At 45.3% G+C, this 68849-nt stretch overlaps 6 protein-coding genes and 1 pseudogene across 6 annotated transcripts; 5 read left to right on the top strand and 2 right to left on the bottom strand.

Annotated features, from left to right (window-relative positions):
* Nucleotides 1-8832: 8832 nt before the first annotated feature.
* On the top strand, nt 8833-9777 carry LOC132677194 (olfactory receptor 10H3-like). The gene has a single exon (XM_060629082.3). It carries the CDS (start codon nt 8848-8850, stop codon nt 9775-9777), a length of 930 nt encoding a protein of 309 aa, XP_060485065.3. The 5' UTR covers nt 8833-8847.
* Nucleotides 9778-13998: 4221 nt separating this feature from the next.
* On the top strand, nt 13999-14598 carry LOC132677791 (olfactory receptor 10H3-like). The gene has a single exon (XM_081790844.1). It carries the CDS (start codon nt 13999-14001, stop codon nt 14596-14598), a length of 600 nt encoding a protein of 199 aa, XP_081646970.1.
* A 12543-nt stretch (nt 14599-27141) lies between these two features.
* On the top strand, nt 27142-28092 carry LOC132674578 (olfactory receptor 10H3-like). Its single transcript, XM_060627175.3, has one exon. The coding sequence runs from the start codon at nt 27142-27144 to the stop codon at nt 28090-28092; it is 951 nt and encodes a 316-aa protein (XP_060483158.3).
* An 8878-nt stretch (nt 28093-36970) lies between these two features.
* LOC132676699 (olfactory receptor 10H3-like) lies at nt 36971-37921 on the bottom strand. Its single transcript, XM_060628730.3, has one exon. It carries the CDS (start codon nt 37919-37921, stop codon nt 36971-36973), a length of 951 nt encoding a protein of 316 aa, XP_060484713.3.
* An 8316-nt stretch (nt 37922-46237) lies between these two features.
* Nucleotides 46238-48661, bottom strand: LOC132677319 (olfactory receptor 10H3-like; annotated as a pseudogene).
* Nucleotides 48662-55394: 6733 nt separating this feature from the next.
* LOC132676037 (olfactory receptor 10H3-like) lies at nt 55395-56345 on the top strand. Its single transcript, XM_060628212.1, has one exon. It carries the CDS (start codon nt 55395-55397, stop codon nt 56343-56345), a length of 951 nt encoding a protein of 316 aa, XP_060484195.1.
* A 9218-nt stretch (nt 56346-65563) lies between these two features.
* On the top strand, nt 65564-66508 carry LOC132677276 (olfactory receptor 10H3-like). Its single transcript, XM_060629148.3, has one exon. The coding sequence runs from the start codon at nt 65579-65581 to the stop codon at nt 66506-66508; it is 930 nt and encodes a 309-aa protein (XP_060485131.3). The 5' UTR covers nt 65564-65578.
* The last annotated feature ends 2341 nt before the right edge of the window (nt 66509-68849 follow it).

Genomic DNA, 68849 nt, shown 5'->3' with positions numbered 1-68849 from the left:
ATAGAAGTTTTCAGGGTCTCCTGGTCACACTGGATAGCCCCACCTCCCCCCACTGGTCAAGTTCTACCCTATCCCTGTTGTCCTGGTGATCCGAGCCAGAATATCTCCATTAGTACGTGCATCCTTGGGCTATAATAACACATTTGGTCTTTGTCCACTTCATGACACAGCTCCTAAAGCCCTTGTCTCAGGAGTGATGATACTGGATTTTGCATGCTAAGGAGATGCGTGGTGGTTGGGGGCCCCTGGGTAGTCTAGGAAGGAGGCTGCTCCCCTGAACGGCCAAGGTGAGATCAGAGAGCTGGGACTTCCAGGTGGGGAGAGGGGCTATGGATTGATATTCAATCTCCAAGGACCAATGATTTAATCAATCATGTCTGTGTAACAAAACCTCCACAAAAACTCCCTAAGCAATGGGAATCAGAGACCTTCCCATTTGTGAACACGTGGAGGTGCTAGGAGGGTGGCGTGTCCAGAGAGGGCATGGAAGGTCCTCGGTCCTTCCTCCACACCTTGCCTGATGCACCTGTTTCACCTGGCTGTTCCTGACTTGTGTCTTTTATAGTAAACTGGGAAGAGTAAGTGTTGCATTTTCCTGATTTCTGTGAGTCATTCCAGCAAAGTATCCAAAATGAAAGGGGGGAATTTAGAAACCCCAACTGTGAAGTCCCATCAGACAAAAGTGCAGGTGCCCTGAACACTGAAAACTTGTCACTGGCATCTCCAGGTAGTTCGTGTCAGAAGTGAACTGAATTATGGGACTGCAAGTTGGTGTCTGGGAAGCTGAAGAATTGTTCATTGTTGTGGGAAGAACTCACCCATTCGGTCTTAAGTGTTAGGTGTAGAAACAGTTCACTTCCTGTGTCCCTCTGTCCAATCAGCAACACTGTCCATTCTGCCTCTGAAATCAACCTCCAGTCTGCCACTCGACCCAGTGCAGGATGCCCACGCACACCTCTGCCCATCTCTTCCTGCATCTGCCCACCCCACCAGCCCTCAACAGCCTGCTTCCCTCACAGCAGCCAGAGGGGCTCCCTACAAATGGGAATCTGACCATGGTGTATGGGCTTAAAATGTACCTCTTGGTATAATTACTTTGGAAAGCCATTTGGCAGAATCTATTCAAGCTGAACATAGGTATCCCCTATGACTCGGCATTTACACTGCTAGCTTCAGACCCAACACAACATGTAAGTATTAATCCACGAAGGAACATGTAGTAGACGTCATAGGACCCCCAAGTGGAAACATCTGTGAATATATATTTATAATAGAATACCATACAGGTCTTTTATGTAATGTATTTTAAAAGTATTTAGAGTACCCCCATTGTCCTTGGAACAAACTCCTTAAGTGGATGCCATGGTCTTGCATGATCTTGCCCTACCCACCTGTCTGCCTTCATAATCCAGAATCCCCAGAGCCACCTGCAACTCTCCAGGGTGCACTGGACAGCCATCGTCCCCAAATGCACCATGCCTCTGTCACCCTGAGCCTTTGCTCTTGCTGGAAGCCCATTTTCCACCTGCTGTGTCATCTGAATCATACCTACTCTCCCTTCAGGTCTCAGTGTAGCCACCACGTATCGCCCAAGTCTCTAAATTGCAGGCTGGGCTTCTGACCCACACTTGACTTCTGCAGATCCCTAGAGTGCCCTCATTACACCTCTGATCACTCTGTGCAGTCATCTTTCATTATATGACAGCTTCCTTCAGTAGACCATGAATAGGAGAGAGCAGAGACCTAGTCCTGGGTCAATGCTGGATCCTAGCACCTATAAGATTTCCATGTAAAATAAGCCTTGAATGACATTTTTTAAATTTTTATTTATTTATTTATTTTGATAAGGAGAGTGTGTGAGCAGGGGAGGGGCAGAAAGACAGGCAGAGAGAGAATCTCAAGCAGGCTCTGAGCTGTCAGCCACGGTGCCTGATGTGGGACTCCATCTCATGAACCATGAGATCATGACCTGAACCTAAACCAAGTCAGATGCTTAACTGACTGAGCGACCTTGAGTAGCATTTCTTGATTTTATATATATATATATATATATATATATATATATATATATATATATATATACACACACACACACACGTATATATATATGTCTTTATATATATATGTCTTTATATATATAAATAAATATATACGTGTGTGTGTGTGTGTGTGTGTGTATATATATATATATATGTATAAATGACGGCCTAGTGCCATGAACACATAGGGCACTCTTTTCTGCCCATCACCATGGGCTATGATCACCACCTGGCCACCCGCCATCCCATGTACTACAATGTGCACATGAGTCCCTGTGGCTGTGCCCATCTTGTGTCTTGTTTCTGGACTGGTGGCCTCTGGAATAAGGAACTCAAGAACACCATAAGGAGGAACTTCCAAAGAAAATTCATTCCCCTAACCTCCTGACAACCAGTTTGGTGGTGAAGAAATATGACAGAAGGGCTGGGGATAATAACATCTGTCTCTATTGGACTGTTGTAAGGATTCAGTATATGAAAATACACACATCCATAGCTGTTGGACGCATGCTGGGTATTTGTTTTTCCCCAATTTGTTTGCCTCCCTCTTGCATAGATTCTAGTGGTCATGATCTTTTGTTCTTGACCCTGTCTGATGAACTCCATCCCATCAGTTCTATCTAAGAGTGTCTTATCTTCATATGGGCAGGTGGGGGGCATCACATGGACGTGACTGGGCACTGATGCACATGGTTCTTCTTGACTGGACGACTTTCCCCTCATCCATCAGGTGGTTAAACAAAAATAGGAACAATAATAAGTGCCAGCAACATTGGGCCTTGTCTTATCAAGCACTGTATCCAGTGTTTGATAGTATTGTTTTTTTTAATTATAAGAAATGCACAAAAGAAAATAAATCATTTGTTTTCAAGATGATGGTTCCTATTTATTATTCCTCACTGCCTTGAAGGAATAGACCCTAACGGTGATTTTCTATGCTAAGCTGGTTCAGAAGGTGAAGGGGGGAGGGAGAGAGAGAGAGAGAGAGACAGAGAGACAGAGACAGACAGACTAGTGGGATCTGAACAGGAAGTTGGATAAAGTGCATACAGGGCAAAATCTGGGAAAGGCATAAAGAATGAGAAGGAGGTTGGTAACAGGCACTTTTTATAAGAGGAAGGGAAAGGGAAGGGAGAGTGAGAGAGGAAGAGGGGGGAGAGGAATAGGGAGGAAAAGAGAGAGAGAAAGGGGAGGGGGAGCAGTGCTTGGATAAGAATATAAAGCATGTTAAAAGGGTTTTGCTTTCTGACAGCTTATGGAAAGTCTTTTCCCTTTTTCCACACATTACTTTCCATAAACATCAATTTCTCATTCCTGAGTTTGGAAGAATCTATTTGGGGGATTTGTTGTAGGCACAGTGTTATCTCAAGATGCACAAAGAGAGGTCAAGGGTATGGGTACCCCCTTTATGCAGATGAGAACAGTTGGTGGAGGTCACACAGCATGTGAAGGAAAGGGTCACATGGAGATTGAGGTCTGTCTGACTCCCATGCTGGGGATTGGGAAACCATAGGTCTGGGGACCCAGGAAGGGGGCTTTCTGTGGATCTAAACTACTACTCAAAGGTGAGGCCAGATGTTTGAGTTGGAGGCAGAAGATGTGATGTAATGTTAAACCCACAGCTCCCAGTCACCTCGTGAGCATACAAGAGTCTCCTCGGTGGTCAATGAACAAGGACAAGACAGGAGACCAAATATTTGCTTGGTTATATCACAGAGAGGCTTATGTTGACGTGGACCCTCAGGCTCGGATCACCAGGACGACAGGGATAGGGTCGAACTTGACCATGAGGCGAGGTGGGGCAATCCAGTGTGTCCAGGAAACATTGAACACTTCTACTGACAAGGAGAAATCGCTCCCTACGACCCAGCTCTAAATTACCCTTATTGTGGGAAGCCCTCCAGCTGCCTTGACCCCAGGGCAGAGCCCTGGATTCCCATTCTGGGCTGCTGCAGCTCCTTCCTCCCCTCTGACTGTGCCCTGACCCTAAGGGGTTGAAGGCATGTACTCCAGTCCTGTCTCCCCCAAGACTGGGAGCTCCTAGTCCTCAGCAGGGACTGGGACTCTCTGGGCAGACAGAGACAGCAGGGAGTTGTGTTGGAGAGTTGGAGGAAGGAGTAGAGGCTGCAGGTCCCAGAGGCCCTCTGATGATCCTTCTGACCTCTCCAGACCCTGAGGACAGCACTCCAGATTGGTGTTCCAGGGATGCTCTAGGGAGCAGCGTGCTGGGAAGCTGCGGCAGGGATAAAGCACACAGCATCAGTTCCAGGAGCCCAGAGGTCTGGCCCCACACCTGCCCTTGTGTGCTGCTGACAGAATAACCCAAGAGAGCGTCTTCTGTCCTCCCCTGCTGGCTGCTTCCTGGAAGAGGCAGCCCAGCAAGAGGGGGACCAGGAGGGACAGGGTAGGTGGCAATATTAGGCAGTTGTGGGGAGCAAGCCCCGGTTGGGGGTGGGAACAGGACTGGGGAGAAAGGTGGTAAGACAGGCTCTTAGCCTTGGGAGCTGGTGGGACTTTTCTCGGGTTGCCCCTGCTGGGTCCTGGGCTCCTCACTCAGCCTAGTGACCTTGGCAGCTTCTAGGTCACTATTGTTGATTGGGACTGATCCTGTCCCCCTGAAATATTTGCACATGCCCGGAGGCCCTTTTGTTGTCACAGCTCATGGGGAGGGAGGGATGCTACCGGCATCTGGAGGGTTGAGGCCAGGGATGCTGCTAAACATCATACAATCTGGTATTAGTGTGGGGCGTTTGTTCCACTGGTGAACCAATCAGGACACGTTATAGTAACTCCGCCCACATTTACACTAGGGCTCACTGTCTGTGTTGCAGCCTGTGGGTTTGGAGCAGTGGACAGTGGCGTGTATACAGCGTTCCGGCATCCCACAGAATAGTGTCAGGTGCTCTGTTTTTAATGCGCCCAAATGCAATTATGCTGGAGAGTTGAGCTGCCTTTTGCCTCATTCACTCTGTCATTTTACGGCTTCATTTATGCTGCTGTGTGTGCATGGAACTCCTGGCTGGGGCTCCAGGGTTTGCATCCGGCCCGTGGGACCTGCCCCCTTCCCAGTTACGGTTCCCAAGCAGGCTTGTCCATTCCCGCACTACAAGCGGGGCTTCATCCCACATGCTCCGTCCAGGTAGGTGTGCGCCATGGAGACAGAGGTTCAGGTGCAGGTGAAGGTTGCACTTCTCCATCGTCGGTTCTCACCCGCAGGCCGCGGGATGGCTCCCTCCCCGTATAGCTGTGGGCACTGGGCACTTCCTAATCTGGGGAAATGAATAGGTGTACAGGGAAATCTCAGGGTCGTTTTCCCCTTCCCTTTCCTTGTCTTGAAACCATCTGTTCACTTGCCTGTGTAACCCCTTCTGTGGGTTCTCTGCTCATGTCCTGGACTCGTTTCTGTATGGAGTCTGTACTTCTTAATGTGACTCGTTTCTTATTTACTCTAGACAGTATTCCCTGGTCAATTTTAGTCAATGCATCGGCTCCTTTCCCAAATCTCCATCTGCCTGTTCATGTATCCTGGATATCCTTTGTTGAACAAAATCCTTGGGGAAGTTTTTATGTCTATTTTTTCCCAAGGAGTTAACATTTATGTACTAAGAATGGAATTTGGGGTACCTGGGTGCCTCAGTTAGGTCAGTGTCCAACTTCGGCTCAAGTCATGGTCTCACAGTTCATGAGTTTGAGCCCTATATTGGGCTCCTGCTGTCAGCACAGAGCCCGACATGGGGCTCAAACTCACAAACCGCGAGATCATGACCTGAGCCGCAGTCAGAAGCATAACCGACTGAGCCACCCAGGTGCCCCAGTCCATCCGTGTTTTGTAAATGGCAAGATTTCAGTCTTTTTTATGGTTGAGGAATATTCCATTGTACATATGAACCGCATCTTCTTTATCAAGCAATTGGACTGCTTCTATAATTTGGATACTGTAGGTAATGCTGCTATTAACATTGGGGTGCCTATTTCCATTTTAACTGGTATTTTAATGTTCTTTGGGTAAATACCTAGTAGTGAAAATGCTGGATATAGGGTAGACCTATTTTTAACTTTTTGAGGAATGTCCACACTGTTTTCCAGAGAGCTACCCAGTTTGCATTCCCAGCAAAGGGCAAGAGGGTTGCCTTTTCTCCACTTCACCTTAACATTTGTGTTTGAGATTTGGTTGAGAAGTCCTTCTTCACTCTTACATAGCAAAGTTATTCTCCTGAATCCTTCTCCTATTAATGTTATATTTCATTTTATGTGTGAAATCTATCTAGATTGCATGGGGCCTTAGGCAAGAATTCAGATTTACGCCGCGTCCTAAAATGACCAGTTTTCCCACCACAAATCAGTAAACCATCCTTCCTTTTTTTCATTTGGTTTGTGCTCCCAGTTTTGAATCATGCAGGGATATTTTCTTAGGTATCCAATCTGGGCATCACACACATCACCTCTGTCTGCCCCAGGGTCTCACTTTAAAAAATGATGCTGTATCAGTAGAAGAATGGATAGCTGTGGGGCACCTGGGTGGCTCAGTTGGTTAAGCATCTGACTTCGGCTCAGGTCATGATTTCATGGTTTGTGAGTTTGAGCCCTGCCCTGTGTGACTGCTCAGAACCTAGAGCCTGCTACAGACTCTGTGTCTCCCTCTCTCTCTCTCTGCCCCTCCCCTGCTTGCACTCTGTCTCTCAAAAATAAATAAACATAAAAAAAAAAGAGGAAGAATGGCTGGTTGGAAAAAATAAAATAAAAAAACAAATGATTCTGATTTGGTAGTGAGTCTCAACGCCATGAGGGACATCTCTCTGTCTCTCTTGTGTGCTTCGTTTTTAGAAGACCTGTACAGTTTTTCACTGACTTTATTTTTCAGAAGTAGGCTTATGATAGTTCTTAAATTTAACTTCTCTAATTGTAAATGCAGCTGCACTGAGCATAATTTGGGGAGAAACCGACATAACTGCTATAGTAGCTCATCCCATCTAAGAGTACACATGGATTTACAGCTTTCCATGTAGCCAGACCATCTTCTACATATCTATCCATGGTTACAGTTTCTGTCCTTGGAGGTATTGCATGTGTTTGGTTAATTTCTAGATAGTAAAAAAAATTTTTTTTGATGTTTATTTTTGAGAGAGACAGAGTGTGAGTGAGGGAGGGGCAGAGAGAGAGCGAGACACAGAATCTGAAACAGGCTCCAGGCTCTGAGCTGCCAGCACAGAGCCCAACATGGGGCTTGAACTCACGAGCCGTGAGATCATGACCTGAGCTGAAGTCGGACGTTTAACCTACTGAGCCACCCGGGCTCCCCAGGAGAGAGAGTCCTAAGTCGGCTCCACGCTCAGCACAGAGCCTGACGCGGGGCTCGAACCCACGAACCGTGAGATCATAACCTGAGCCAAAGTCCGACGCTCAACCGACTGAGCCACCCAGGTGCCTGGGTTGATTATTGCACTTTTAAATGGGTTAAGAATTCAATATTTTCAAAGAATCTCAGTTTAAATTGCTAATATAGTAAGAATGGAGAGTTCTAACTCACTCAAACAAAAGCTTTCAAGGGGACTCAATAGTTTTTTTTAACATAAAGAAACACTGCAACCAAATGGGGGCACCTGGGTGGCTCAGTTGGCTAAGGGTCTGACTTTGGCTCAGGTCGCGACCTCATGGTTTGGTTCCTGAGTTCAAGCCTCACATCTGGCTCTATGCTGTCAGCACAGAGCCCACTGTGGATCCTCTGTCTCCCTCTCTCTCTCTGCCCCTTCCCCCTGGGCACACTCTCTCTTTCAAAAATAAATGAAACTTAAAAAAAGAAAAGAAATACTGCAACCAACATGTTTGACAACTGTCTCCTTATAGTTTGTGTCACTATTGGGAATTTTACCTTGCTTTTTCCTTGAATTCTGTCTTTCACATGATTACTATGAGTGCAATTCTATGGGAAATGCTATGAGTTTGGGAAGTTGATCTGTCTTCCACAGCATGTGTTCTGTCTTTGCTCAAAGATTTTCTGCCTTCATTCTTGTACCTTTCTAGGTAGATGATCACGTCTCTTTGCTTCCGATCCTGGTATTCCTTTTTTCTTTAACAATCCTCAAGCACCTCTCCTGGCTTTCAGTCCCCTGCTAATGAACAGCCAAGACAGTGAGTAACCTTGGCTTGTTTCTGATTCTAAAATAGTCTATTTAGGGGTGCCTGGGTGGCTCAGTCAGTTAGGCGTCCAACTTCAGCTTAGGTCATGATCTCACAGTTCCGTGAGTTCCAGCCCTGTATCTGGCTCTGTGCTGACAGCTCAGAGCCTGGAGCCTGCTTCAGATTCTGTGTCTCCATTTCTCTCTCTCTCTCTCTCTCTGCCCCTTCCCTGCTCGCACTCTGTCTCTATCTTTCAAAAAATGAATAAACGTTAAAAAAAATTTATAAAATAATGCATCTATTTGTCTCCCACTTCTTGTACTATTTCCTAGTTTGTAGCATGTATTCTTAGTTAACTAAGAAAGTCTCAGTTGATTTGATGTTGACAAAGCTTTAAAAAAATCCTCAAGATATATAAACATATCATCATTATGCTGTGTATTAAAATAATATAATGTATGTCAGTTATAAATCAATTTTAAAAACCATATAGGAATTGAACTTTAGCAATCCAGGATAGCTTTCTAGATTGATATAATTATATGACATTTCCTTTTTAACTTATTCATGTGACTAACTATATGATAGGTTTATTCTGAATCATCCTTGTCATTCATGGGATAAATTACGCACCCTCATTCCCTTTCTGATCTCACCAGATGCAGCACCCGTGCCTGGTCAGAACTATAGCATGGTGACTGAGTTCATCCTCGTGGGATTCTCTAACTTCCCACGGCATCTCCTGCCCGCTTTCTTCCTGCTGTACCTGCTCATGTACCTGTTCACGCTGTTGGGGAACCTGCTCATCATGGCCACAGTCTGGAGCGAGCGCAGCCTGCACACGCCCATGTACCTCTTCCTGTGCGCCCTGTCCACCTCCGAGATTCTGTTCACCGTTGCCATCACCCCTCGCATGCTGGTTGACATGCTCTTCACCCACCGCACCATCACCTGGGCGGCCTGTGCCAGCCAGATGTTTTTCTCCTTCACGTTTGGCTTCACACATTCCTTCCTGCTCATGATCATGGGCTACGACCGCTACGTGGCCATCTGCCACCCCCTGCGCTACAATGTGCTCATGAACCCCCGTGGCTGTGCCCGCCTCGTGTCCTGGTCCTGGGCTGGTGGCTCGATCATGGGGATGATGGTGACCCTGATAGTTTTTCACCTCACCTTCTGTGGGTCTAATGTGATCCACCATTTTGCCTGCCACGTGCTTTCCCTTCTAAAGTTGGCCTGTGGGAAGGAGACATCCTCCGTCACCTTGGGTGTGATCCTGGTGTGTGTCTCAGCTCTGATGGGCTGTTTATTCCTCATCGTCCTCTCCTATGTCTTCATCGTGGCCGCCATATTGCGGATCCCCTCTGCTGAGGGCAGGCACAAGACCTTCTCCACATGTGTGTCCCACCTCACGGTGGTCATTGTGCACTACGGCTTTGCTTCCATTATCTACCTCAAGCCCAAGGGCCCCCATTCTATGGACAGTAACACACTGATGGCCACCACCTATATAGTCTTCACCCCCTTTCTCAGTCCGATCATTTTTAGCCTCAGGAATAAGGAGCTCAAGAATGCCATAAAGAAAAGCTTCCAGAGAAAATTCAGTCCCTTAAGCTCCTAACACTGGAGGAAACATGGTGGTGAGGAAATATGACAGAAGGGCTGAAAATAATAACATTGTCTCCATAGGACTATTGTAGGGGTTCAATATATGTAAATACTGAAAAGATATTATTGGATGCACCCATAGGTGTTGGATACCTGCTAGGTATTTGTTTTTCCCCAATTTGTGTGCCCCCTCTTGCATAGGCTCTAGGGACCATGATCTCTTGTTTAAGACCCCATGTGATCAACTCTATCCCATTACTTCTAAGAATGTGTTATCTACCTATGGGCCAGTGGGGGGCATCACATGGATGTATCTGGGCACCGATGCCAATGGTTCTTGAATGGACAAGCAAAGGAGGATTTTCCCATCTTCCTCTATAAGGATAAACAACAATAAGCATAATAATAAATGCCACCATCATCGGGACTTTTCCTATCAGGCTCTGTGCTCAGTGTTGTATAAGCATATCTTTCAATTACGCCAAGTGCACAAAAGAAAATACATTATTTCTGTCCAAGAAGATGACTGAATGTGTATAGTTCCTTCTGTGTTTTGAGGGGATAGACTTGAAGGAGATTTTCTGTTGAGCTGAGTCGAGTGAAGGATGTCAGAAGGCAAAGTGGAGAAAGAAAGAGACAGAAAAAGGAGAGAGGGTTCAGTGCTTGAGTAATGACATACACAATGCTTAAAGGGTGTGGCTATCTGACATCTTAAGGAGATCCTTTTACCTTTTCCCCCATATGCTTTCAGTAAAACATCAATTTGTCACTACTATGTTTGCTTGCAGCTATCTGGAGGATGTGTTGGACGGCACAGTGCTATCTCAAGATGGCACAGAGAAAGGTCAAGGGTGTAGGTACCTCCTTTACACTGATGAGAAATGTTGGTGGGGGGTCACACAACATGTGAGTGAAGGGGTCACACGCAACTTTAGGTGTGTCTGACTCCCATGCTGGGGTTGGGAAACCATGTCTGAAACTCCAGGAGGGGGCCTTCCATTGGTGTAAATTCTTACTTAAACTGTGGTCAGATATTTGAGCTGCAGTCAGAAGATGTTTTACAATACTAATCTAAGGATGGCTGCCACATATGAGTACCTGCCCCTTGCTAAATGCTGTGGGAAGGGTTTCCTATGCATTCACTCTTCTAAGTCTCAAAATAAATTATCCTTTCTCCACATTTAGATATGACCCACATCTATCACTAATCACATTTTTCAAATGTGAAAAATGCAAATCTGTCCCAGGCCACAGCACCATGGAGGCAGGGAGCAGGAAACAATTACAATGTGCATGTGTGTGCAATTGGTGAACAGGAGCCCCCCTCTCTCAGGTGTCTACAGAGAGAAGTGAGGTCATGACTAGGAGGAGAAGGCTGTCATTAGAAGGGAGAGACCCATTTCAGGGAAGGAGGGCAGGTGCAGCCCTAGGCACACACCCCTTTCACACAGCCAGAGGGAAACACGGACTCCAGAGGAGTTCATGAGACACTTGTCTCATGAACACTGACAACGAGTGCTTGGCAAAACCGGCTATGGCCGTTTTGGGGTTTCATTCATTATTTTGCTCATTATCGGTGTTACTGACGGATGCCCCCACCATTCCTAAGATGTGCTTCTCCAGAGCCTGTGGCTGCGTTCCCTTAACCAGCAAGAGGGAGTGTGCAGATGAGATGCAGTTAAGATCTGAGACAGGGGGATTACCCTCATCACCCAGATGGGCTGCTATAATTGCAAGTGTCCTTAGACAAGGGGGCAGGAGGGGCCAGAGACAGGGAGCAGTAGGGGATGTGACACCGGAAGGAGGAATCGGAGTAGCTGAGGCAGGAACCACGAGCCAGGGGATGCGTGGTGCCCTCGAAGCTGGGAAAGCAGGAGACACATCCCTCCCCGGATCCCCTGAAGGATGCAGCCCTGCTCACATCTGGACTCACACCTGGTGACCCTGATTCGATTCTGGCCTCCAGCATAGAAGAGGATAGATGTGTGTGGTGTCAGGGCACAAGGTTTATATGCTTTGATACAGCAGCCCCAGAAACTGACTCGTGAAATGGCATCTTGACATTAAAAGTTATTGGGTCTCACTTTACAATTAGTTTCAAGCCAGATTCTTAGGCCATTCTTCTTTGTGGAGAAGACCTGGGGCGTTGAGATGGCTCTCGAGAAGTGCTGAGTGTCCTTGGAATTCGGTCAACAAAGGTGAAGGAGTCCCGGGAGCCCAGCTGCAGGGTTTGCTCATTGGGGTGTGTTTTGAGGACTCACCTGACCGTGTAGCTGCAGGGGCCCCAGCACAGGGGCTGGGGTGCCATGTGCCCTCAACCAACACTATCGGAGCAGGAGCTGGAGGACAGCAGGAACGGTCTCCGTGCTCAACGTGGACCGTGTGACTCAGGAGGGATGCTCACCCTCCTGTGTGATGGGGCCCCTGCGTTAGAATAAAGACACAGCATCATACACATCCTCAGAGAGACGCTGAGTTACAGGGGCTGAACTGGGGGAAATGCTTACCCACAGGACAAACCACCAGGGATCCTGAGGTCTGGGTCTCATCTCTTTAGATGGAAAAGGGACATTTTTACAAGGCCTCTTTTTCTTTTAAGGTTTTTGTGTTAGTCAGGGTTCCCCAGAAAAGCAGAACCACTGGAATGAATGTGTATATACGCGTGTGAACATATATACATAAGTGTATATAACATATAACATATGTAATAATGTTACAGTATGTTTAAATTCATCTTTTTACTGCTTGTTGCTATTTTCTTTTCTGTGACCAATCTCAAAGCACAAATAACATTTTTTCCTTGGTACTCTAACAAGTAGTCTTGTGGCTAAAGACTAAGTGGTTCCAACTACTAAGCTCATGTGATACAAGATGTATAATTTAGTTTACAAATTATAATACTGCAAATTTTTATACTAATTTTTAAAGAATACAAACTAAGGTCTTTTTTATTTAAATTTTTAAAAATATTTTTATTTATTTTTGAGGGAGAGAGAGGGACAGCGCATGAGAGGGGAGGAACCGAGAGAGAGGGAGACACAGAATTTGAAGCAGGCTCCAGGCTCTAAGCTGTCAGCACAGAGCCTGATGCGGGGCTGGAACTCACTAACTGTGAGATCATGACCTGAGCTGAAGTCGGATGCTTAACCGACTGAGCCACCCAGGCACCCCCAAACTAAGGTCTTTAAAATAAACACCCAGAAGAGAAAAGTGGCTATGCAAACCAGTAGCAAAATAAAAAGTAGATTATTTTCTACAACAGCCCATGGGCTTACCCTTGCTCTCAGCCTTGGGGACAGAAGCCGGAACTGGAGATGGCAGCGGGGACCCGCATGTGGCCATAGCAAGTGAGGATGATCACAAGGACCCCAGCGACATGCTCCCCACCTGCTCCTTGTGTGACCCTCCATCCACTCATCAGGTCCTTAACCTGTGCCACAAAGTACTTCAAAATTCAGGTGAGAGGCGCCTGGTGGCTCAGCCAATTAAGCATCACGTCTCAATGTAGACACTACCAATTGCCAAAGTCTCTAAATTGCAGGCTGGGTCTGTGACTCACCCTTAGCTTCTGCAGATCCCTAGGCTGCCCTCCTCACACCTCTGACCACTGTGTATTGTCATGTTTGGTTATATGACAGGTTCTCTCAATGAACCATGAAAAGGGGAGAGCAGAGACTTAGTCCTGGGTCATTGCTAGATCCTAGCACCTGGAATATTTCCATACAAAATAAGCCTGGAAGAACATTTCTTTTTTTTAAATTTTCTTTAAAGTTTATTTATTTTTGGGACAGAGAGAGACAGAGCATGAACGGGGGAGGGTCAGAGAGAGAGGGAGACACAGAATCCGAAACAGGCTCCGGGCTCTGGGCTGTCAGCACAGAGCCTGACACGAGGGTTGAACTCATGAACCATGAGATCATGACCTGAGCCGAAGTCAGACGCTTAACCGACTGAGACATCCAGGCGCTCCTGGAAGAACATTTCTTGACTATACACATGCTAAATGAAGGCAAAGTATTGTGAGAACAAAGAGCACTCCTTTCTGCTCATGATCAGGAGCTATGACTGCTACGTGGCCGTCTGCCACCCCATGTGGTACAGTATGCTCATGAGTCCCTGTGGCTGTGCTGTCCTACATCCCAAGGCTGGGCTGGTGGCTCAGCTGGGAATGACAATGACCCCAATGGTTTTTCATCTCACTTTCTGTAGGTCTTGTGTGATCCACCAGTTTGTCATGCTGGTTGACATGCTCTCCACCTGCCGCACCATCACCTGGGCGGCCTGTGCCAGCCAGATGTTTTTCTCCTTCACGTTTGGCTTCACACACTCCTTCCTGCTCATGATCATGGGCTACGACCGCTACGTGGCCATCTGCCACCCCCTGCGCTACAATGTGCTCATGAACAACTGTGGCTGTGCCCGCCTTGTGTCCTGGTCCTGGGCCGGTGGCTCAGTCATAGGGATGATGTCGACCCTGATAGTTTTTCACCTCACCTTCTGTGGGTCTAATGTGATCCACCATTTTGCCTGCCACGTGCTTTCCCTTCTAAAGTTGGCCTGTGGGAAGGAGACATCCTCCGTCACTTTGGCTGTGATCCTGGTGTGTGTCTCAGCTCTGATGGGCTGTTTATTCCTCATCATCCTCTCCTATGTCTTCATCGTGGCCGCCATATTGCAGATCCCCTCTGCTGAGGGCAGGCACAAGACCTTCTCCACATGTGTGTCCCACCTCACGGTGGTCATTGTGCACTACGGCTTTGCCTCCATTATCTACCTCAAGCCCAAGGGCCCCCATTCTATGGACAGTAACATCCTGTGGCCACCACCTATATAGTCTTCACCCCCTTTCTCAGCCCGATCATTTTCAGCCTCAGGAATAAGGAGCTCAAGAACGCCATAATGAGAAGCTTCCATGTTTTCATGTGTATGTTAGTCATCTGGTGTCTTCTTCAGAAAAGTTTCTTCTCATGTCTTCTACCCATTTCTTACCTGGGTTGTTGAGTTTTGGGTGTTAAGATTGATAAGTTTTTAAATTTTTTGTAATGTTTATTTATTTTTGAGAGAAAGAGAGAGAGAGAGAGAGACAGAATGTGAGCAGGGAGGGGCAGAGAGAGAGGGAGACACAGAGGCTTCAGGCTCTGAGCCATCAGCACAGAGCCTGATGCAGGCCTTGAACTCATGAACCGTGAGATAATGATCTGAGCTGAAGTCAGATGCTTAACCAACTGAGCCATCCAGGTGCTCTGAGTTCAATAAGTTCTTTATGGATTTTGGATATGATTCCTTTATGAGATATGTTATTTGCAAATATCTTCTCTCATTCCATAGGCTGCCTTTTGGTTTTGTTGATTGTTTCCTTCTCTGTGAAGAAGCTTTTTATCTTGATGAAGTCCCAATGGCTCAAGTTTGTTTTTGTTTCCCTTGTCTTCAGCAACGTATCTAGTAAGAAGTTGCTATGGCCAAGGTCAAAGAAGTTGCTGTCTGTGTCCTCCAGGGTTTTGATGGTTTCTCATCTCACATGTAGGTCTTTCATCCATTTTGAATTTATTTTTGTGTCTGGTGTAAGAAAGTGGTACAGTTTCATTCCCCTGCATGTTGCCATCCAGTTTTCCCAACACCATTTGTTGAAGAGACTGTCTTTTTTCCATTGGATATTCTTTACTGCTTTATCGAAGATGAGTTGGCCATAGAGTTGTGGGTCCATTTCTGGGTTTTCTATTCTGTTGCATTGATCTATATGTCTGTTTTTGTGCTAGTCATATTGTCTTGATGACTAGGGGTTTGTAATATAACTTGAAATCTGGAATTGTGATTGCCCCCAGTTTTTTTCTTTTTCAGGATTGCTTTGGCTATTTGCAGTCTTTTGTGGTTCCATACAAATTTTAGGATTCTCTATTCTAGCTCTGAGAAGAATCCTGGTGATATATTTTCCTAGGGATTGCATTAAATGTGTAGATGGCTTGGGTAGTATACACACTTTAACATTGTTTGTTCTTCCAATCCATAAGCATGCAATGGTTTTCCATTTCTTTGTGTCTTTTTAAATATCCTTCATAAGTCTTCTATAGTTTTCAGAGTACAGATCTTTTACTTCTTTATTAGGATTATTCCTAGGCATCTTATTGTTTTAGTGCAATTGTAAATGGGATTGATTCCTTGATTTCTTTTTCTTTTTTTTTTTTTTATGAAGAATTTTTTTTTTATTTTTTTTTTTATTTTTTAATATATGAAATTTACTGTCAAATTGGTTTCCATACAACACCCAGTGCTCATCCCAAAAGGTGCCCTCCTCAATACCCATCACCCACCCTGCCCTCCCTCCCACCCTGCCCTCCCTCCCACCCCCCATCAACCCTCAGTTTGTTCTCAGTTTTTAACAGTCTCTTATGCTTTGGCTCTCTCCCACTCTAACCTCTTTTTTTTTTTTTTTTTCCTTCCCCTCCCCCATGGGTTTCTGTTATGTTTCTCAGGATCCACATAAGAGTGAAACCATATGGTATCTGTCTTTCTCTGTATGGCTTATTTCACTTAGCATCACACTCTCCAGTTCCATCCATGTTGCTACAAAAGGCCATATTTCATTTTTTCTCATTGCCACGTAGTATTCCATTGTGTATATAAACCACAATTTCTTTATCCATTCATCAGTTGATGGACATTTAGGCTCTTTCCATAATTTGGCTATTGTTGAGAGTGCTGCTATAAACATTGGGGTACAGGTGCCCCTATGCATCAGTACTCCTGTATCCCTTGGGTAAATTCCTAGCAGTGCTATTGCTGGGTCATAGGGTAGGTCTATTTTTAATTTTCTGAGGAACCTCCACACTGCTTTCCAGAGCGGCTGCACCAATTTGCATTCCCACCAACAGTGCAAGAGGGTTCCTGTTTCTCCACATCCTCTCCAGCATCTATAGTCTCCTGATTTCTTCATTTTGGCCACTCTGACTGGCGTGAGGTGGTATCTGAGTGTGGTTTTGATTTGTATTTCCCTGATAAGGAGCGACGTTGAACATCTTTTCATGTGCCTGTTGGCCATCCGGATGTCTTCTTTAGAGAAGTGTCTATTCATGTTTTCTGCCCATTTCTTCACTGGGTTATTTGTTTTTCGGGTGTGGAGTTTGATGAGCTCTTTATAGATTTTGGATACTAGCCCTTTGTCCGATGTGTCATTTGCAAATATCTTTTCCCATTCCGTTGGTTGCCTTTTAGTTTTGTTGGTTGTTTCCTTTGCTGTGCAGAAGCTTTTTATCTTCATAAGGTCCCAGTAATTCACTTTTGTTTTTAATTCCCTTGCCTTTGGGGATGTGCCGAGTAAGAGATTGCTACGGCTGAGGTCAGAGAGGTCTTTTCCTGCTTTCTCCTCTACTGTTTTGATGGTGTCCTGTCTCACATTCAGATCCTTTATCCATTTTGAGTTTATTTTTGTGAATGGTGTGAGAAAGTGGTCTAGTTTCAACCTTCTGCATGTTGCTGTCCAGTTCTCCCAGCACCATTTGTTAAAGAGACTGTCTTTTTTCCATTGGATGTTCTTTCCTGCTTTGTCAAAGATGAGTTGGCCATACGTTTGTGGGTCTAGTTCTGGGGTTTCTACGAATGAGTGGGTCAACCAGGCAATTAGAGAAGAAATTAAAATATATATGGAAACAAACGAAAATGAAAATACAACAATCCAAACGCTTTGGGATGCAGCGAAGGCAGTCCTGAGAGGAAAATACATTGCAATCCAGGCCTATCTCAAGAAACAAGAAAAATCCCAAATACAAAACCTAACAGCACACCTAAAGGAAATAGAAGCAGAACAGCAAAGGCAGCCTAAACCCAGCAGAAGAAGAGAAATAATAAAGATCAGAGCAGAAATAAACAATATAGAATCTAAAAAAACTGTAGAGCAGATCAACGAAACCAAGAGTTGGTTTTTTGAAAAAATAAACAAAATTGACAAACCTCTAGCCAGGCTTCTCAAAAAGAAAAGGGAGATGACCCAAATAGATAAAATCATGAATGAAAATGGAATGATTACAACCAATCCCTCAGAGATACAAACAATTATCAGGGAATACTATGAAAAATTATATGCCAGCAAATTGGACAACCTGGAAGAAATGGACAAATTTCTAAACACCCACACTCTTCCAAAACTCAATCAGGAGGAAATAGAAAGCTTGAACAGACCCATAACCAGCGAAGAAATTGAATCGGTTATCAAAAATCTCCCAACAAATAAGAGTCCAGGACCAGATGGCTTCCCAGGGGAGTTCTACCAGACATTTAAAGCAGAGATAATACCTATCCTTCTCAAGCTATTCCAAGAAATAGAAAGGGAAGGAAAACTTCCAGACTCATTCTATGAAGCCAGTATTACTTTGATTCCTAAACCAGACAGAGACCCAGTAAAAAAAGAGAACTACAGGCCAATATCCCTGATGAATATGGATGCAAAAATTCTTAATAAGATACTAGCAAATCGAATTCAACAGCATATAAAAAGAATTATTCACCATGATCAAGTGGGATTCATTCCTGGGATGCAGGGCTGGTTCAACATTCGCAAATCGATCAACGTGATACATCACATTAACAAAAAAAAAGAGAAGAACCATATGATCCTGTCAATCGATGCAGAAAAGGCCTTTGACAAAATCCAGCACCCTTTCTTAATAAAAACCCTTGAGAAAGTCGGGATAGAAGGAACATACTTAAAGATCATAAAGGCCATTTATGAAAAGCCCACAGCTAACATCATCCTCAACGGGGAAAAACTGAGAGCTTTTTCCCTGAGATCAGGAACACGACAGGGATGCCCACTGTCACCGCTGTTGTTTAACATAGTGCTGGAAGTTCTAGCATCAGCAATCAGACAACAAAAGGAAATCAAAGGCATCAAAATTGGCAAAGATGAAGTCAAGCTTTCGCTTTTTGCAGATGACATGATATTATACATGGAAAATCCGATAGACTCCACCAAAAGTCTGCTAGAACTGATACATGAATTCAGCAAAGTTGCAGGATACAAAATCAATGTGCAGAAATCAGTTGCATTCTTATACACTAACAATGAAGCAACAGAAAGACAAATGAAGAAACTGATCCCATTCACAATTGCACCAAGAAGCATAAAATACCTAGGAATAAATCTAACCAAAGATGTAAAAGATCTGTATGCTGAAAACTATAGAAAGCTTATGCAGATAATTGAAGAAGATATAAAGAAATGGAAAGACATTCCCTGCTCATGGATTGGAAGAATAAATATAGTCAAAATGTCAATACTACCCAAAGCTATCTACACATTCAATGCAATCCCAATCAAAATTGCACCAGCATTCTTCTCAAAACTAGAACAAGCAATCCTAAAATTCATATGGAACCACAAAAGGCCCCGAATAGCCAAAGTAATTTTGAAGAAGACCAAAGCAGGAGGCATCACAATCCCAGACTTTAGCCTCTACTACAAAGCTGTCATCATCAAGACAGCATGGTATTGGCATAAAAACAGACACATAGACCAATGGAATAGAATAGAAACCCTTGATTTCTTTTTCTGATGCTTCATCATTGGTGTATAGAAATGCAACAGATTTTTGCACATTGATTTTTTATGCTCAATATCGCTCATCATCAGAGAAATACAAATCAAAACTACAATGAGATATTACTTCACACCTGTCAGAATGGCTAAAACTAACAACACAAGAGACAACAGGTGTTGGCAAGGATGCAGAGAAAAGGGAGCCCACTTGCACTGTTGGTGGCAATGCAAACTGGTGCAACCACTCTGGAGAATAGTATGGATGCTTCTCCAAAATTGAAAAATGCAACTACCCTACAACCCAGCAATTGCACTATCACCCAAAGGACACAAAAATACAAATTTGAAGGGGTACATGCACCCCAATGTTTATAGCAGCAGTATTAACAATAGTCAAATGATGGAGAGAGCCCCAATGTCCATCAACTGATGAATGAATAAAGATGTGGAATATTGCTCATACACAATGGAATATTACTCAGCCATCCAAAAGAATGAAATCTTGCCATTTGCAACAATGTCGATAGAGCTAGAGTGTATTATGCTAAGTGAAATAAGTCAATGAGAGAAAGACAAATATTGTATGATTTCACTCATATGTGGAATTTAGAAAACAAAACAGGGATGCCTGGGTGGCTTAGTCAGTTGGTCATCCGACTTCAGCTCAGGTCATGATCTCACACTTCATGAGTTTGAGCCCTGCATCAGGCTCTGTCCTGACAGTGCAGAGCTTGGAGCCTGCTTTGGATTCCGTGTCTTCCTCTCTCTCTCTCTGCCCCTCCCCCACTCACTCACGCTCTGTCTCTCTCTGTCTAAAAAGTAAATAAAGATTAAAAAAATTTTTTAAAGAAACAAAACAGATGAACACATAGGAAGGGAGGGAAGAGAAGGGGGAGAAACAAACCATAAGAGACTGTTAATGATAGAGAACAGACTGAAGGTTGATGGAGGGAGGTGGGTGGGAGATGGATAGACAGGTGATGGGCACTAGCAGGGCACTTGTGATAAGCACTGGATGTTGTATGCAAGTGATGAATCACTGAGTTCTACTCCTGAAACCAATATCGCACTGCATATTAATAACTAAAAATTAAATTAAAAAAAAATAAAAGATTCCAGAGAAAATTCAGTCCCTTAAGCTACTGTTGGCCAGTTTAGTGATGAAGAAATATGGTAGAAGGCCTGAGGACAATAACAGCTATCTCCACAGGAATGTTGTAGAGTTTTAGTCTATGAAAATACACACATCCATAGATGTTGAATGCATGCTGGGTATTTGTTTTTCCCCAATTTTTTACACCCCTCTTGCATGGCATCTAGTGACCATGATCTCTTGTTCTTGACCCCATGTGATGAACTCCTTCCCATTACTCTGTCTAAGGATGTGTTATCTCTCTATGGACCAGTGGGGAGCATCACAGGGATGTGTCTGGGCAATAACGCACAAGGTCTTCTTGAATGTTCATGCAAGGGAAGATTTTCCCCTCCTCCAACATAAGGATAAAGAAAATTAAGCAGGGTAATAATATCTGACCCCAGAATTGACCCTTTTCATATCAAGCTATTCATCCAGTGGTTTATAGTATTGTCTTTTAGAGTATGACAAATGCACAAAAAAATTAAACTATTAGTCTCTAAGAAGATGATCTATTGTTTACAATTCCTCACTGCCTTGGAAGGGATAGACCTTAAGGGAGGATTTCTGTATAATACAGGGTTCAGGGATGCCTGAGTGGCTCAGTTGGTTAGGCGTCCAACTTCAGTTCAGGTCATGGTCTCACTGCTTGTGAGTTCGAGCTCCGTGTCAGGCTCTGTGCTGACAGCTCAGAGCTTGGAGCCTGCTTCAGATTCTGTCTCCATCACTCTGCCCCTCCCCTGGTCATTCTCTCTCTCTCTCTCTCTCTCTCTCTCTCTCTCAAATATGAAAAATAAAACTTAAAAAATTTTTGAAAAAAACAGGGTTCAGAGGGTGAAGCAGAGAGAGGAAGGGAGAGACACCGGAAGAGAGAGAGAGAGAAAGATAAGTAGTGGGATAGGAGTCCTGAAAATGATCTGAACAAGAAGTTGGATAAAAGTGCATATGGGGCAAAATCTGGAAAAGGCATGAAAATGAGAAGGAAGTTGGTAACAGCACAATTTTCACATGAGGAAGGGAAAGGGAAGGGAGAGTGAGAGAGAAGGAGGGGGGAGAGGAATAGGGAGGAAAAGAGAGAGAGAAAGGGGGGGATCAGTGCTTGGATAAGAACATAAAGCATGTTGAAAGGGTGTTGCTTTGCACTCTCAACAATAGCTAAATTATGGAAAGAGCCTAAATGTCCATCAACTGATGAATGGATAAAGGATTGTAGTTTATATACACAATGGAATACTACGTGGCAATGAGAAAGAATGAAATATGGCATTTTGTAGCAACATAGATGGAACTGGAGAGTGTTATGCTAAGTGAAATAATCATACAGAGAAGGACAGATTCCATATGTTTTCACTCCTATGTGGATCCTGAGAAACTTAACAGAAGACCATGGGGGAGGGGAAGGAAAAAAAAAAAAAGGTAGAGAGGGAGGGAGCCAGATCATAAGAGACTCTAAAAAACTGAGAATAAACTGAGGGTTGATGGGAACGTGGGAGGGAGGAGAGGGTTGGTGAGGGGCATTGAGGAGGGCACCTGTTGGGATGAGCACTGGGTGTTGTATGGAAACCAATTTGACAATAACTTTCATTAAAAAAAGAACATAATCGCAGATATGTCTTTATATAACAGGTTAGTTTGTGTATGTACATTTCTGTGCTGTTAGCTGAAAAGCCCCCAAATAAATGATAACCCACTAGCAAAAAAAAAAAAAAAAGGGTGTTTCTTTCTGACAAGTTATGGAAAGTCTTTTCCCTTTTTCCCCACATTACTTTCCATAAACATCAATTTCTCATTCCTGAGTTTGGAAGAATCTATTTGGGGGATTTGTTGTAGGCACAGTGCTATCTCAAGATGCACAAAGAGAGGTCAAGGGTATGGGTACCCCCTTTATGCAGATGAGAACAGTTGGTGGAGGTCACACAGCATGTGAAGGAAAGGGTCACATGGAGATTGAGGTCTGTCTGACTCCCATGCTGGGGATTGGGAAACCATAGGTCTGGGGACCCAGGAAGGGGGCTTTCTGTGGATCTAAACTACTACTCAAAGGTGAGGCCAGATGTTTGAGTTGGAGGCAGAAGATGTGATGTAATGTTAAACCCACAGCTCCCAGTCACCTCGTGAGCATACAAGAGTCTCCTCGGTGGTCAATGAACAAGGACAACACAGGAGACCAAATATTTGCTTGGTTATATCACAGAGAGGCTTATGTTGACGTGGACCCTCAGGCTCGGATCACCAGGACGACAGGGATAGGGTCGAACTTGACCATGAGGCGAGGTGGGGCAATCCAGTGTGTCCAGGAAACATTGAACACTTCTACTGACAAGGAGAAATCGCTCCCTACGACCCAGCTCTAAATTACCCTTATTGTGGGAAGCCCTCCAGCTGCCTTGACCCCAGGGCAGAGCCCTGGATTCCCATTCTGGGCTGCTGCAGCTCCTTCCTCCCCTCTGACTGTGCCCTGACCCTAAGGGGTTGAAGGCATGTACTCCAGTCCTGTCTCCCCCAAGACTGGGAGCTCCTAGTCCTCAGCAGGGACTGGGACCCTCTGGGCAGACAGAGACAGCAGGGAGTTGTGTTGGAGAGTTGGAGGAAGGAGTAGAGGCTGCAGGTCCCAGAGGCCCTCTGATGATCCTTCTGACCTCTCCAGACCCTGAGGACAGCACTCCAGATTGGTGTTCCAGGGATGCTCTAGGGAGCAGCGTGCTGGGAAGCTGCGGCAGGGATAAAGCACACAGCATCAGTTCCAGGAGCCCAGAGGTCTGGTCCCACACCTGCCGCTGTGTGCTGCTGATAGAATAACACAGGAGAGCATCTTCTTCCCTGCCCTGCTGGCTACTTCCTGGAAGAGGCAGCCCAGCACAAGGGGGTCCAGGAGGGACAGGGTAGGTGGCAATATTCAAACAGTTGTCGGGAGCAAGACCCAGACAGGAGATGGGAGCAGGGCCTGATAGACGGGTCATAAGACAGGCTCTTACCCTTGCCTGTGGTCTTCTCAGGTGCTGTTATGGGTCCTGGGTTCTTACCCAGCCCAGGGCCCTAGAAGCTTCTAGGCCAGTGGTCCTCAGCCCAGGGTAGTTGGGCCCCACAGGAGACATGTGGGCATATCTGGAGACATTTTTGATTGTTGTGACTCATGATTGGAGGGGATGCTACTGACATCTGATGGGTTGAGACCAGAGATCCTGTTAAATGTTATATAATGCACAGGACAGCCACCACCCCAGAGAATGATCTGACACCAAATCCCACACGTACTGAGGTTCAGAAACCTTGCGTCAGGTGTGTATCTTGCCTTGGCCGTTGTGTTCTGAATTGCCTGAAGGTGGCCTTTGCTAACCTGGAGGTGAGCCTCGAGGGGAGGCAGAGAGGTTGAGCTGGATTCACTCCTGGATGCAGGTGTGTGACATGAGCTCAGCACCTGTGGGTGAGCCATCCTCTTTGAGACCAAAGTAGACGAACTCTCTCCTGCACCTGTCGGAGGAGATGGGGGAGCCCAGCCCGGCAAACTGCAGCCACTCCACCAAGTGGCAGGTGGGAAGGCAGACTGTAGGGTGAGGCAGGGGCCAGGCGAGGAGGCAGAGGTTGGACCAGCCACTTGTCAAACTGTGTTGTCAATTTACCAGAGGTCCTAAAGACCCCACTGAGGTCAGAAACTATGAGTTTGGAATGGGACCAACTGGTGCATCTGGTACAGACTGATGACAGGAAAGCAGTTTGGAGAACAGAGAAGATATCAGCGTCAGGGATAACCACCCATATTAGGTAAACATGGAGTCCTTTCAGTGAATCTTCATGGTTCTTCTAAAGATAGTTCTCTGCTTACTCTCATATTTCAGTTGGGGAGAGGAGGCTCCAAACTGGAAAGTTCTTTCTCAGATACACACAGCAAAAACTGGGGCTTGAGCCCTGGCTCTGATGTCTGCACACCTTGGGTATATTTCAGACAATTGTCTCTGGAAGTCAGAGTGGAGTGGGAACAGAGGAGTAGCCCGGAGCAGTGAGGGGTATAGGTGGAGGATACATTAGGGTTCACTGTCTGTGTTGCACGTTCTGATGTATAATGGCATGTATCCACCATTACAGCATCCTACAGAATAGTGTCAGCTGGTCTATTTTCAATATGCCAAAATGTTACTATGCTGGAGCATTCATCTGCTTTTTGCTTCATTCATTCAACACATTTTACGGCTTCATTTATGCTGCTGTGTGAGCATCGAACTCCTGGCTGGGGCTGCAGGGTCCTGCCCCCAGCCCACGGGTCCTGCCCCCTTCCAAAGAATGGACAAGCAGGCTTTCCAGTTCCCCACTAAAAGCAATGCTACAGAAACACCCTCTGACATGCTCCCCTGTAAATGCCTTTGAGCAATCGCGATAGATGTTCAGGAGCACATGTGCTGGGCCACAGAGCACGTGCGCTCTTCATTTCCACTATTCTGCGCTCTCACAGGCCGTGCACGAGGGTTGCATTCTCCCCAAAACTGATCAACACCAGGGAGTTTCTAACTTGGGGCATTGAATAGATATACACTGAATTTCCGTTGCATTTCCCTTCCTTTGTCTCTCTGTCCCTCTCTCTCTTTTTTCTTATTAGCATGTTTTTATTGGCTCTTACTACACCCTCTGTGAGCTATCTCCTCATACCTTTGCTAAATTCTGTTTTATGCCTTGCTCATTTCTGTATCAGGCTTTCTGCTTTTTGTACACATAATCGGTCTCTTGTTAATTCTAGATTATATTCCCCAGTCCTTTTTTGTACAATGAAAATGATTTTTCTCACCTTTCCATCTCCCGTTAACTGGATCCAGTATATCTTGTTGAACAGAAACACATCGTGCTGATGTTTTCATGTCTTTCAAAACCACCTCATGTTTGTGCTTCTGAAGTTTGTTTAAGAAGTCCTTCTCCACTCCTACATCAACAGAAGTATTTTCCGACACCTTCTCCTATTACCTTCAGGGCATTGTGTTTCATATTTAAGTCTTGAATCCACCTGGATTCCACCTGTGTGTATGGCCTTAGGCAGAAATTCAGATTTGCTTTGCTTCATAAAAGGGCCAGTGTTCCCACCACGGACTCCTAAACCATCCATCTTTTCTCTTGGATTTGTGCTCCCACCTGTATCAAGTTTTGAATCACGCTGGGGTACTTTCTGAGGTATGTAGCCAACTTGATCGCTGTCTGTGGCTGCTCCAGGGTCACACTTGAAAATGACAACGATGTGTATGATGTCTGTCATGGGTCTCCACACCTGCCAGGGCATTTCTCTCCTAGTTAACCCATTTTTTTTAGAAGACTGGTATGGTTTTGCACTGACTTTATTTTCCAGAAGGAACTTAAGGAAACTTTTATCAAATGTACATTTGATTCACTGTAGCCGAACATGCAGGTATACTGATGATGTAATCATCACCATATTCGCTCATCCACCCAAGAGAGTGGATTGTCCTTCGTGTATTCAGATAGCCATCGACATTTTTACTAATGGTTAACATTTCTGAATCTGGAGGTATTGCTTGTGTTTGATTAGTTCCTAGGTATCGTACAACAGAAGTTTTCAAAGTGTGATATGAAGACCCTGGGGTCCCGGAGACCCTTTCTGGGGGACCATCAGGTGCTTACTTTTCCAATGAAGGTGAGGATGTATCTTCATCATATGCTCGACTAAAACAACATGTTGCCACAGGCTGAATGAAGAAGCAGAATGAGCATCAATTGGTCTCCAATCCAAATTTGTTAAAATGTTTTTTAAAGCCACGCTTCTCACTAAATGTTAATTTTGTAAATGTACTTACTTTCCTAAAAATATGTTACTTATATTGACAGTTTGACTTATATTGCAGTTTGAACAGGTTGACCTTTCTTTCTTTCTTTCTTTCTTTCCTCTCTCCCACCTTCCCTCCCTACCGCCCTTCCTTCTTCCTTCCCTCTTTCCTTCCTTCCTTCCTTCTTTTTTTCTAGGGAGAAGAGAGAGAACATGTGCAAGTGGGGGTGGGTAGAGAGAGAGAGAGGATATCATAAGCAGACTCAATGCTCAGTATTGATGCCAACATGGGGCTTGATCTCACGACTGTGAGATCATGACCTGGGCAGAAATCAAGGGTCAGACCATTAACTGACTGAACCTTCAGGTGTCCCATGAATGTATCCATACTACATATTTTCAGACAATCTCAGTGTTAATTTCTAATACGGTGAAAACAGAGAGTTGTACTGCACCCAAACAGGAACCCATCAGAGTCTCACATTTTCTTGAGTGTTAAGAAATCACCAGACCACAATGTTGGCGAGCCATGTCTTTATAGTTTGTGTCACCGTTGGGAATGTCATCTTAGTATTACTTAAAGTTTATACTTTGAATGATTACTGCTGGAGTAATTCTGTGAGAAATACTGAGTGTTGCGAGCCGATCCTGTCTTCTGCAGACTGTGCTCTCTATTGCTGTGGTACCTTATGTCTTCATTCTTTACTTTTTCTGGGTGAAGGAGCATGTCTCTTTCCTTCCCATCTGTACACCTTCTTTCTTTTTCTTATTTATAGCACCGCTCATGACTTTCAGTTCCATGCTAAAGAACAGCAGAACCAGTGAGTATCCGGGTCACTTTCCCAATCCTAACATACTGCGTCTGTAGTCTCCCCCGGGTACATTGTTGTATAGACTCACGATTGTCATGCTGGTCACCATTCCCCTTCTGATCTCACCAGATGCAGCACCCATGGCTGGTCAGAACTATAGCATGGTGACTGAGTTCATCCTCGTGGGATTCTCTAACTTCCCAAGGCATCTTCTGCCCACTTTCTTCCTGCTGTACCTGCTCATGTACCTGTTCACGCTGTTGGGGAACCTGCTCATCATGGCCACAGTCTGGAGCGAGCGCAGCCTGCACACGCCCATGTACCTCTTCCTGTGCGCCCTGTCCACCTCCGAGATTCTGTTCACCGTTGCCGTCACCCCTCGCATGCTGGTTGACATGCTCTTCACCCACCGCATCATCACCTGGACGGCCTGTGCCAGCCAGATGTTTTTCTCCTTCACGTTTGGCTTCACCCACTCCTTTCTGCTCATGATCATGGGCTACGACCGCTACGTGGCCATCTGCCACCCCCTGCGCTACAATGTGCTCATGAGCCCCCGTGGCTGTGCCCGCCTTGTGTCCTTGTCCTGGGCTGGTGGCTCAGTCATGGGAATGATGTTGACACTGATAGTTTTTCACCTCACCTTCTGTGGGTCTAATGTGATCCACCATTTTGTCTGCCACGTGCTTTCCCTTCTAAAGTTGGCCTGTGGGAAGGAGACATCCTCCGTCACCTTGGGTGTGATCCTGGTGTGTGTCTCAGCTCTGATGGGCTGTTTATTCCTCATCGTCCTCTCCTATGTCTTCATCGTGGCTGCCATATTGCGGATCCCCTCTGCTGAGGGCAGGCACAAGACCTTCTCCACATGTGTGTCCCACCTCACGGTGGTCATTGTGCACTATGGCTTTGCCTCCATTATCTACCTCAAGCCCAAGGGCCCCCATTCTATGGACAGTAACACCCTGATGGCCACCACCTATACAGTCTTCACCCCCTTTCTCAGCCCGATCATTTTCAGCCTCAGGAATAAGGAGCTCAAGAATGCCTTAAAGAAAAGCTTCCAGAGAAAATTCAGTCCCTTAAGCTCCTGAAGGCCAGTTGGTGGTGAGGAAATATGATAGCATGGCTGGGGATAATGAGGTCTGTCTCCATAGAGCTTTTGTAAGGATTCATGTATGTGAAAAGACACACATTGATAGATTATGGATACATGCTGGGTATTTGTTTTTCTCCAATTTGTTTGACCCTGTCTTCCATAGTCTGTAGTAATCGTCACCTCATTGCTCTTGACCCCATGTGATGAACTCCTTCCTATATTCTGTCTATGTTGTGTTCTCTACCCTTGGGCTATTGGGGAGCATCACATGGATGTCTGGGCACTGATGCCCATGGTTCTTATTGAATGCACATGCAAGAAAGGAATTTCTCCTTCACCAACATAAGGATAAACAAAAATAGGAAAAACCAGTGCTGCCAGAATTGGGGCTTTTCTAAGCAGGAACTGTGTCCAGTATTGTATATATTATCTTTTAATTATAACAAATGCACAAAATAAGATTAACTATTTGTCTCTAAGGGAATGGTTGAACGTTAATGGTTCTTCACTGTCTTTGGAAGGAATAGATCCTAAGGAGGTTACTATGTTGATCTGAGTAGAGTGAAGAATATCAGAATCCGAAGTGAAGTGAGAGAGGGAGGGAGGGGTAGAGAGTGGGTGGAGGAAAGGGTTCAGTGTTTGGGTAATAACGTAAAGTGTGTTTACAGGAAGTTGCTTTCTGACAGCTTATGGAAAGTCTTCTTCCTTTTTCCCCATATTACTTTCCATAAACATCAAGTTCTCATTGCTGTGGTTACTTGAATCTATCTGGGGTATTTGTTGGAAGGCATAGTGCTATCCGAAGATAGAACAAAGAGAGGTCAAGGGTGTAGGTACCCCTTTATGCAGAAAAGAATTGTTGGTAGAAGTCACACAACACGTGAAGGAAGGGGTCACATGCAACTTTAGGTCTGTCTGACTCCCATGCTGGGGTTGGGAAACCATATGTCTGAGCATCTGGGGGAGGGGGGGGTTTCCATTGGTGTAAATTCTTAGTTAAATTGTGGTCAGATATTTGAGTTGCAGTCAGAAGATGTTTTACAATAATAAACCTAAGGATGTCTGTCACATATGAGGGCCTGTTTTTTGCCAAATGCTGTGGGAAGGGTTTCCTATGCATTCACTCTTCTAAGCCTCAAAATAAATTACCCTTTCTCCACATTTAGATATGACCCACATATATCACTAATAACATTTTTGAAATGCAGAAAATGCAAATGTGATAGATAATCTGTCCCAGGCCACAGCGCCATGAAGGCAGGGAGCAGGAATCGATTACAATGTGCATGTGTGTGCAATTGGTGAACAGGAGCCCCCCTCTCTCAGGTGTCTACAGACAGAAGTGAGGTCATGACTAGGAGGAGAAGGCTGTCATTAAAAGGGAGAGACCCATTTCAGGGAAGGAGGGCAGGTGCAGCCCTAGGCACACACCCCTTTCACACAGCCAGAGGGAAACACGGACTCCAGAGGAGTTCATGAGACACTTGTCTCATGAACACTGACAACGAGTGCTTGGCAAAACCGGCTATGGCAGTTTTGGGGTTTCATTCATTATTTTGCTTATTATCGGTGTTACTGACGGATGCCCCCACCATTCCTAAGATGTGCTTCTCCAGAGCCTGTGGCTGCCTTCCCTTACCCAGCAAGAGGGAGTGTGCAGATGAGATGCAGTTAAGATCTGAGACAGGGGGATTACCCTCATCACCCAGATGGGCTGCTATAATTGCAAGTGTCCTTAGACAAGGGGGCAGGAGGGGCCAGAGACAGGGAGCAGTAGGGGATGTGACACCGGAAGGAGGAATCGGAGTAGCTGAGGCAGGAACCACGAGCCAGGGGATGCGTGGTGCCCTCGAAGCTGGGAAAGCAGGAGACACATCCCTCCCCGGATCCCCTGAAGGATGCAGCCCTGCTCACATCTGGACTCACACCTGGTGACCCTGATTCGATTCTGGCCTCCAGCATAGAAGAGGATAGATGTGTGTGGTGTCAGGGCACAAGGTTTATATGCTTTGATACAGCAGCCCCAGAAACTGACTCGTGAAATGGCATCTTGACATTAAAAGTTATTGGGTCTCACTTTACAATTAGTTTCAAGCCAGATTCTTAGGCCATTCTTCTTTGTGGAGAAGACCTGGGGCGTTGAGATGGCTCTCGAGAAGTGCTGAGTGTCCTTGGAATTCGGTCAACAAAGGTGAAGGAGTCCAGGGAGCCCAGCTGCAGGGTTTGCTCATTGGGGTGTGTTTTGAGGACTCACCTGACCGTGTAGCTGCAGGGGCCCCAGCACAGGGCCTGGGGTGCGGTGTGCCCTCAACCAACACTATCGGAGCAGGCGCTGGAGGACAGGAGGAACGGTCTCCGTGCTCGACGTGGACCGTGTGACTCAGGAGGGATGCTCACCCTCCTGTGTATTGGGGCCCCTGCGTTATAATTTTAATTACTGGTGTTTTAAGACTTAATTCTGTCACATTATTTAATACTTGAGCTATATATATATATATATATATATATATATATATATACACACATAGCTCAAGTGTATATACTATGTATTCTATATACATTCATGTACGTACATGTATATATATACAAAAGTTAATATATACTTATATATGTTTATTTATCCTGTACAAATACACACAAACACACATATGCTCCTATCATTACACCAACACAAAATGAAAGAAAAAGAGAAAAACGTCAAACGCTGTCAGGTCATAAAGGAAATACAGGTACATTCCCAAGTACCAAAACCCAAAGCCCCAAATATCTGATCATTTGGCAATACTACTGGACTTTAATAAGAAAAGGGCCCCTCAAAATTCCCATGTATTTAGAATGTAAATATTGGGTGAACCATTTGACAATGCTAAAGTAACATATTAGTCATTAATCATCTGGCTAAAAGGGAAATTAAGAGATACTTAGAAGTGAATGATAATGCAAACTTGAAATAACAACTACATGAAATGGATTGTGTCCTGGAATAGAAAAAGGATATTAGTGGAGAGTCGAAAGAATTCTAGTAAGAGCTGTTGTTTGCTATACAGTGTTATATACCAGTGTTCGTGCCCTGGGTCTCAACATTGTCCTGGTTCTGGAAGATCCTGGCATTCAAAGGGGTTGGTGGGGGGAGGATGAGAGTTTTCTGTATGCTTTTTGCAGCTTTCTCATAAGTTTAAAATTAGTTAATAATAAAACATTACAAAAGAAGGTATCATTCAAAGTTGCACAAAACCTGACAACAGTCTAGGAATTACTTTAAACAAGTACACACAGGAGCTTCATGGAGAACTATGAGACCTCTAACAGACAGGAAACATGACAGATGACCTAACAAAACGGATGAAAGCAAAAGACAATATCAGAAAGATGTTCATTCTTCCCCAAATTTAATCTATACATTCAATGTAATCCTCTCAAAAACATCCAGTTGGACTCTTGAGAAAGAGGATAAACATATTGCAAAATGTTTGTCAAAAATAAGGGCCCATGAATAACTGAGTCCATCTGGAAATGAAGAATGACAGGAGGTGGGGGGAGACTGCACTCTGTAGACACGCGACAGCATCTTGGAAACAAAGCAGTGTGGGATCAGTGCAAGGACAGACAGTGACCAGTGGTTCTGGAATCAGAGCTCGGAGACAGAGCCATTCATGTATGGTTAAGGTCACACCACAAATCATTTGGAAAAAAGGCGAATTGTTTAGGGGATGCTGTTGAGGAAAGTATCTGTCTCTCCAAACAAAAACCACAACTAGACTCCCAATACCCCACCAAAAAGAGAATCAAGATAGATTGAAAACGTAATTGTGAAAGATAAAAACATAGCTAATGACAGCAAGTGTAATAGGATCTTTGTGCTCCAAGAATAGGAAACACATTCCTCAAAAAGAAAAAAGAGCACAAACCTTCAGTGAAAAAGATCAATTCTTTTACATCGAAATTCTGAATCCTTTCATCATGGATAAAGGTTACAGATGACAGAGAACAGAGAGCTACTTGCTGTATAAGTTCCTGAGCTCTGCCGTTCAGCCTACAAGCTAGAGTTAACAACATGATAGTGCACAGTTAAACACTTGTTAAGAACATAGACGCCAATATTGTATTCTCATCATCAAACTCGCTAAGAGACGAGATCTTATTTATCCCCAACACTAAAACAGACATGATGATCATGTGACCCGATAGACATGCTAGCTATTAGCTCAATGGCGATCGCATTATAATGAATAAACATACCAACTCAACACACGGTACACCTTAAATTCACACAAGTTTATTTGTCAACTATATTTCAATAAAAAAGAACTCGTTAAGAGGGTAGATGTCCTTTTAAGTTACTAACACACACACACACACACACACACACACACACAGAAGGGGACATGAGGAATCTTTGGAGGCAGTAGATAACATTTATTACCTTGGTTGTGCGGATGGTATCACAATTGTAGGCGTATGTCCAAAGTCATCAAAATGTACCCATTAAATATACGCAGCTCTTTGTATATTATGTATACCTCGATCAAGCTGAAAAAAACCCATTGACAAGAGAGTAATATCTAGAATCTACAGTGAGAAAAAAGAGAAATGAGGAAACCAATGAGAAAAAGGACAGGCATCATGATAGAAAGTGGGCAAGAGGGGGGCACAGGTGATCTGCAGCTGAGGAAATGCACTAGGCCAGCAGCAAACAAGGACATGAGCGGCTCATTAGCAAGGAGAGGAATTCGGTTACAACAGCAACACTCAGGACGCCTGGGTGGCTCAGTAGGGTAAGCGTCTTTTTCTTGGTTTCAGCTCAGGTCGTGATCTCATGGTCCATGAGTTCGAGCCCCGCATTGGGCTCTGCTCTGATGGTGTGGAGGCTGTTTGGGATTCTCTGCCCCTCCCCTGCTCATGCTCTCTCTCTCTGTCTGTCTGTCTCTCAATAAATGAATAAACATTAAAAAAATAATAAAACAGCATCAATCTGTGAACACAGTGGGTACAGGCTCCCCATCTGCTTGCTGGAGTGGCAAGACTTAGAAATCTGGATCCGCCCTGTGTTGGCCCAGATGTGAGATGAGTAGACTGAAGACATCCTCACTTGGTGGTTCACGGCCAGATTAAGGGGACACTTACCCAAGGTCCCACAAACACTTCTAGATCTCCATCTGAAACACAGCTCAGCAAGGGGACGTGGTCAAGCCATTCATGGCAGCCTTGTCTGTGATGGCAGACAGTCAGGGGCAGTCAGAGACACCCCCACCCTCACCTGGGGGCAGGGCCAAGTAACATGTGGTGGGAGTGAGCCACGAAGCTCTACACGGCATATAGAAAAAACAAACCTGACAGCCACAGAGCACAGGGGATGGCTCTGAAGCCGCAGCTCTGGTGAAAAATTGGAAAAGAGGTACACACAGGTATGTGTATTTATATCTGCATCACTGACACATGCATCTCGATGATACATACTAATATATCCATGATACACAATCTGTCATTTACATATATCACTGAGATTTGATGACAAGGCTTCAAATACTTACCCTAGGGCAGGGCTCACCCCCATATCACAGCAGTGCTTCTGCCCCCTCACCCAGCCCCAGAAGGTTGTCACCAAGTGTTATCTCAGAGCCAAGTCAGCCAATGCTTGGAGGACCCAGGACCCCACCTGGAAAGTGGATGATTGGGTTGGGTGTCGGGATGGGGTCTCTCTCTCAGGCAGGAAAGAAGCATTTGGGGGCAGCAGGGGCCTGGGTGGCAATCCCGGGGCACCAGACTCAGCTCCTCCTGGACCTCATCCCTCAGCCACCATCTCTGGCCCCCACTGCCGGCCTCTTTGTGCCGTGGTCTAGCCCTGGCTCTGGCCTCACGCCCCGTCTGCTGGTGCACTGTGCCCGCTGACCTCCCCTCTCGACTCCACCCTCCTCTGGCTGCCAGACTCCACCCCCTGACACAGACACACCTTGTGGAGTCATGCCAACCCGGGGTCCAGGGCAATCTCTGTTCTGCAGGCGAGTGCCCCCTACCCACCTCCTATCCCCACCCCCTTGGGGAGCCCACCCCTTCCTCTCTCTCACAATGTCTGCCTTGGATGCCCTGGTTGCTGCTGCACTGGGGCCAGAAGTGAGCAGGGCAAGAGTGTTACCTCTGAGGGCACCCTCCCTTGAGGCAGATCCCGGGGACCTGGCCCCAGAGCACTGGAAGCTGGATGCGAACTCCTCCATGTCCAAAGAAGGTGGCTGAGGCCCTGGGAATGCCCTTCCTTTCTCTCTCTCCTTCCTCCCTCCTTCCCTCCCTCCCTCCCACTCCCTCTCCTCTTCCCCTCTAGTCATTCCTCCCTTCTCTCATCCACTCTACTTCCTTCATCCATTCATCACATCCGCTCTGATCTCTAGCTAAGGGACCCACTCTGAATCTCGGGACCTGAAAATAACACTGATGTAACCTGGCACTAAAAAAGCCCTCAGTGTGGGGACAGGAAGAGCTGGATGCAGGCATATCACATTTTATAAAATGGAACAACACAATTATGACATACTATAATATGTAATATACTGTGGTTGCACCAGAACAATATTTATTCAGTAAGTTGAGTGTTGTAGTCAAATAACAAATATTTAATAAACTTGTACTATGTGCCAAATGGGCTTTTCCTTTTGATACTGATTTCAAAGCTTTTTGTTCGGTTTTAAAAATCAGTGCCTCAAAGGAAAGGCATTATAATTTGTGAACTAAATTATACATCTTGCATTTAATTAGCTTAGTAGCTGAAAGACTACTGTTCCAGGACCAAGGGAAAACGTCATATATGTGATGAGATGGTACATTAAAAAAATAGCAAGAAGTTATTCAAAACATGAATTTAAAACATACACTAACATTATTACATGTTATATGTGTTATATATGTTATATACACCTACGTACATATACACATCTGTATGTATACACATCCATCCTAGTGGTTCTGTTTCTCTGGGGAATCCTGAATAATACAAAAAAAAAAAAAAAAAACCTTAAAAAAGAAAAACAGGCCTGGTAAAAGTGTCACCTTTCTGTCTAAAGAGATGAGTTTGAGATCTACCAATCAATTCCTGGTGGTTTCCCCTTTGTGTAAGTACTTAATCTGCCATTTCATTCCCTGCAACTCAGCTGATTTTGTAATGAAACCCCAAAACATTTAATGCCAGGATACCATTTCAGGAGTCAGTTTCTGGGGCTGCTGTAACAAAGCATATAAATCTTCTGCCCTGAAACTACAACACCCTCCTCCTCATCTGAACACCCTCTCTTGATGGGTCAGGGAACACAGCCGCAGACTCTGGAGAAGCACATCTTAGGAATGGTGGGGGCATCCGTCAGGAACACCGATAATGAGCAAAATAATGAATGGAACCCCAAAACTGCTGTAGCCAGTTTTGCCAAGCTCTCGTGGTCAGTGTTCATGAGACAAAGTGTCTCATGAACTCCTCTGGAGTCCGTGTTTCCCTCTGGCTGTGTGAAAGGGGTGTGTGCCTAGGGCTGCACCTGCCCTCCTTCCCTGAAAGGGGTCTCTTTCTTCTAATGACAGCCTTCGCCTCCCAGTCACGACCTCACTTCTCTTTGTAGACACCTGAGAGAGGCGGGTTCCTGTTCACCAATTGCACACACATGCACATTGTAATCGATTCCTGCTTCCCGCCTTCACGGTGCTGTGGCCCAGGACAAATTATCTATCACATTTGCATTTTATGCATTTCAAAAATGTGAATAGTAATAGATGTGGGTCATATCTAAATGCAGAGAAAGAATAATTTATTTTGAGACTTAGAAGAGTAAATGCATAGGAAACCCTTCCCACAGCATTTGGCAGACAGCAGGCATTCATATGTGACAGCCATCATAGGTTTATTATTATAAAACACCTTCTGCCTGCCACTCCAATATCTGGCCACAGCTTTGAGTAAGAATTTATACCAATGGAAGACCCCCTCCTGGGTGCTCAGACACATGGTTTCCCAAACCCTTGGCATAAAGGGGGTGCTCACACCCTTGACCTCTCTTTGTCCCATCCTGAGATAGCACTGTGCCCTCTAGCACATCCCACAGATAGATTCAAGTAAACACAGGAATAAGAAATTTATGTTTTATTGCAAGTAATATGGGAAAAAATGGAAAAAGATTTCCTTAAGATGTCAGAGAGCAACACCTTTTTAACAATCTGTATGTTCTTCAAGCACTGAATCTTCTCCGCTTTCTCTCTCTGTCACTCTGGCTCTCAAACTCTCTTTCTCCACTTTGCATTCTGACATCCTTCACTCAACTCATCTCAACATTAGGAATCATTTAGGGTCTATCACCTCCAAAGAAGGTGGGAACTATAAACATGGAACCATCTCCTTAGAATAAAATAGTGAATGCTCTTTTGTGCATTTGCTATAATTAAAAGATAGTACTTACACAACACTGGACACAGTGCTTGATAACTAAAACCCCAGTGCTGGTGGCACTTATTATTATGCTTACTTTTGTTTATTCCTATGGTGAGGGAAGTTTGAGAAAGTCCTCCCTTGCTTGTCTATTCGAGAAGAACCCTGTGCATCAGTGCCAAGACACATCCGTGTGATGCTCTCCACTGGCCCATAGAGAGCTAACACATTCTTAGACAGAGGTAATGGGAAGGAGTTCATTGCATGGTATCAAGAAGAAGAGATATTGATCACTAGGGTCTATGCATGAGGGAGGTAAAAAAAAATTGGGAAAAACTAATACCTATCCTGCTCCAAAACCCTATGCATCCAACAATACCTAACAAGTATTTCCATATACTGAATTCCTACAACTGTCCCCTGGAGACAATCATTATTCCCAGCCCTTCAATCACATTCCTCACCACCCAACTGGCCATCAGGAGCTTAGAGGAATGAGTTTTCTCTGGATGCTTTTCTTTATAGCATTCTTGAGCTCCTTATTCCTGAGGCTGAAAATGATTGGGCTGAGAAAGGGGGTGAAGACTGTATAGGTGGTGGCCATCAGGGTGTTACTGTCCATAGAATGGGGGCCCTTGGGCTTGAGGCAGATAATGGAGGCAAAGCCGTAGTGCACAATGACCACAGTGAGGTGGGACACACATGTGGAGAAAGTCTTGTGCCTGCCTTCAGCAGAGGGGATCCGCAATATGGCGGCCACGATGAAGACATGGGAGAGGACGATGAGGAATAAACAGCCCATCAGAGCTGAGACACACACCAGGATCACAGCCAAGGTGACAGAGGAATTCTCATTCCCACAGGCCAACTTTAGAAGGGAAAACACATGGCAGAAAAAATGGCGGATCATGTTAGATCCACAGAAGGTGAGGTGAAAAACTATCAGGGTCACCATCATCCCCATGACTGAGCCACCAGCCCAGGTCCAGGACACAAGGCGGGCACAGCCACGGTTGCTCATGAGCACATGGTAGCGCAGGGGGTGGCAGATGGCCACGTAGCGGTCGTAGCCCATGATCATGAGCAGGAAGGAGTGGGTGAAGCCGAATGTGAAGGAGAAAAACATCTGGGTGGCACAGGCCGCCCAGGTAATGGTGCGGTGGGTGAAGAGCATGTCAACCAGCATGCGAGGGGTGATGGCAATGGTGAACAGAATCTCGGAGGTAGACAGGGCGCACAGGAAGAGGTACATGGGCGTGTGCAGGCTGCGCTCGCTCCAGACTGTGGTCATGATGAGCAGGTTCCCCAGCAGCGTGAACAGGTACATGAGCAGGTACAGCAGGAAGAAGGTGGGCAGGAGATGCTGTGGGAAGATGGAGAAGCCCACGAGGATGAACTCAGTCATCATGCTATAGTTCTGACCAGCCATGGGTGCTGCATCTGGTGAGATCAGAAAGGGAATGAAGGTTCGTAATTTATCCCATGAATAACAAGGTTGATTCAGCATCAGAAAACCTATCATGTGATCAGTCACAGGAATAAACTAAAATAAATATCATATAATTATATGAATTCAAGCTGCAATCCTGGATTGCTAAAGTTCCATTACTATTTATGGTTTAAAAATTAATACATAATTGTCATAAAGTATTGCACCATTTTAGATATACAGCATAATGGTGATAGATGTATATACCTTAAAAATCTTTTTAAAAGCTTCTTCTCAACATGAAGTCAACGGGGACTTTCTTAGCTTACTGGGAATATACAGCACAAAACTAGCAAATAGTACACGAAGTGGGAGAAATAGATGTATTATTTTAGCATCAGGAAGAAGCCAAGGTTACTCACTGCCTCTGCTGTTCATTAGATGGGAAGTGAAGCTGGCGGTGATGCTTGAGAAAAAGTAAAGAAGGAATATCAGGATTGGAAGGGAATAGACGTGATCATGTACCTAGAAAGGTAAAGGAATGAAGACAACTATTTAGAACAAAGACAGACACACGCTGCAGAAGATGAGGTCAACTTCCCAAATTCAGTATTTCCTGTAGAATTATACCTGTAATAATCATGCAAATCCTCCAAAACCTAAACATAGAACTACCCTACATTCCAGCAACTGCACTACTAGGTATTTATCCAATGGATACAAAAATACAGATTTGAAGGGGCACATGCAGCATTATCAACAATAGCTAAGCTACAGAGAGAGCCCAAATGTCCATCGATTGATGGATGGATAAAGAAGATGTGGTATTGTGTGTATGTATATACGTACATATACACACACACTGGAATAACACTCAACGATCATAAAGAATGAAACCTTGTCATTTGCAATGACATGGATGGAACTAAAGTGTATTATGCTAAGTGAAATAAGTCAATCAGAGAAAGACAAATGTCATATGAATTTCACTTCTATGTGGAATTTCAGAAACAAAACAGATGAACATATGGGAAGGGGGGAAGAGAAGAAAGGGAAACAAACCACAAGAGATTTTTTTTTAATGTTTACTTGTTTTTGAGAGAGAGAGACAGAGTGTGAGTGGGAGAGGGACAGAGAGAGAAGGAGACACAGAATCTGAAGCAGGCTCCAGGCTATCAGCATAGAGCCTGATGTGGGGCTCAAATTCATGAACTGTGAGATCATGACCCGAGCCAAAGTCAGATGCTTAACCAACTGAGCCACCCAGGCGCCCCAAGAGATTCTTTCTTTTTTTAATTTTTGTAATGTTTATTTATTTTTGACAGAGAGTGAGAGAGAGACAGAGCATGAGCAGGGGAGGGGCAGAGAGAGAGGGAGACACAGAATCTGAAGCAGGCTCCAGGCTCTGAGCTGTCAGCACAGAGCCCGATGTGGGGGCTCAAATTCACAGACTGTGAGATCATGACCTGAACCAAAGTCAGACACTCAACTGACTGCCACCCAGGCACCCCGGTGCCCCAAGAGATTCTTAACCATAAAGAACAAACTGAGGGTTGACAGAGGGAGGCAAGTGGGAGATGGGCTAGATGGGTGATGAGGATTAAGGAGGGCACTTGCTGTGATGAGCACTGTGTGTTGTATGTAAGTGATGGATCTTTGAATTCTACTTCTGAAGCCAGATCAGATAATGATCTCATGGTTCATGGGTTCGAGCCCCAGGGCTGACAGCACAGAACCTGCTTGGGATTCTCTCTCCCTCTCTCTCTGCCGTTTCCCCACTCGTGCTCACTCTCTCTTAAAATAAAAAATAAAATAAAATAAAATAAAATAAAATAAAATAAAATAAAATAAAAGATAGAATTCATGGAAAAAGTAAGATAACATCACCAATAGTGACACAAACTATAAGGAGACAGCTCTCAAATGTTTTGGTCGCAGGATCTGTTTACGCTAAATAACTATTGAGTCCCCTAGAGGGCTTTTCTTTAACTGAGTTAGAACTCTCCATTCTTACAGTATTTGTAATTAAAACTGTAATAAAGATTTTTTTATTTTTTAATTTTTTTAATGTTTATTTATCAGAGAGAGAGAAACAGAGAGAGCAGGGGAGGGGCAGAGAGAGAGGGAGACACAGAATCCGAAGCAGGCTCCAGGCTCTGAGCTGTCAACACAGAAACCAGCTCAGGGCTTGAACCCACAAACTGTGAGATCATGACCTGAGCCGAAGTCGGACGCCAACCAACTGAGTTACCAAGGTGCCCCAATCCTACGACTTTTGAAAAATATTGAGTTCCTTACACATTTAAAAGAACAATGATCAATCTTTGATTCAACCTAAAGGAACAATCGGTATCATGTTAACGTAACTAACTTTTTAGGAAAGTAACCACATTTTAAAAACTCACTTAGTGAGAATTGTGGCTTTCTTTTACATTTTAGCAAAATTTTCCAGTGCTGGCTGGATGGCATACAAGGTGATGCTGGTATCTGCTTTTTCATCCCGCCTGTGGCAACATGTTGTTCTAGTTGAAGCACATGACGAAAACACATCCTCGTGTTCACTAGAAGAGTGAGGACCTATTGGTCCCCCAGAAGGGGTCTCTGGGACCCCAGTGTCCTCAGATTACTCTTTGATATCCTTTGTTTTTTTTTTTTTTTAACATTTATTTATTTTTGAGACAGAGAGAGACAGAGGATGAACATGGGAGGGGCAGAGAGAGAGGGAGACAGAATCTGAAACAGGCTCCAGGCTCTGAGCGGTCAGCACAGAGCCCGACGCGGGGCTCAAACTCACGGACCGCGAGATCGTGACCTGAGCCAAAGTCGGATGCTTAACCGACCAAGCCACCCAGGCGCCCCTGATATCCTTTGTTTTAAAATATCTAGGAATTGGGCGCCTGGGTGGCTCAGTCAGTTGGGCGTCCAACGTCAGCTCAGGTCATGATCTCACAGTTCGTGGGTTCCAGCACCGTGTCAGGCTCTGTGCTGACAGCTTAGGGCCTGGAGCCTGCTTCAGATTCTGTGTCTCCCTCTCTCTCTGTTTCTCCTCCACTCGCTCTCTGTCTCTCCCTCGAAAGTGAATAAACATCGAGAAACATTAAAAAAAAAAATATCTAGGAATTAACCAAACACACCTCCGAGGACAGAAGATGGTCTGGCTATGTGGAAAACTGGAAATCAATATGTACTCTCAGATGGGATGAACCAATATAGCAATCATGTTGGTTCCTCCCCAAATTATACTCAGTGCAGCTGCATTTACAACTGAAGAAGTTAAATTTAATAACTATGCTAAACCCACTTCTGAAAAATAAAGCTAGTAAAAAACTATACAGGTCTTCTTAAAATGGAGCACACAAGAGAGACAGAGAGATGTCTCTCCCAGAGTTGAGACTCACTACCAAATCAGAATCATTTTTAAAAATGCGACCCTGGGGGCGCCTGGGTGGCTCAGTCGGTTGAGCATCCGACTTCGGCTTAGGTCGTGGTCTCGCAGTTTGTGGGTTCGAGCCCTGCATTGGGCTCTGTGCTGACAAACAGCTCAGAGCCTGGAGCCTGCTTCAGATTCTGTGTCTCTCTCTCCCCCTCCCCTGCTCATGCTCTGCCTCCCTCTGTCTCTCAGAAATAAATTCATGTTAAAAAAATTTTTTTAAATGCGACCCTGGAGCAGACATGGGTGATAGATGATATGTGTGACACCTGTGTCGTGCTGATTGGATATCTCACAAAACATCCTGCACCATTCCAAACCCAATATGTGATAAAGGTGGGAGCACAAATCAAATGGAAATAATGGATTGTTTACAGGTTTGTGGTGAGAAACTGGTCATTCTATGAAGCAGTATAAATCTTTTTAAAATTTTTGTTTTGATGTTTATTTCTTTTAGAGACGGAGAGACAGAGTACAAGTGGGGGAGGAGCAGAGAGAGCCAGAGACAGAATCCGAAGCAGGTTGCAGGCTCCCAGCCCTCAGCACAGAGCCCGACGTGGGCTCAAACTCACAAACCGTGAGATCATGACCTGAGGTGAAGTCGGACACCCAACCAACTGAGCCACCCAGGTGCCCCGGAAGCAGTATAAATCCGAATTCCTGCCTAAGATTCCACACAAAGGTGGAATCCAAATGGATTTCACATGTAGAATGAAGTATAAAGTCAGTAGGAGAAGGATTCAGGAGAATGACTTTGTGATCTATAAGTGAAGGAGGAGTTTGTAACCAAACATCAAAAGCACACATGTTGAGGTGATTTTAAAAAGACATGAAATGTGTCTATGGCATGCTTAATCGGTAAAGGAGCATTTGAATTTCAGAAGCATATCTTCTGTGAGTGCTGACGCCATTTCATTAAATTCATTTAACTGCTTAGAGAAAGAAACACATGAAAACTTCCAGGACATCCTGGAATATCCAGGATACATGAACAGGCAGATGGAAAATTGGGAAAGGAGCCTTTGCATTTTCCAAAATTGATGAGGGAATACTGTCTAGAGTAAATAAGAAACGAGTCACATTAAGAAGTAGAGACTCCATACAGAAACGAGTCCAGGACATGAGCAGAGAACCCACAGAAGGGGTTACACAGGCAAGTGAACAGATGGTTTCAAGACAAGGAAAGGGAAGAGGAAAACGACCCTGAGATTTCCCTGTACACCTATTCATTTCCCCAGATTAGGAAGTGCCCAGTGCCCACAGCTATACGGGGAGGGAGCCATCCCGCGGCCTGCGGGTGAGAACCGACGATGGAGAAGTGCAACCTTCACGTGCACCTGAACCTCTGTCTCCATGGCGCACACCTACCTGGACGGAGCACGTGGGATGCAGCCCCGCTTGTAGTGCGGGAATGCACAAGCCTGCTTGGGAACCGTAACTGGGAAGGGGGCAGGTCCCACGGGCCGGATGCAAACCCTGGAGCCCCAGCCAGGAGTTCCATGCACACACAGCAGCATAAATGAAGCCGTAAAATGACAGAGTGAATGAGGCAAAAGGCAGCTCAACTCTCCAGCATAATTGCATTTGGGCGCATTAAAAACAGAGCACCTGACACTATTCTGTGGGATGCCGGAACGCTGTATACACGCCACTGTCCACTGCTCCAAACCCACAGGCTGCAACACAGACAGTGAGCCCTAGTGTAAATGTGGGCGGAGTTACTATAACGTGTCCTGATTGGTTCACCAGTGGAACAAACGCCCCACACTAATACCAGATTGTATGATTAGCAGCATCCCTGGCCTCAACCCTCCAGATGCCGGTAGCATCCCTCCCTCCCCATGAGCTGTGACAACAAAAGGGCCTCCGGGCATGTGCAAATATTTCAGGGGGACAGGATCAGTCCCAATCAACAATAGTGACCTAGAAGCTGCCAAGGTCACTAGGCTGAGTGAGGAGCCCAGGACCCAGCAGGGGCAACCCGAGAAAAGTCCCACCAGCTCCCAAGGCTAAGAGCCTGTCTTACCACCTTTCTCCCCAGTCCTGTTCCCACCCCCAACCGGGGCTTGCTCCCCACAACTGCCTAAATATTGCCACCTACCCTGTCCCTCCTGGTCCCCCTCTTGCTGGGCTGCCTCTTCCAGGAAGCAGCCAGCAGGGGAGGACAGAAGACGCTCTCTTGGGTTATTCTGTCAGCAGCACACAAGGGCAGGTGTGGGGCCAGACCTCTGGGCTCCTGGAACTGATGCTGTGTGCTTTATCCCTGCCGCAGCTTCCCAGCACGCTGCTCCCTAGAGCATCCCTGGAACACCAATCTGGAGTGCTGTCCTCAGGGTCTGGAGAGGTCAGAAGGATCATCAGAGGGCCTCTGGGACCTGCAGCCTCTACTCCTTCCTCCAACTCTCCAACACAACTCCCTGCTGTCTCTGTCTGCCCAGAGAGTCCCAGTCCCTGCTGAGGACTAGGAGCTCCCAGTCTTGGGGGAGACAGGACTGGAGTACATGCCTTCAACCCCTTAGGGTCAGGGCACAGTCAGAGGGGAGGAAGGAGCTGCAGCAGCCCAGAATGGGAATCCAGGGCTCTGCCCTGGGGTCAAGGCAGCTGGAGGGCTTCCCACAATAAGGGTAATTTAGAGCTGGGTCGTAGGGAGCGATTTCTCCTTGTCAGTAGAAGTGTTCAATGTTTCCTGGACACACTGGATTGCCCCACCTCGCCTCATGGTCAAGTTCGACCCTATCCCTGTCGTCCTGGTGATCCGAGCCTGAGGGTCCACGTCAACATAAGCCTCTCTGTGATATAACCAAGCAAATATTTGGTCTCCTGGGTTGTCCTTGTTCATTGACCACCGAGGAGACTCTTGTATGCTCACGAGGTGACTGGGAGCTGTGGGTTTAACATTACATCACATCTTCTGCCTCCAACTCAAACATCTGGCCTCACCTTTGAGTAGTAGTTTAGATCCACAGAAAGCCCCCTTCCTGGGTCCCCAGACCTATGGTTTCCCAATCCCCAGCATGGGAGTCAGACAGACCTCAATCTCCATGCGACCCTTTCCTTCACATGCTGTGTGACCTCCACCAAGGGTTCTCATCTGCATAAAGGGGGTACCCATACCCTTGACCTCTCTTTGTGCATCTTGAGATAGCACTGTGCCTACAACAAATCCCCCAAATAGAATCTTCCAAACTCAGGAATGAGAAATTGATGTTTATGGAAAGTAATGTGGGGAAAAAGGGAAAAGACTTTCCATAAGCTGTCAGAAAGCAAAACCCTTTTAATATGCCTTATGTTCTTATCCAAGCACTGCTCCCCCTCCCCTTTCTCTCTCTCTTTTCCTCCCTATTCCTCTCCCCCTCTCTTCCTCTCTCACTCTCCCTTCCCTTTCCTTTCCTCATGTGAAAATTACCCTGCTACCAACTTCCTTCTCATTCTTCATTCCTTTCCCAGATTTGGCCCCATATCCAATTTTATTCAAGTGTCTGTTCAGATCAATTTAAAGGATTCCTATGCCACTACTTATCTCTCTGTATCTCTTTCTGTCTCTCTCTCTCTCCAGGTCACCTTCTGAACCCAATTTGACATAGAAAACCTCCCTTAGAATCTATCCCTTCCAAGGCAGTGAGAAATTATACATAGTAAATCATCTTCTTAGAGACTAAAAGTTTAATTTCTTTTGTGCATTTGTTATAATTTAAAAGACAGTAGTATAAATCATTGGTAAAGTGCTGGATGAAATGCTGAGTCATATATAATTACTCTGCTTAATTTTCTTTATCCTTATGTTGGAGGAGGGGAAAATCTTCCCTTGCATGAACATTCAAGAAGATCTTGTGCGTCACTGCCCAGACATATCCATGTGATGCCCCCCACCTGCCCATAAGAAGATAACACATTCTTAGGCAGAGTAATGGGAAGGAGTTCATCACATGGGGTCAAGAACAAGAGATCATGATCACTAGATCCCATGCAAGAGGGGTGTAAAAAATTGGGGAAAAACAAATACCCAGCATGTATCCAACACCCAACAATATGTGTATTTTCATTTATTTGAGTTTCACCTATGAGTGAAAACATATGGTACCTGTCTTTCTCTGACTGACTTATTTCACTTAGCATAATACCATCCAGTTCCATCCATGTTGCTGCAAATGGCAGGATTTCATTCTTTTTTTTTAATGTTTATTTATTTTTGAGAGAGGGAGAGACAGAGTGCAAGCTGGGGAGGGGCAGAGAGAGAGGGAGACACAGAATCCGAAGCAGTCTCCAGCCTCTGAGCTGTCCGCACAGAGCCCGATGCAGGGCTCAAACTCACAAACCATGAGATCATGACCTGAGCCAAAGTCAGACGCTCAACCAACTGAGCCACCCAGGCGCCCCAGGATTTCACTCTTTCTCATTGCCAAGTAATATTCCATTGTATACATAAACCACATCTTCTTTATCCATTCATCAGTTGATGGACCTTTAGGCTCTTTCCATAATTTGGCTATTGTTGAAAGCACTGGCATAAACCTTGGGGGACCTGTGCCCCTATGCATCAGCACTCCTGTATCCTTTGGGTACATTCTAGTAGTGCTATTGCTGGGTTGTAGGGTAGTTCTATTTTTAATTTTTTGAGGAACCTCCACACTGCTTTTCAGAGAGGCTGCACCAGTTTGCATTCCCACCAACAGTGCAAGAGGGTTCCCTTTTCTCCACATCCTCACCAGCATCTGTTGTTTCCTGAGTTGTTAATTTTAGCCACTCTGACTGGTGTGAGGTGGTATCTCACTGTGGTTTTGATTTGTATTTCCCTGATGATGAGTGATATCTTACCTCAGTCCTATGAAAACAGAAGTTATTATCCCCAGCTCTTCTCCCATATTTCCTCATGAGCAAACTAGCTATCAGGAGCTTAGGGGACTGAATTTTCTCTGGAAGCTTTTCTTTATGGCATTCTTAAGCTCCTTATTCCTGAGGCTGAAAATTATTGGGCTAAGAAAGGAGGTAAAGACTATATAGGTGGTGGCCTTCAGGGTGTTACTGTCCATAGAATGGAGGCCCTTGGGCTTGAGGTAAATAATGGAGGCAAAGTCGTAGTGCACAATGACCATAGTGAGGTGACACACACATGTAGAAGGTCTCAGCTGAGTAGATCCTCAATATGGCGGCCACGATGAAGACATAGGAGAAGACGATGAGGAATAAACAGCCCATCAGAGCTGAGACACACACCAGGATCACACCCAAGGTGACAGAGGATGTCTCCTTCCCACAGGCCAATTTCAAGAGGGAAAACACATGGCATAGAAAATGGTGGATCACATTAGACCCACAGAAGGCGAGGTGAAAAACTATCAGGGTCACCATCATCCCCATGACTGAACCACCAGCCCAGCACCAGGGGCAGCTGTGGGGACTCATGAGCACATTGTAGCACAGGGGGTGGCAGATGACCATGTAGCAGTCGTAGCCCATGATCATGAACAGAAAGGACTACTCTGTGTCCTCACATCACTTTGCCCTCATTATTCATTCATATAGTAAAGAAATGGTATTCAACACTTATTTCATATGGAAATATTATAGGTGATGGGATCCAGCTATACCCAAGAACTAGGTCTCTGCTCTCTCTTTTCATGGTCCAGTGAAAGAATCTGTCATGTAACCAAAGATGACAGCACAGAATGGTCAGAGATGTGATGAAGGCAGCCTAGGGATCTGAAGAAGCTGGCGTGGGTCACAGATCCAACCTGGGATTTAGAGACTTTGGCAATTGGTGATGTCTACATTGAGACATGAGGGAGTGTAAGTATGATTCAGGCAAGGCAGGTAGGTGGAAGATGGGTTTCCTGACAGTATAGCAAGTGCAAAGGTTCAGAGTGACAGAGGCATGGTGCATTTGGGGACAATCATTGTCTAGCACAGCCCAGAGAGTTGGAGGTGGCTAGGGGAGTTCTGGAATGTTAAGGCAGATAGGTGGGTAGGGCAAGATCATGAAAGACCATGGCGTCCACTTAAAGAGTTTGTTCCAAGGAAAGTGAGGAACTCTAAATACTCTCAAAATACATATAGAAAAGATGGAAGGCCTGGATGGCTCAGTTGGTTAAGCATCTGACTTCAGCTCAGGTCATGATCTCATGGTTCGTGGGTTTAAGCCCCGCAATCTGGCTTTGTGCTGACGACTCAGAACCTGGTGCCTGCTTTAGATTCTGTGTCTCCCTTTCTCTCTGCCCCTCCTCACACTCACACTCTGTGTCTCCCTTTCTCTCTCTCTCAAAAATGAATAAACATTGAAAAAAATTTTAAATACACAGAAAAGATGTGTATGGTAATTGAGTATGTCAACGTATTTGTAGATGTTTCCACCTGGGGGTCCTATGATGTCTGCTACATGTTCCTTCGTGGATTAATACTTACATGTTGTGTTGGGTCTGAAGCTAGCAGTGTAAATGCCGAGTCATAGGGGATACCTATGTTCAGCTTGAATAGATTCTGCCAAATGGCTTTCCAAAGTAATTATACCAAGAGGTACATTTTAAGCCCATACACCATGGTCAGATTCCCATTTGTAGGGAGCCCCCTGGCTGCTGTGAGGGAAGCAGGCTGCTGAGGGCCGGTGGGGTGGGCAGACACAGGAAGAGATGGGCAGAGGTGAGCGTGGGCATCCTGCACTGGGTCGAGTGGCAGACTGGAGGTTGATTTCAGAGGCAGAATGGACAGTGTTGCTGATTGGACACAGGGACACAGGAAGTGAGCTGTTTCTACACCTAACACTTAAGACCGAATGGGTGAGTTCTTCCCACAACAATGAACAATTCTTCAGCTTCCCAGACACCAACTTGCAGTCCCATAATTCAGTTCACTTCTGACACGAACTACCTGGAGATGCCAGTGACAAGTTTTCAGTGTTCAGGGTACCTGCACTTTTGTCTGGTGGGACTTCACAGTTGGGGTTTCTAAATTCCCCCCTTTCGTTTTGGATACTTTGCTGGAATGACTCACAGAAATCAGGAAAATGCAACACTTACTCTTCCCAGTTTACTATAAAAGACACAAGTCAGGAACAGCCAGGTGAAACAGGTGCATCAGGCAAGGTGTGGAGGAAGGACCGAGGACCTTCCATGCCCTCTCCGGACACGCCACCCTCCTAGCACCTCCACGTGTTCACAAATGGGAAGGTCTCTGATTCCCATTGCTTAGGGAGTTTTTGTGGAGGTTTTGTTACACAGACATGATTGATTAAATCATTGGTCCTTGGAGATTGAATATCAATCCATAGCCCCTCTCCCCACCTGGAAGTCCCAGCTCTCTGATCTCACCTTGGCCATTCAGGGGAGCAGCCTCCTTCCTAGACTACCCAGGGGCCCCAAACCACCACGCATCTCCTTAGCATGCAAAATCCAGTATCATCACTCCTGAGACAAGGGCTTTAGGAGCTGTGTGTCGTGAATTGGACAAAGACCAAATGTGTTATTATAGCCCAAGGATGCACGTACTAATGGAGATGTTCTGGCTCAGATCACCAGGACAACAGGGATACGGTAGAACTTGACCAGTGGGGGGAGGTGGGGCTATCCAGTGTGACCAGGAGACCCTGAAAACTTCTATTGACCAAAGGAAATCAGTCCCCAAGACCCAGATCTAAATTACCCTTATTTTGGGACACCCTCCAGCTGCCCTGACCCCAGGAGGGAGCCCTGGATTCCCACTCTGGGCTGCTCCAGCTCCTGCTTTCCCTCTGACCCTGCCCTGACCCTAAGGGATTGAGGGCATCTACTCCAGCCCTGTTTCCCCCAAGACTGGGAGCTCCTAGTCCTCAGCAGGGACTGGGGCTTAGGGCAGACAGGGACAGCAGGGAGTCTTGGTTGTGTTGGGGAGTTGGAGGAAGGAGTAGCGGCTGCACATCCCCAGAGATCCTCTGATGATCCTCTTGGCCACTCCAGACCCTGAGGAGGCCCTGGGGAACAGCCTGCTGGGAAGCTGCAGCAGGGATAAAGCACACAGCATCAGTTCCAGGAGCCCAGAGGTCTGCCCCCACACCTGCCCCTGTGTGCTGCTGACAGAGTAACACAGGAGAGCGTCTTCTTCCCTGCCCTGCTGGCTACTTCCTGGAAGAGGCAGCCCAGCAAGAGGTGCACTAGAAGGGACAGGGTAGGTGGCAATAATGGGACATTTGTTGGGAGCAAGACTCAGACAGTGGATGGGAACGGGGCCTGGTTGAAGGGTTGTAAGACAGATTCTTAGCTCTGGACACCTGCCAGGGGGGCTTCTCAGGGTGCCCATGCTGGGTCCTGGGCTCTTCACTCAGCCTAGTGCAAATGGCACTACAGAGGCCGTGAGTTTGGAATGTGACCAACTGGTGCATCTGGTACAGACTGATGACAGGAAAGCAGCTCAGAGGACAGGGAAGATATCAGCATCAGGGATAACCCCCCATGTTAGGTAAACATGGAGCCCTTTCCATGAATCCTCTGGACCTTCTGAAGATAGTTCTCTGCTTACTCCCATTTTTCAGTTGGGGAGAGGAGGCTCAGGGCTAGAACGTTCTTTCTCAGACACACACACCAAAGCTGGGGCTTGAACCCTGGCCCTGATGACTGCACACCTGGGGTGCGTTTCAGACAGTTCTCTCTGGAAGCCAGAGTGCAGTGGGAGCAGAGGAGGGGCCTGGGGCAGTGAGCAGTGCAGGGAGGGAGGTGGAGCCATGCAGATAGATAGGAGCAGAGCACACAGACAGCTATTTAGCAGGGGGAGAGGGTGCTGAGTGATGGGGGTTGAGGCACAGAAGGGGGCTGACACGGGTGTCTCGGTTCCTGGTCTGGGAAGGGGGGAAGGCTGCATGGTCAGGAGACTATTTCCAGCTCACCAGCCCAGCCTTCCTCACTCTGGGAAAGTCCCTCCCTGTCCTGCTGGTTCCATGTCCTCTAGGCTCCAGGCTGACCCCTATTGTGGGGGATCCTTCGGAACAACACATCAGTAAGACCAGGGGGTGCAATTATGGCTGAGTCCTGCCCCAGATCCAAGGGTTTCAGGAGCTGTGGGCAGCATCGAGGCTCAAGTTATTCATAAAAACATTTTTGTTTTGTTTTATGGTGGATGTCAGGTGCAGAGGTTTGAGTCAATGATGTTTCTGGGTCGCTGCGCTTGACAAGCATTGGTTTTCATCACGTCCTTCTCTTACTTTGCTCACGTTCCCTTTCAACCACCTGATCCCTCCAGTGCCAACAACCTTCTCCCATACTAAAGGTATGTGCTTTGATTTGCATGTGCTCTTGTACATGCGTACGGTCTTCTCTGTGCATATATGTGCTGTGAATTATTTGCATCCTTTTAAATTTCATAGAAAAATTTTTGCTTTTTGATTTTATACAAAAATTATAAGTTTGCAGGAAAACACATACTGCCTCTCTCCCTCACACGGTTTCCTCTTTTACCTCTTGGAATAGTGTATTTGTTCCTGTTGGTGAGCCAATATGGCTACATTGTTGTGAGCCATCCTGTTGGTGAGCCAATATGGCTACAACCAGAGCCCACGGGATACATTAGGGTTCACTGTCTGTGTCGTGGGGTCTGTGGATTCTGACAGATGCATAATGGCATGTATCCACCGTTACAGCATCCTACAGAATAGTGTCAGCTGCTCTATTTTTAATATGCCGAAAGGTTATTATGCTGGAACGTTCGTCTGCTTTTTGCTTCATTCATTCAACACATCTTATGGCTTCATTTATGCTGCTGTGCGTGCATCGAACTGGCTGGGGCTGCAGGGTTTGCATCCAGCCCATGGGTCCTGCCCCCTTCCAAAGAATGGACAAGCAGGCTTTCCAGTTCCCCACTAAAAGCAATGCTACAGAAACACCCTCTGACATGCTCCCCCATAAATGCCTTTGAGCAATCGCGATAGATGTTCAGGAGCACAAGTGCTGGGGCACAGAGCACATGAACTCCTCATTTCCACTATTCTGCGCTCTCACAGGCTGTACACGAGGGTTGCGTTCTCTCCAAAACTGATCAACACTAGGGAGTTTCTAACTTGGGGCATTGAGTAGATATACACTGAATTTCCACTGCATTTTCCTTCCTTTGTCTCTCTCTGTCCCTCTCTCTCTTTTTTCTTATTAGCATGTTTTTATTTGCCTGTGCTACACCCTCTGTAAGTTCTCTGCTCAAACCTTTGCTCATTTTTCTTCCTTTTCCCTCTGCTTATTTCTGTATGAAGCTTTTGCTTGTTGTAGATGTAACTGGTTTCTTGTTTATTCTAGATCGTATTCCTTGGTCCTTTTTGCACAATGAACATGATTTTTCTCACCTTTCTGTCTCCATTAACTGGATCCAGAATATTTTCTGTTGGACAAAAACACTTCTTGTTGATGTCGTTGTATCTTTCAAAATCATGTAAGGTTTGTGCTTCTGGAGTTTAAAAAGTCCTTCTTGGGGTGCCTGGGTAGCTCAGTCGACTGAGTGTCTAACTTTTGATTTTAGCTCAGGACATGATCCCAGGGCCATTGGATCAAGACCCGGCCAAACTCCACACTGAGCTTGGAGCCTGCTTCAGATTCTCTGTCTCTGGCTTTTCCCCTCTCCCTTGCTCACTCTCTCTCTCTCTCAAAACCAAAAACAAACACAAAACAAAAGAAGATCCCCACTCCTAGTTCAAGAAAATTATTCTCCTCCACCTTCTTCTATTAACTTCATAGCATCATGTTTCATATTTATGTCAGAAACCCAATTGGATTCCACCCATGCATGTGTTTATAGGCAGAAATTCACATTTACTTTGCTTCTAAACGGGACGGATTTTCCCACCACAAACTCTTACACAATCCATCTTTTTTCCATTGATTTGTGTCCCACCTTTATCATATATCAAGTTTTGCATCACACTGGGGTACTTACTGAGGTGTGCAGCCAACTTGATCGGTGTTGGTGTCTGTTCCAGGGTTACACTTGAAAATGACAATGATGTGTATAATGTCCATTATGTGTCTCCACCTGCCAGGGCATTTCTCTCCTAGTTAATCCATTTTAATGGTGCAATTGTAAATGGCACTGATTCCTTGATATCTCTTTCTGCTGCTTCATTATTGGTGAACAGAAACACAACCAATGTTTGTACATTGATTTTATATCCTGCAACTTTGCTGAATTCACGTATCAGCTCTAGCAGTTTTTTGGTGGCGTCTTTTGGATTTTCCTTGTAGAGTATCATTCATCTGTGAAGAGTGAAAGTTTGACCTCTTCCTGCCAATTTGGATGACTTTTATTACTTTTGTTGCCTGATTGCTGAGGCTAGAACTTCCAACATTATGTTGAACAACAGTGGTGAGAGTGGACACCTGTGTTGTGTTCCTGATCTCAGGGGGAAAGCTCTCAGTTTTTCGCCACTGAGGATGATGTTCGCTGTGGGCTTTTCATATATGGCTTTTATGATGTTAAGGGATGCTCCTTCTATTCCTGCTTTCTTGAGGGTTTTTATCAAGAAAGAATGCTGTATTTTGTCAACTGCTTTTTCTGCATCTGTTTAAAAGATCATAGGGTTCTTATCCTTTCTTTTATTAATGTGGTGTATCACATTGATTGATTTGTGAATATTGAACCAGGCCTGCAGCCCAGGAATAAATCCCACTTGATTGTGGTGAAAAATTCTTTTAATGTACTGTTGACTTTGATTTGCTAGTATCTTGTTGAGAATTTTTGCATCCAGATTCATCAGGGATATTGGCCTGTAATTCTCCTTTTTAGGAGGGTCTTTGTCTGGGTTTGGAATCAAGGTAATGCTGGATTCATAGAATGAATTTGGAAGCTTTCCTTCCATTTCGATTTTTTGGAACAGTGTGAGAATAATAGGTGTTAACTCTGCTTTAAATCTCTGGTAGAATTCTCCTGGGAAGCCATCTGCCCCAGGACTCTTATTTTTGGGGAGATTTTTGATTACTGATTCCATTTCTTTCCTGGCTATGGGCCTGTTCATATTTTCTATTTCTTCCTGTTTGAGTTTTGGTGGTGCATGAGTTTCTAAGAATTTGTCCATTTCTTCCCGATTGTCCAGCTTGTTGGCATATGATTCTTCATAGTATTCTCGTATATGCTTGTATTCCTGTGGTGTTGGTTGTGATCTCTCCTCTTTCATTTCTGATTTTATCTATTTGGGTCCTCTCTATTTTATTTTTGAGAAGTCTGGTTAGGAGTTTATCAATTTTGCTTATTCTTTCAAAAAACCAGCTCTTAGTTTCATTGATCTGTTCTACTGGTTTTTTTTTTTTATTCTATATCATTTATTTCTGTTCTAATCTTTATTATTTCCCTTCTTCTCCTGGCTTTGGGCTTTATTTGCTGCTCCTTTTCTAGCTCCTTTAGGTGTAAGGTTAAGTTGTGTATTTGGGACCTCTCTTGCTTCTTGAGACAGGCCTGAATTCCAGTGTATTTTCCTCTTAGGATTGTCTTTGCTGCATCCCAAAGGGCTTGGACTGTTGTGTTTTCATTTTCATTTGCTTCCATGTATTGTTTTTTAGTTTTTTGATGTGTATTTATTTTTGAGAAAGAGGGAGAGACAGAGCGTGAGCAGAGGAGGGGCAGAGAGAGAGGGAGACACAGAATCCGAAGCAGACTCCAGGCTCTGAGCTGTCAGTACAGAGCTTGACGCAGGGCTTGAAATGAACTGCAAGATCATGACCTGAGCCAAAGTCCGATGTTTAACCAACTGAGCCACCCAGGTTCCCCTGCTTCCATGTGTTTTTAAATTTCTTCTTTAATTTCCTGGTTAATCCTTTCATTCCTTAGAAGGATGTTCTTTAACCTCCATATATCTGAGGGCTTTCCAAATTTTTTCTTGTGGTTGATTTCAAGTTCCTAGCATTGTGATCTGAAAATATGCGTGGTATGATCTCAATCTTTTTGTACCTGGTCAGGGCTGATTTTTGCAAGATTGGTATGGTTTTGCACTGACTTTATTTTTCAGAAGGAACTTAAGGAAACTTTTATCAAATGTACAGTAGACTCACTGTAGACATAATGTAGGTGTGCTGATGATGTAATCATTACCATATTCACTCATCCATCCAAGAGTGTAGATTGCCCTCCATATATTCAGATCACCTCCTACATTTTTACTAATGGTTAACATTTCTGAATTTGGATGTATTGCATGTGTTTCAGTAATTCCTAGATATTTTATAGCAAAAGTTTTCAAAGTGTGATATGAGGACCCTGGGGTCCTGGAGACCCTTTCTGGGGGAACATCAGTTCCTTACTTTTCCATTTTTCATCATATGCTTCAACTAAAACAACATGTTGCCACAGGCTGAATGAAGAGGCAGGTATGAGCATCAATTTGTTTCCCATCCAAGTTTGTTAAAATGTAAAAACAAACAAACAAACAAAAAACAGCAACTCTTCTCACCAAATGTTAATTTTATAAATGTAGTTACTTTCTAAAAACATGTCACTTGTATTGACATTGAGCAGGTGACTATTCTTTTGAATGTATGCATAATAAGTATTTTCAAAGAATCTCGGTGTTAACTTCTAATATGGTGAAAACGGAGAGTTGTACTGCACCCAAACAGGAACCCATCAGAGTCTCACATTTTCTTGAGTGTTAAGAAATCACCAGACCACAATGTTGGCGAGCCGTGTCTTTATAGTTTGTGTCACCGTTGGGAATGTTATCTTAGTTTTGCTTAAAGCTTATGCTTTGAATGATTACTGCTGGAGTAATTCTGTGAGAAATACTGAGTGTTGCGAGCCGATCTTGTCTTCTGCAGACTGTGCTCTCTATTGCTGTGGTACCTTATGTCTTCATTCTTTACTTTTTCTGGGTGAAGGAGCATGTCTCTTTCCTTCCCATCCGTACATACCTTCTTTCTTTTTCTTATTTATAGCACTGCTCATGACTTTCAGTTCCATGCTAAAGAACAGCAGAACCAGTGAGTATCCGGGTCACTTTGCCAATCCTAACATACTGCGTCTATAGTCTCCCCATTTCATATATTGTTGTATAGACTCACAATTGTCATGCTGGTCACCTTCATTCCCCTTCTGATCTCACCAGATGCAGCACCCATGGCTGGTCAGAACTATAGCATGGTGACTGAGTTCATCCTTGTGGGATTCTCTAACTTCCCACAGCATCTCCTGCCCACCTTCTTCCTGCTGTACCTGCTCATGTACCTGTTCACGCTGCTGGGGAACCTGCTCATCATGGCCACAGTCTGGAGCGAGCGCAGCCTGCACACGCCCATGTACCTCTTCCTGTGCGCCCTGTCCACCTCCGAGATTCTGTTCACCGTTGCCGTCACCCCTCGCATGCTGGTTGACATGCTCTTCACCCACCGCACCATCACCTGGACGGCCTGTGCCAGCCAGATGTTTTTCTCCTTCACGTTTGGCTTCACCCACTCCTTCCTGCTCATGATCATGGGCTACGACCGCTACGTGGCCATCTGCCACCCCCTGCGCTACAATGTGCTCATGAGCAACCGTAGCTGTGCCCGTCTGGTGTCCTGGACCTGGGCTGGTGGCTCAGTCATGGGGATGATGGTGACCCTGATAGTTTTTCACCTCACCTTCTGTGGGTCTAATGTGATCCACCATTTTCTATGCCATGTGTTTTCCCTCTTGAAATTGGCCTGTGGGAATGAGAATTCCTCTGTCACTTTGGCTGTGATCCTGGTATGTGTCTCAGCTCTGATGGGCTGTTTATTCCTCATCATCCTCTCCTATGTCTTCATCGTGGCCGCCATATTGAGGATCCCCTCTGCTGAGGGCAGGCACAAGACCTTCTCCACATGTGTGTCCCACCTCACGGTGGTCATTGTGCACTACAGCTTTGCCTCCATTATCTACCTCAAGCCCAAGGGCCCCCATTCTATGGACAGTAACACCCTGATGGCCACCACCTATACAGTCTTCACTCCCTTTCTCAGTCCCATCATTTTCAGCCTCAGGAATAAGGAGCTCAAGAATGCCATAAAGAAAAGCTTCCAGAGAAAATTCAGTCCCCTCAGCTCCTAACAGCCAGTTTGGTGGTAAGGAAAATGACAGTAGGGTTGGGGATGATAAAGTCCATCTCCATAAACCTGTTGTAGGGATTCTATATAAGAAAATACTGAGTAAGTATTGTTGAATGCATCTATAGGTGTTGGATACCTGCTAGGTATTTGTTTTTCTCCAATTTGTGTGCCTCCCTCTTGCATAGGATCTAGAGATCATGATCTCCTGTTCAAGACCCCATGTGATGAACTCCATCCCATTACTTCTGTCTACAAATGTGTTATGTACCTGTGGATGAGTTGGGGGGGGGCATCACATGGACGTGTCTGGGCACTGATGCCCATGGTTCTTCTCAAATGGAGAAGGAAGGAAAGACTTTCCCTTAATCACCATAAGGCTGAACAAAAGTATGCATAATAATAAATGCCATCAGCTTTTCTTTCAGGCATGTGTCCAGTGTTTTATATACCCTTTAATATAAAAATGTACAAAAAGTAAATAAACTCTTTCTCTCCAAGAAGTTGGTTGACAGTGTATATAGTTCCTTCTGGGTAGCAGAGGATAGACCCTAAGGGAGTTTTTCTACCTTGATTGGTGTTGAGTGAAGGATGTCAGAATGAGAAGTGAAGGGAAAGAGGGAGGGAGGGAGGGTGGGAGGAAGGGAGGGGAAGAGAGTGAGGGGAGGAGACGGTTCAGTGCTTGGATAAGAACATACGGAATGTTTAAAGGTGTTGCTTATGGAAATCCTTTTCTGTTTTTCCCCACATTACTTTCAATAAAACATCAATTTCTCATTCCTGTGTACTTACATCTATCTGCGGGCTCTGTTGGAGGACACAGTGTTATCTCAAGATGGCACAAAGAAAGGTCAAGGGTGTGGGTACCCCTTTAGGCAGATGAGAAATGTTGGTGAAGGTCACACAACATGTGAAGGAAGGGGTCACATGCAACTTTAGGTCTAACTTCCATGATAGGGTTTGGGAAATCATATGTCTGAGCATCCAGGAGGGGGTCTTCTGTTAATGTAAATTTCTTACTTAAGCTGTGGCCAGATATTTGGGTTGCAGGCAGAAGGTGTTTTATAATAATAAACCAAGGGAGGGCTGTTGCATATGAGTGCCTGCCATTTGCCAAACGTTGTGGAAAGGGTTTCCTATGCATTCACTCTTCTAAGTCTCAAAATAAATCATTATTTCTCCGCATTTAGATATGACCCACTTCTATTATTATTCACAATTTTGAAACACAGAAAATGCAAATCTGATAGAGAATTTGTCCTGGGTTACACCACCTTGAAGGGGGGAAGCAGGAATCGATTACAATGTGCACGTGTGTGCAGTTGGTGAATAGGAACCCGCCTCTCTCAGGTGTCTACAGAGAGAAGTGAGGTCATGACCAGGAGGAGAAGGCTGTCATTAGAAGGAAGAGACCCCTTTTAGGGAAGGAGGGCAGGTGCAGCCCTAGGCACACACCCCTTTCACACAGCCAGAGGGAAACACGGACTCCAGAGGAGTTCATGAGACACTTTTTCTCATGAACACTGACCACGAGAGCTTGGAAAAACCGTCTATGGCAATTTTGGGATTCCTTTCATCATTTTACTCATTATTGGTTTACTAACTAATGCCACCCCTCCCCATCAAGATGTCCTTATCTATGGTGCATCTGGGGACATTGGTATGTTCAGTTCACCAGGGAGAGTTGGAAGTCACTAAGAGGGTGCTGGAATGAGATGTAGATATGTGGGTAGGGCAAGAGCATGTGAGACCATGGTGTCCACTTAGGGAGTTTGTTCCAAGGGCAATGGGGAGCTCTAAATACTCTTAAAATACATACACAAAAGAGCTGTGTGGTATTCCATTATGTGAACATATGCATAGACATTTCCATTTGGGGATCCTACAAATGGTGTTCTTATGACATCGACTACATGTCCTTTAGTGGATTAACACTTATGTGTTGTGTTGAGTCTGTAGCTAGAAGTGTAAAGGCCAAGTCATAGGTGATACTGTGTTCAGGTTGAATAGATGTTGACAAAAAGTTTACCAAAGTGGTTGTACCAAGTAGAAAAAATTTTTAATCAAATTCAAGTTAGTTAACATATAGTGTTTTGGATTCAGGAGTAGAATTTAGTGATTCGTTATTTACATACAACACCCAGCACTCATCCCAGCAAGTGCCCATCTGCCCACCCACCCCCCCTCCAGCATCCTTCAGTTTGTTCTCTGCATTTAGGTCTCTTATGGTTTGCCTCCCTCCCTGTTTTTATCTTATTTTTCCTTTCCTTCCCTTATGTTCATCTGTTTTGTTTCTTAAATTCCGCATATAAGTGAAATCATATGATATTTCTTTTTCTCTGACAGACTTATTTCACTTAGTATAATACAGTAAACCTTGGATTGTGAGCATAATTCGTTCTGGAAACATGCTTGTAATCCAAAGCACTTGTCTATCAAAGCAAATTTCCCTATAAGAAATAATGGAAACTCAGATGATTTGTTCTGCAACCCCAAAATATTTATATAAAAATGATTACAATACTGTAATATAATACAAAATAATAAAGGAAATATAAAATATAAAGAAAAATAAACAAACTAACCTGCACTTACCTTTGAAAACCTTCATGGCTGGTGTGAAGGAGACAAGAGAGAGGAGGGTTATTGTGTTGGACGACTTTCACGATCACTAATGGAATCACTGCTATCTATTGGCTCAGTGGAATCTTTTTCTGCATGGAGGCAATTGTATACACTTGCATGGATGTTGACTACAGCACAGTATTAATAAACTCTTGTCATATATTGTATTTAATGTAAACTGACAATAAGGCAGCAAAGGAAAAGGCCTCAATCTGCAGGCAGCCTGACCTAGAATGAAGCAAAGCATTCCTGAGCTTCCTCTTGTATGGAGAAGCAAAGGACTGTCCACGGGTGCTTTGAAGTGACAAAAAATACACCAGTGCCCATTGTGGGCATCTTCAAACATTCTGAAAAATCACTGATTTCTGCCAAATACTACAGCCTGAGACCGAGCATGGGAGATGATCACCCACAATCCTACAGCAGGAGAGAGAGAGGAACCATTGGCTCAGTTGTGATCATGTGACATCTGGAGTCACATCCCACCCATATTGCAAGACATTGCTCATTTATCAAGTTGCAATTTATTAGAGGGGTGCCTGGGTGGCTCAGTCAGTTAAGCATCCAACTTCGGCTCGGGTCATAATCTCATGGTTCATGAGTTCAAGCCCCACATTGGGCTCTGTACTTATGGCTCAGAGCCCGGAGCCTGCTTCGAATTCTGTGTCTTCTCTTTCTCTGCTCCTCTCCCATTCATGCTGGTCTGTCTCTCTCAAAAATAAACATGATAATTTTTTAATTTATTAGAAATGTTTGCTCGCCTTATAGAGCACTTGCAGAACAAGGTACTCATAGTCAAAGGTTTTACTGTGCACTCTAGTTCCATCCACATTGTTGCAAATAGTAAGATTTCATTCTTTTTCATCGCTATTACTCCAATGTATATATATACAAATCTTCTTTATCCACTCATCAGTCTATGGGCATTTGGACTCTTTCTGTAGTTTGACTGAGGCTGATAGTGCTGCTATAAATTTGGGGTGCATATACCCCTTCGAATCCACATATTTGTATCCTTTGGATAAATACCTACTAGTGCAATTGCTGGGTCATAGGGCAGTTCTATGTTTAATTTTTTGAGGAGCCTCCATATTGTTTTCCACAGTGGCTGCACCAGTTTGCATTCCCGCCAACAACGCAAAAGTGTTCTCCTTTCTCTGCATCCTCACAAACATCTGTTATTTCCTGAGTTGTTAATTCTAGGCATTCTGACAGGTGTGAGGTAGCATTCAAGTGGTACATTTTAAGCCCATGCACCATGGTCAGATTCCTGTTTGTAGGGAGCTCCTCTGGCTGCTGTGAGGGAAGCAGGCTGCTGAGGGCCGGTGGGGTGGGCAGACGCAGGAAGAGATGGGCAGAGGTGCGCGTGGGCATCCTGCACTGGGTCGAGTGGCAGACTGGAGGTTGATTTCAGAGGCAGAATGGACAGTGTTGCTGATTGGACACAGGGACACAGGAAGTGAGCTGTTTCTACACCTAACACTTAAGACCGAATGGGTGAGTTCTTCCCACAACAATGAACAATTCTTCAGCTTCCCAGACACCAACTTGCAGTCCCATAATTCAGTTCACTTCTGACACGAACTACCTGGAGATGCCAGTGACAAGTTTTCAGTGTTCAGGGTACCTGCACTTTTGTCTGGTGGGACTTCACAGTTGGGGTTTCTAAATTCCCCCCTTTCGTTTTGGATACTTTGCTGGAATGACTCACAGAAATCAGGAAAATGCAACACTTACTCTTCCCAGTTTACTATAAAAGACACAAGTCAGGAACAGCCAGGTGAAACAGGTGCATCAGGCAAGGTGTGGAGGAAGGACCGAGGACCTTCCATGCCCTCTCCGGACACGCCACCCTCCTAGCACCTCCACGTGTTCACAAATGGGAAGGTCTCTGATTCCCATTGCTTAGGGAGTTTTTGTGGAGGTTTTGTTACACAGACATGATTGATTAAATCATTGGTCCTTGGAGACTGAATATCAATCCATAGCCCCTCTCCCCACCTGGAAGTCCCAGCTCTCTGATCTCACCTTGGCCATTCAGGGGAGCAGCCTCCCTCCTAGACTATCCAGGGGCCCCCAACCACCACGCATCTCCTTAGCATGCAAAATCCAGTATCATCACTCCTGAGACAAGGGCTTTAGGAGCTGTGTCATGAAGTGGACAAAGACCAAATGTGTTATTATAGCCCAAGGATGCACGTACTAATGGAGATGTTCTGGCTCAGATCACCAGGACAACAGGGATACGGTAGAACTTGACCAGTGGGGGGAGGTGGGGCTATCCAGTGTGACCAGGAGACACTGAAAACTTCTATTGACCAAAGGAAATCAGTCCCCAAGACCCAGCTCTAAATTACCCTTATTCTGGGACACCCTCCAGCTGCCCTGACCCCAGAGCAGAGCTCTGGATTCCCACTGTGGGCTGCACCAGCTCCTGCTTTCCCTCTGACTCTTCCTTGACCCTAAGGGATTGAGGGCATCTACTCCAGCCCTGTTTCCCCCAAGACTGGGAGCTCCTAGTCCTCAGCAGGGACTGGGGCTCTCAGGGCAGCCAGAGACAGCAGGGAGTCTTGGTTGTGTTGGGGAGTTGGAGGAAGGAGTAGGGGCTGCACATCCCCAGAGATCCTCTGATGATCCTCTTGGCCACTCCAGACCCTGAGGAGGCCCTGGGGAACAGCCTGCTGGGAAGCTGCAGCAGGGATAAAGCACACAGCATCAGTTCCAGGAGCCCAGAGGTCTGGCCCCACACTTGCCCCTGTGTGCTGCTGACAGAATAACCCAAGAGAGCGTCTTCTGTCCTCCCCTGCTGGCTACTTCCTGGAAGAGGCAGCCCAGCAAGAGGGGGACCAGGAGGGACAGGGTAGGTGGCAATATTTAGGCAGTTGTGGGGAGCAAGCCCCGGTTGGGGGTGGGAACAGGACTGGGGAGAAAGGTGGTAAGACAGGCTCTTAGCCTTGGGAGCTGGTGGGACTTTTCTCGGGTTGCCCCTGCTGGGTCCTGGGCTCCTCACTCAGCCTAGTGACCTTGGCAGCTTCTAGGTCACTATTGTTGATTGGGACTGATCCTGTCCCCCTGAAATATTTGCACATGCCCGGAGGCCCTTTTGTTGTCACAGCTCATGGGGAGGGAGGGATGCTACCGGCATCTGGAGGGTTGAGGCCAGGGATGCTGCTAATCATACAATCTGGTATTAGTGTGGGGCGTTTGTTCCACTGGTGAACCAATCAGGACACGTTATAGTAACTCCGCCCACATTTACACTAGGGCTCACTGTCTGTGTTGCAGCCTGTGGGTTTGGAGCAGTGGACAGTGGCGTGTATACAGCGTTCCGGCATCCCACAGAATAGTGTCAGGTGCTCTGTTTTTAATGCGCCCAAATGCAATTATGCTGGAGAGTTGAGCTGCCTTTTGCCTCATTCACTCTGTCATTTTACGGCTTCATTTATGCTGCTGTGTGTGCATGGAACTCCTGGCTGGGGCTCCAGGGTTTGCATCCGGCCCGTGGGACCTGCCCCCTTCCCAGTTACGGTTCCCAAGCAGGCTTGTGCATTCCCGCACTACAAGCGGGGCTGCATCCCACGTGCTCCGTCCAGGTAGGTGTGCGCCATGGAGACAGAGGTTCAGGTGCACGTGAAGGTTGCACTTCTCCATCGTCGGTTCTCACCCGCAGGCCGCGGGATGGCTCCCTCCCCGTATAGCTGTGGGCACTGGGCACTTCCTAATCTGGGGAAATGAATAGGTGTACAGGGAAATCTCAGGGTCGTTTTCCCCTTCCCTTTCCTTGTCTTGAAACCATCTGTTCACTTGCCTGTGTAACCCCTTCTGTGGGTTCTCTGCTCATGTCCTGGACTCGTTTCTGTACGGAGTCTCTACTTCTTTTTTTAAATTTTTTTTTAACGTTTATTTATTTTTGAGACAGAGAGAGACAGAGCATGAACGGGCGAGGGTCAGAGAGAGGGAGACACAGAATCTGAAACAGGCTGCAGGCTCTGAGCTGTCAGCACAGAGCCCGACGCGGGGCTCGAACTCACGGACCGCGAGATCATGACCTGAGCCCAAGTCGGCCGCCCAACCGACTGAGCCACCCAGGCGCCCCAAGGAGTCTCTACTTCTTAATGTGCTGGTTTCTTATTTACTCTAGACAGTATTCCCTCATCAATTTTGGAAAATGCAAAGGCTCTTTTCCCAATTTTCCATCTGCCTGTTCATGTATCCTGGATATCCTTTGTTGAACAAAACCTTTGTGGAAGTTTTCATGTCTGTTTCTTTTTCCAAGCAGTTAAAATATATTTAATGAGAATGGCATCAGCACTCATAGAAGATATGCTGATGAAATTCAAATGCTCCTTTGTGTGTGTGTGTGTGTGTGTGTGTATTAATTAATTAATTTATATAGAATGCATACATACATTTCATCTTTTTTTGAAGTTTTTATTTAAATTCCCATTAACATACATGTAATATTAGTTTCAGGTGTACAATACAGCAATTCAGCCCTTCTGTACATCACCCGGTGCTCATCACAGCAAGTGCACTCCTTCATCCCCATCACCTAATTCACCCAGCCCCCCACTCCATGTCCTCTGGTAACCATCAGTTGGTTGTCTATAGTTAAGAGTCTCTTCCTTGGTTTGCCTCTCTCTCTCTGTCTCTCTCCCTCTTCCTCTTCTCAATTTTTTTTTTGTTTCTTAAATTCCACATATGAGTGAAATCATATGCTATTTGTTTTTCTCTGACTGGCTTATTCACTTAGTATAATACCCTTATTATATGGTATTCACTTAGTATAATCCCATCCATGTTGTTGCAAATGGAAAGATTTCAGCCTTTTTTTATGGTTGAGTCATATTCCGCTGTATATATTTTATATATGTATAATCTTATATAGCCATATATAGATATCTCAGGAGTTACAGTGTCTGTCCTTGGAAGTACTGCATGTGTGTGATTAATTCCTAGATATTTCATAACAGAGGTTTTCAAAGTATGATATGAGGGCCCTGGGGTCCCAGAGACACATTCTGGGGGACCACCAAGTCCTCACTCTTCCAGTGAAGGTGAGGATATATTCTCATCATATGCTTCAAATTAAGAACATATTGCCACAGGCTGAACGACGAGGATACCAGCATCATCTTCTATGCCATCTAGCCAGCACTGGACAAATTTGCTAAAATTTAAAACAAAGCCACACTTCTCATTAAATGAGGGGTTTTTTTTATCTTTATTCATTTTTGAGAGAGAGAGAGAGAACCAGAGCACAAGCAGAGGAGGGGCAAAGAGAGAGGAGGAGACACAGAATCTGAAGCAGGCTCCAGGCTCTGAGCTGTCAGCACAGAGCCCAATGCAGGACTCGAACTCACGAACCATGAGATAATGACCTGAGCTGAAGCCAGACACTTAACTGACTGAGCCACCCAGGTGCTCCGTCATTAAATGGGTTTTTAAAATATGGTTACTTTCCTTAGTTTGAACCAAAGGTTGATTATTATTCTTTAAATGTGTCAAGAACTTTGAGATCCTGGGTGGCTCAATCAGTTAAGCATCCAACTCCTGGTTTTGGCTCAGGTCATGATCTCCCGCTTCATGAGTTCTAACCCCTCGTGGGCCTTGCACTGACAGTGTACAGAGCCTACTTGGGATTCTCTTTCTCTCCCTCTCTCTCTCTGCCCCTCCCAACTCATGCTGTCTCTGTCTCTCTCAAAATAGTAAGTAAACTTTAAAAATGTGTTAGAACTAAATATGTTCAAAGAATCTCAGTTTTAATTACTAATATGGTAAGAATGGAGACTTCTAACTCACTCAAACAAAAGCCCTCTGGGGGACTCACGGGTTTTGTTTTTCATAAAGAAATCTTGAGACCAAACTGTTTGAGAGCTGTCTCCTTATAGTTTGTGTCACTATTGACAATGTTGTCTTACTTTTTCCTTAAATTCTATCTGGTGTGTGATTATTATGGGTGCAATTCTATGGGAAACACTATGAGTTTGGGAAGTTGATCTGTCTTCCACAGCATGTGTTCTGTCTTTGCTCAAATATTTTCTGCCTTCATTCTTGTACCTTTCTAGGTAGATGATCACGTCTCTTTCCGTCCAATCCTGATATTCCTTCTTTCTTTATAATTCCTCAAGCACCGCTCCCGGCTTTCATTTCCCTGCTAATGAACAGCAGAGACAGTGAGTAACCTTGGCTTGTTCCTGATGCTAAAATAGTGCATCTATTGCCTCCCACTTCTTGCTAGTTTTGTAGTGTATATTCTTAGTTATCTAAGAAAAGTCCAGTTGATTTCATATTTAGAAGAAACTTCTAAAAAATCTTTAAGATGTGTACATATATCAATCATTATACTGTATATCTAAAATAATACAATATTTTATGATAATTATATATTAATTTTTAAAATAATAAACAGTAATCGAACTTTAGCAATCCAGGATTGCTGTCTGAATTGATATAATTATATGATATTTATTTTAGTTTATTCCTGTGACTGATCACATGATAGGTTTTTAGACACTGAATCATCTTTGTTATTCATGGGATAAATTACGCACCCTCATTCCCTTTCTGATCTCACCAGACGCAGCACCCGTGCCTGGTCAGAACTATAGCATGGTGACTGAGTTCATCCTCGTGGGATTCTCTAACTTCCCACGGCATCTCCTGCCCGCTTTCTTCCTGCTGTACCTGCTCATGTACCTGTTCACGCTGCTGGGGAACCTGCTCATCATGGCCACAGTCTGGAGCGAGCGCAGCCTGCACACGCCCATGTACCTCTTCCTGTGCGCCCTGTCCACCTCCGAGATTCTGTTCACCGTTGCCGTCACCCCTCGCATGCTGGTTGACATGCTCTTCACCCACCGCACCATCACCTGGGCGGCCTGTGCCAGCCAGATGTTTTTCTCCTTCACGTTTGGCTTCACCCACTCCTTCCTGCTCATGATCATGGGCTACGACCGCTACGTGGCCATCTGCCACCCTCTGCGCTACAATGTGCTCATGAGCCCCCGTGGCTGTGCCCACCTTGTGTCTTGGTTCTGGGTTGGTGGCTCAGTCATGGGGATAATGTTGACGCTGATAGTTTTTCACCTCACCTTCTGTGGGTCTAATGTGATCCACCATTTTGCCTGCCACGTGCTTTCCCTTCTAAAGTTGGCCTGTGGGAAGGAGACATCCTCCGTCACCTTGGCTGTGATCCTGGTGTGTGTCTCAGCTCTGATGGGCTGTTTATTCCTCATCGTCCTCTCCTATGTCTTCATCGTGGCCGCCATATTGCGGATCCCCTCTGCTGAAGGCAGGCACAAGACTTTCTCCACATGTGTGTCCCACCTCACTGTGGTCATTGTGCACTACGGCTTTGCCTCCATTATCTACCTCAAGCCCAAGGGCCCCCATTCTATGGACAGTAACACCCTGATGGCCACCACCTATACAGTCTTCACCCCCTTTCTCAGCCCGATCATTTTCAGCCTCAGGAATAAGGAGCTCAAGAATGCCATAAAGAAAAGCTTCCAGAGAAAATTTAGTCCCTTAAGCTCCTGACACTGGAGGAAATATGTTGGTGAGGAAATATGACAGAAGGGCTGGGGATAATAATGTCTCCATAGGACTTTGTAGTGATTCAATATATGAAAATATTGAATAGGTATTGGTGGGTGCATCCATATGTGTGGAGGCATCCTACACCTTTGCTTTTCCTCAATTTGATTGCCCATCTCTTGTATAGGCTCTAGTAAGCATGATCTCATGTTTAAGACCCCATGTGATGAGCCACATCCCATTAACTCTGCTAAGAATGTGTTACCTACCTATTGGCTAGTGAGAGACATGACATGGATGGGTGTCAACACTGATGCCCATTGTTCTTCTTAAATGGAGAAGCAAGAGAAGAATTTCTCCTCCACCACCTTAAGGATAAATCAAAATAGGCATAATAATAAATGCCTCCAGTATCAGGGATTTTCTTATCAGGCACTGTGTCCACTGTTGTATAAGTATTACCTTCTAATTATAACAAATGCCCAAAAGAACATTAAATATTTGTCTCCATGGAGACGGTTGAATGTTTACGGTTCCTCGCTGTGTTTAGAGGGGATAGACCCTAAGGAGGTTTGTATTTTGAGCTGGGTTGAGTGAAGGATGTCGGAATGTTTAGTAGAAGAAAAGAGAGAGATAGAGAAATGGACACAGAAACAGAGACAGAGAGAGAAAGGGGAGAAGATTCAGTGTTTGGGTAAGAACATACAAAAATGTTTAAAGGGTGTTGCTCTCTGACATGTTACGGAAATCTTTTTCCCTTTTGCCCCACAGTACTTCTGGTAAAACATCAGTTTCTCATTCTTGTGTTTACTCAAATCTATCTACGGGCTCTGTTGGAGGACACAGTGCTCTCTCAAGATGGCACAAAGAAAGGTCAAGGGTGTGGGTACCTCCTTTATGCTGATGAGAAATGTTGGTGGGGGGTCACACAACATGTGAGTGAAGAGGTCACACGCAACTTTAGGTGTGTCTGACTCCCATGCTGGGGTTGGGAAACCATGTCTGAAGCTCCAGGAGGGGGCCTTCCATTGGTGTAAATTCTTACTTAAACTGTGGTCAGATATTTGAGCTGCAGTCAGAAGATGTTTTACAATACTAATCTAAGGATGGCTGCCACATATGAGTACCTGCCACTTGCTAAATGCTGTGGGAAGGGTTTCCTATGCACTCACTCTTCTAAGTCTCAAAATAAATTATCCTTTCTCCACATTTAGATATGACCCACATCTATCACTAATCACATTTTTCAAATGTGAAAAATGCAAATCTGTCCCAGGCCACAGCACCATGGAGGCAGGGAGGAGGAATCGATTACAATGTGCATGTGTGTGCAGTTGGTGATCAGGAACCCGCCTCCCTCAGGTGTCTACAGACAGAAGTGAGGTCATGACTAGGAGGAGAAGGCTGTCATTAGAAGGAAGAGAACCCTTTCAGGGAAGGAGGGCAGGTGCAGCCCTAGGCACACACCCCTTTCACACAGCCAGAGGGAAACACGGACTCCAGAGGAGTTTATGAGACACTTTGTCTCATGAACACTGACAACGAGTGTTTGGCAAAACTGGCCATGGCCGTTTTGGGGTTCCATTCATTATTTTGCTCATTATCGGTGTAACTGACGGATGCCCCCACCATTCCTAAGATGTGCTTCTCCAGAGCCTGTGGCTGCCTTCCCTTACCCAGCAAGAGGGAGTGTGCAGATGAGATGCAGTTAAGATCTGAGACAGGGGGATTACCCTCATCACCCAGATGGGCTGCTATAATTGCAAGTGTCCTTAGACAAGGGGGCAGGAGGGGCCAGAGACAGGGAGCAGTAGGGGATGTGACACCGGAAGGAGGAATCGGAGTAGCTGAGGCAGGAACCACGAGCCAGGGGATGCGTGGTGCCCTCGAAGCTGGGAAAGCAGGAGACACATCCCTCCCCGGATCCCCTGAAGGATGCAGCCCTGCTCACATCTGGACTCACACCTGGTGACCCTGATTCGATTCTGGCCTCCAGCATAGAAGAGGATAGATGTGTGTGGTGTCAGGGCACAAGGTTTATATGCTTTGATACAGCAGCCCCAGAAACTGACTCGTGAAATGGCATCTTGACATTAAAAGTTATTGGGTCTCACTTTACAATTAGTTTCAAGCCAGATTCTTAGGCCATTCTTCTTTGTGGAGAAGACCTGGGGCGTTGAGATGGCTCTCGAGAAGTGCTGAGTGTCCTTGGAATTCGGTCAACAAAGGTGAAGGAGTCCTGGGAGCCCAGCTGCAGGGTTTGCTCATTGGGGTGTGTTTTGAGGACTCACCTGACCGTGTAGCTGCAGGGGCCCCAGCACAGGGGCTGGGGTGCCGTGTGCCC

The sequence above is a fragment of the Panthera onca genome, chromosome A2 (assembly GCF_046562875.1).
Source record: "Panthera onca isolate mPanOnc1 chromosome A2, mPanOnc1 haplotype 2, whole genome shotgun sequence".
Taxonomy (NCBI): domain Eukaryota; kingdom Metazoa; phylum Chordata; class Mammalia; order Carnivora; family Felidae; genus Panthera; species Panthera onca.
The sequence above is the reverse complement of the archived record's forward strand: the minus strand, read 5'-3'. Positions and strand labels throughout refer to the sequence as shown.

Bases quoted from the DNA above. Each gene is read 5' to 3' on its own strand.
- LOC132677194 (XM_060629082.3), top strand. From the start codon at position 8,848: ATGGTGACTGAGTTCATCCTCGTGGGATTCTCTAACTTCCCACGGCAT.
- LOC132677791 (XM_081790844.1), top strand. From the start codon at position 13,999: ATGCTGGTTGACATGCTCTCCACCTGCCGCACCATCACCTGGGCGGCC.
- LOC132674578 (XM_060627175.3), top strand. From the start codon at position 27,142: ATGGCTGGTCAGAACTATAGCATGGTGACTGAGTTCATCCTCGTGGGA.
- LOC132676699 (XM_060628730.3), bottom strand. From the start codon at position 37,921: ATGGCTGGTCAGAACTATAGCATGATGACTGAGTTCATCCTCGTGGGC.
- LOC132676037 (XM_060628212.1), top strand. From the start codon at position 55,395: ATGGCTGGTCAGAACTATAGCATGGTGACTGAGTTCATCCTTGTGGGA.
- LOC132677276 (XM_060629148.3), top strand. From the start codon at position 65,579: ATGGTGACTGAGTTCATCCTCGTGGGATTCTCTAACTTCCCACGGCAT.